The sequence below is a fragment of the Parambassis ranga genome, chromosome 3 (assembly GCF_900634625.1).
Source record: "Parambassis ranga chromosome 3, fParRan2.1, whole genome shotgun sequence".
Classification (NCBI taxonomy): Eukaryota; Metazoa; Chordata; class Actinopteri; family Ambassidae; genus Parambassis; species Parambassis ranga.
Window position 1 is genome coordinate 20,288,575 of NC_041024.1, and position 70,228 is coordinate 20,358,802.

The 70,228-nt window shown below is 42.2% G+C and overlaps 6 protein-coding genes across 7 annotated transcripts in view; 1 reads left to right on the forward strand and 5 right to left on the reverse strand.

Moving 5' to 3' along the window:
- Window positions 1–453: 453 nt before the first annotated feature.
- tm2d3 (TM2 domain containing 3) lies at window positions 454–5,561 on the reverse strand. Of its 2 annotated transcripts, none has more exons than XM_028402822.1 (6): window positions 5,409–5,561; window positions 4,923–5,024; window positions 2,685–2,845; window positions 2,378–2,552; window positions 1,786–1,861; window positions 454–1,683 (listed from the first exon to the last, which is right to left on the reverse strand). In XM_028402822.1, the coding sequence occupies exons 1-6, from the start codon at window positions 5,512–5,514 to the stop codon at window positions 1,518–1,520; spliced, it is 786 nt and encodes a 261-aa protein (XP_028258623.1). In that variant the 5' UTR covers window positions 5,515–5,561; the 3' UTR covers window positions 454–1,517. The 2 variants fall into 2 exon arrangements, with proteins under 2 accessions (XP_028258623.1, XP_028258621.1); XM_028402820.1 differs by having other exon boundaries at window positions 5,391–5,553.
- A 508-nt stretch (window positions 5,562–6,069) lies between these two features.
- Window positions 6,070–14,579, reverse strand: tars3 (threonyl-tRNA synthetase 3). Its single transcript, XM_028401467.1, has 19 exons — window positions 14,247–14,579; window positions 13,893–13,976; window positions 13,605–13,792; window positions 13,325–13,448; window positions 13,034–13,158; window positions 12,636–12,753; window positions 12,488–12,552; window positions 12,307–12,385; window positions 12,032–12,178; window positions 11,005–11,103; window positions 9,281–9,447; window positions 8,992–9,154; window positions 8,746–8,883; window positions 8,240–8,317; window positions 8,057–8,157; window positions 7,754–7,858; window positions 7,576–7,648; window positions 7,362–7,476; window positions 6,070–6,615 (listed from the first exon to the last, which is right to left on the reverse strand). The coding sequence occupies exons 1-19, from the start codon at window positions 14,565–14,567 to the stop codon at window positions 6,467–6,469; spliced, it is 2,439 nt and encodes an 812-aa protein (XP_028257268.1). The 5' UTR covers window positions 14,568–14,579; the 3' UTR covers window positions 6,070–6,466.
- Window positions 14,580–15,640: 1,061 nt separating this feature from the next.
- ulk3 (unc-51 like kinase 3) lies at window positions 15,641–26,211 on the forward strand. The gene is made up of 17 exons (XM_028402772.1): window positions 15,641–15,745; window positions 16,162–16,302; window positions 16,454–16,594; window positions 16,823–16,943; window positions 17,123–17,218; window positions 17,374–17,517; window positions 18,022–18,104; window positions 19,092–19,247; window positions 19,434–19,539; window positions 19,652–19,692; window positions 19,807–19,909; window positions 20,221–20,285; window positions 20,653–20,731; window positions 21,763–21,803; window positions 23,500–23,547; window positions 23,705–23,768; window positions 25,064–26,211. Exons 2-17 carry the CDS (start codon window positions 16,198–16,200, stop codon window positions 25,078–25,080), a joined length of 1,410 nt encoding a protein of 469 aa, XP_028258573.1. The 5' UTR covers window positions 15,641–15,745; window positions 16,162–16,197; the 3' UTR covers window positions 25,081–26,211.
- A 2,716-nt stretch (window positions 26,212–28,927) lies between these two features.
- LOC114433540 (growth arrest-specific protein 1) lies at window positions 28,928–31,761 on the reverse strand. Its single transcript, XM_028402171.1, has one exon. It carries the CDS (start codon window positions 31,081–31,083, stop codon window positions 30,337–30,339), a length of 747 nt encoding a protein of 248 aa, XP_028257972.1. The 5' UTR covers window positions 31,084–31,761; the 3' UTR covers window positions 28,928–30,336.
- A 3,494-nt stretch (window positions 31,762–35,255) lies between these two features.
- cplx3b (complexin 3b) lies at window positions 35,256–38,392 on the reverse strand. The gene is made up of 3 exons (XM_028402328.1): window positions 38,019–38,392; window positions 35,610–35,697; window positions 35,256–35,480 (listed from the first exon to the last, which is right to left on the reverse strand). The coding sequence occupies exons 1-3, from the start codon at window positions 38,174–38,176 to the stop codon at window positions 35,256–35,258; spliced, it is 471 nt and encodes a 156-aa protein (XP_028258129.1). The 5' UTR covers window positions 38,177–38,392.
- A 19,424-nt stretch (window positions 38,393–57,816) lies between these two features.
- The window catches only part of cskl (c-src tyrosine kinase-like), a 30,062-nt gene continuing 17,650 nt past the window's right edge, over window positions 57,817–70,228 (reverse strand). Inside the window, exons 3-13 of the mRNA XM_028402515.1 lie at window positions 68,993–69,106; window positions 68,696–68,808; window positions 65,159–65,378; window positions 62,632–62,725; window positions 62,038–62,103; window positions 61,829–61,928; window positions 61,549–61,639; window positions 61,226–61,299; window positions 60,466–60,661; window positions 59,662–59,748; window positions 57,817–59,307 (exon numbers count right to left, since the gene is read on the reverse strand). Coding sequence (XP_028258316.1) covers window positions 59,125–59,307; window positions 59,662–59,748; window positions 60,466–60,661; window positions 61,226–61,299; window positions 61,549–61,639; window positions 61,829–61,928; window positions 62,038–62,103; window positions 62,632–62,725; window positions 65,159–65,378; window positions 68,696–68,808; window positions 68,993–69,106 — 1,338 coding nt within the window. The 3' untranslated portion in view covers window positions 57,817–59,124. The remainder of the gene's footprint in view (window positions 59,308–59,661; window positions 59,749–60,465; window positions 60,662–61,225; window positions 61,300–61,548; window positions 61,640–61,828; window positions 61,929–62,037; window positions 62,104–62,631; window positions 62,726–65,158; window positions 65,379–68,695; window positions 68,809–68,992; window positions 69,107–70,228) is intronic.

Consider the following 70,228-nt stretch of genomic DNA (forward strand, 5'->3'; position numbering starts at 1 on the left):
CTGGTTCTTGCTCATGGGCCCTTAGACTGGATGAGGAGCAGGTTGCACGTCAGTCACTATGTTACCCTCTTGACCTCCTCCCTCCATCATGGGGCCTGTGGATAAAACAAGCTTCTGGCACAACTTGCTGTGTTTCATGTGACAGAAAGTACAGACACCTGTGAAAATGACCTCCACTAATAATAGTGCTCTGAATTCCTACTACAGGCTGAAGGAGGAACAGCCAGACTCATGCTCATTTTAAAGAAAGAACACATCCTGTGTATTGACATCATGCCGACCTGTGACGTCTCTTTTCTTAAGGTCGAGCAGGCAGAGAAAATATGACCACATTACCGCCCTTATCAATTTGAATGCTATGCCACACTATAAATAAAGATTTATAGACACAGGTTATGTGCTTACCTGCAGCTTGTTAGCAGCATGGATTAAAATTAGATAAACATGTGTGTATACATTTTACATTTTTATTTACACAACTTAAAAAAATGAAACATCAGTTACAGTGTCGCAGCAGAGAAAACATGACACTGAAATAAAACTATGTACATAATGTGGATGGTCTCAAGCAAAGATCTTAGAGTTAGCACAGACATTATGAATCAACTGAATGCATCAGACATCTTTGCTGATTGCTAGTGCACCACATTTTACGTGCTTCAGTGTTAGTTATTGAATGTTACTTGTGCCTGCAGTATGTGATGACAGCAATTATGTTTTTTTTTTTTCTTCTGGCTGGGTACCAGCTGTTATTTATCACTACAGTAACTCTTATTTATAAGCATTTTGCAAAAACAGATGTTCAACTTTTGATTAGCTTTTCAATGGCCATGGAATCATATAACAAGCCCTCTGGGCAATGTCCTTACAGTGGTGGCCTGCACTGTAAGAAGAAAAAAAATAAAGCACAAGCACAATAACTGTTAAAATTATCCACAGTAAATCTGTTCTCAATTCAAACATTAACATTAATATTAATGCTTCCAGGTCATAAATATTACCTTGCAACTTTTCCTTTGTATATGGAGTCACTATAAAAACCTCTGTAGCCATGGATACCTCTTGACCCACCGTGATGTATTTACATTTTGATACAGGAGGAACAATACATACATGGCTCCAAGGTGACAGGTTGTCTGTAAAAGAAACGCTCCACAGGAAGCCAAAGCTATCTATCTATCAGCATGACAGAGCCTAACCACCGGTTAAGTCAAACCAAGTAGATAGACATAATTACCATCTCTTCATCTCCCTGCACAGCTCCATCTGCAGAATCTCAACAGGAGATGGACGCAGAATGATTGGGATTGATCTGATGGTTGTGTGGGTAGAGTCATCGTTGGTGTGAAAGGAAAACACTTCCTGCCTGTTAGCAGATGGGATGAGGACGTGTTGCACAGAGAGCCTGGGCAGGCAAACATGCTAAGAACACAGCATATCAGATCTTCAATCTTTTGAGAGTGTTGCAGTGTGAAGCGGAAGCGAGCTTAAATCTGCCTCGTCTCCAGAGCTTTGCTTCAGATAAAGAGAGAACCATCAGCAGGTCCCACATAACCAACCCCAATCAGAAGAACATCTATCAAAGTCCAAATGCCCAAGCCTCCAAAACTGAACAGCTTGCCCAGCCCCTCTCTCCACTGGCCCAGATAAAACCGATCTGCCCCAAAACCACCGAGTGTAATGCTGCAGACAGAGGAAAGGAAAAACGGAAATGATATTAGAGCACACATACAAATTCAAAAATATTCATTTTCTAAGCTGGTCATAAGCTAGTATTAAGTTTACCTGAGTGCTAATGCTGTTGACCATTTGTATCCACCAGTCCAGTTACAATATAAACGTTTTAGAAATCGTCTTTTACCTACAAGAGAAAAAGATGTTTAGTGGACACTGAACTGTGACCAACATACAAACTAAAAAACATTTGTTTTTGCAATATATAGTGTTTTTGGGCCACATTCCAGCCCTTACCCCTGTAATGGTTTACATACTATAATCACTGATTCAACATACGCATTGTTTATGTTTAGATGTACATCCCAAATACTGATGTGCTTCAGTAATTCTTGTCCCTGAGGCAGCTGACTAACTTGTTCACAGTTCACTAATGTGTGCTCATTTCAAACACTTGAGACTTAACGTGAAATAATTATTGAAAAAAAGCATGTTACTAAGGACAGCTGATGTCAATGACCTCATATACAAGTTACTTTGGTGAATGAATGTCCCCGACAAAAAATAGATAGCTAAAGTTAGCAGGACCCATCGGCCACAATAGACACATTCATAGGAATTAATTTCCATCCCGTGGAGCAAAAGTTTGAATCTATACAAAGAAATAGGTTTTCACAGTAACTCTTCTTAAAATAACTATTACCTAAACAGTGTACATGGTCCAACACGTCACAGGTGGCGTTGTAGCGTTTGCGAGGGCAGGAGACTGTCATACAGTTGGTGGCGTTTGAGCAGCGGTACTGAGATGGATCTAGCTGCCAGCAGAACTGACAGGTGATAGACAGAGTGAAGTTGGTTTGCTGCTGTCCCGAGTGTCCCTGCAAAAACACAAAAATTCACTTCAATGCAATTTCCTTTTAAATCCTTTTTAAATCCAATTTGTAATCCAAGTAGCAGCCATCTACAATTTTCTACCTCTGCATCACATATATATAAAAAAAACTACTCACTACACAGTGAACCCCTTTTTTGGGTTTACAGGTGAAGGAAGCTGCTTTGCCGTAGGTGCAGTTGTGTTGGTAATTGCAGTTAATGCACTCAGCTGGCAATCGACTACACAAACCCCCACTCGGACACGTGGAAGTGTAAACCTCTTCATCTGCAGGAGAAACTGCAAAACATCCAACACAGTTACAGGATTTCCATTTCTGGCTATAATAACCAAAGCAAATAGAGGAGGTATCTGTCAATCAAAAGACACACTGTGGGAGCCTGGATCCTCATGTGCATTATTTCCATTTCACAAATAAAGGGAACACTTAAAGAACACGATGTAACTCCCAGTCAGTCACACTTCTGTGAAATCAGCCTGTCCAGTTAGGATCAACACTGATTGTGAATCAGTTTCAGCTGCTGTTGTGCAAATGGAACAGACAACAGGTGCTGACCACAGACCATTTGGTATGAGGGCCACCGTACAGGGTGATTGGCAGATTCACCATTGGTGCCCTGTGCTCTTCATGGATGAGAGAAGGTTCACACTGAGCTGTCAGACGTGACGGAGTCTGGAGGCGCTGTGGAGAACGTTCTGCTGCCTGTAACATCTTCAGCATGACCAGTTTGGTGGTGGGTCAGTAATGGTGTAGGGAGATCCTCAGACCCATTGTGAGACCATATGCTGGTGCAGTGGGCCCTGGGTTTCTTCTGATACATGACATTGCTAGGCCTCATGTGGCTGAGCAGCAGTTCCTGCATGATGAAGGCATTGATGCTATGGACTGGCCTGCCCGTTCCCCAGACCTTAATTCCAATCCAGCACATCTGGGACTCCATGTCTCGTTCCATCCACCAACGCCATGTTGCACCACAGACTCTCCAGGAGTTGACTGATGCTTTAATCCAGGTCTGGGAGGAGATCCCTCAGGACAACATCCGCTGCCTCATCAGGAACATGCCCAGGTGTTGTAGGGAAGTCATACAGGCACGTGGAGGCCACACACACTACTGAGCCTCATTTAGACTTGTCTTGAAGAATTTCCACTCAAGTGGGATCAGCCTGTAATGTGATTTTCCACTTTCATTTTGAGTATAGTTCCAAATCCAGACCTCCATGGGTTAATAATTTTGATTTACATTGATCATTTTTATGTTATTTTGTTCTCAACGTATTCCACTATGTAATGAATGAAGATTTGCAACTGGAATATTTCATTAATTGAGATCTAGGATGTGTTATTTTAGTGTTCCCTTTATTTTTTGAGCAGTGTATTTTTACTATTAACACTATTCAAAAAGACACGTCCGATTCTTCAGGCACTGTCCAGAGTTCATGCTCATAATAGACTTTATCATTAATGGGTTTAGTAACAAGCTTGTGTCTAGTGCATCCCATTGATTCTCTCGCCAAACTGGTAAAATAGGTCTGTGGGAGGTAAATGACTAATATAACACTTCTGCTCTCAAAGAAAGCAAACCATCAAAGAGTCCTTGAGCACAGCCATTTCTCCTGATTGTTCATTAGGGTTGCCCGCTGGTCAACAATAGATATCTATTGCTTCTATGTTGTGAAGTAATTCACTCCAAAAATCCTAGACCACACTAAAGATTGATTTTACTTGGTGTGATATCGGGTTATGACAAATGAGTAATTTTAGAGAAGCAGTGTGTGTATGACTTATAGGGTTAACGCAGCATTTCTAATTGCCTTTTTCACTGGTGAATAATCGCCTATCACTTCAAATTGTGTTTCTTTGCATCTTTCACAAAGCCGACCACTTTGCTCTGCCATGTCTCTACAGCAGAAACTAATGATCACCTTAACTGTTATAATAGGGGGTAGAGTATCCCATGCACACACAACAGCATAGTAACCACGCAATATATTAAACAACAGAAATGTATCCATGGGGACTGTACGGCTTCAATAAACTCACAATTTTTTTTTCCTATTTTCCTATTTTCAATGATAAAAAATAACAGTGGTAAAAGTGCTGTTAAAATGTTATCTAGACCTCAACTGTGAACCATTATGATATGTTTCAGATTAGGTTTAATGCAAAAACACCAGACATTCCAGCCTCCCCATTGAGAGACAATACATTTTTATATGACCCTAATGCTTTTCACATGAATTGGAAAACTAATTGAGAAACTAATTGTCATCGATGAAATTACTCTTCTCGTTAATTCAAGTTAAAATACTGAGAAATACAGCATGGTTAGTACTGATTACTGGCAGCAGTGTTTACCTGAGGCTGCAGCTGGGACTACTGGGCTGGTGATCACAGCTCCATGCTGGGCATCTCTGGTAAAAGGAGGCTCCTGGCCGAAACTGGGAGAGCTCAGGTACGCTGACAAACAACCAGACCACATTGATTCGTTATAGGAAGAACAGATGATCTAGAAATGTGATCACTGCCTAAAAATAACTTTAGCTAGATACAGAGGCGAACTGGCAGCGACATAATATTAACTAGGGAGTTAACAGCAAATATAAATCATATGCTACGAATTTAACCGATAACGTCCGTTGTGTTTGAACAACAGTATTCAATCTGTGACAGTCACTGCATCGTTTTTTTCATTGCAAACTTGCTAGGTCATGAGCTAGATGAGCTAGGTACACCAAGCTAGCTTACTAGCTAAACCAATCAATGCTAACTCAGTAGGAGAAAGCTAAGCACATACGGTAGTTTGATAAGGGGAGTAATCTATACCTGTGCCTATAAACATACCGTTAGCGCATTGTGAGACCAGGTCCATGAACAATACGACGACAATTCCGTACACTTTAAGCCACCGTCCTCGATCAGGTCTCCATAACTGACAGACGGTAGCCATTGTTGCAACAAATGAAGCTGCGTTCACGTGATGTCAGAAAAAGATCGTAAACCTCACAATTTAAATCACAGAAGGGAAATAGTCACAAATAGGCTATAGGATATAGGAGGATATAACATTAAATATTAGGTTTAAACGCTTGAAAAATTTCGAGTTTAAGAAAATACAAAGTAAAAGTAATTATAAGCCTTGGAGTCATTAACGCGAAGTTAAGAACAGCATGATAAGACGGTTTTTATGATGATGACGATGATGATGACGATTCAGAAGGATACTCGCTCATCTGTGGCATAAACAAAAAGGGGTGAGTTATTTTGTTTCTTATGTTGTTTTTTATGTTTTTTTGTATAGAACAACTTACCCACACATGTGAACGCAACAAAATGGACCTAAGCAAAAGAAATTCAAATTTCCATTTCCCACGCCCACCTCGTCAAACCGCTGCCGTTCCAAAAAAAACAGTGTGTTCCAACAAAACAAACCCCTCCTATTTTATCATATCTCGTTCTTGTGGAAACATAGATCTCTTCTAATGGAAAGAAAAGAGGAAAAAAATACTATTTTTTGTAAATGTATTTTATTACTGGGTCCCTCAGGGGCAGAGCTTTGTGAAACAAGGTCAGTGTCACATTCACATAACTTTCAGCACAAGTCAAATTGTTTCCTTTGTACCTTTTCTTCCTCAACTTGGATTACCTGACATAAGTTGATACCCACACCACACAGAAAATGTTTCTACTCTCCTCATAAACATAAGCCATTCAAAACATTCAAAATAGTACCCATTCGTTTCGTTTCCTCACCACAAGTCCACTTGTTTCTGTGCCCGATCTCTACACTTTTTCCCATAACCATCTTTATTTGTGCCACCATTTGTCTCTTTACTGAGCATCCATCTACTCCTATGACTGAGGTATTCAAAAGCGCAGTCTACTTTATTCATTGTCTTTAATCAGAACTCTTCTTCTGCGCTTCGACAGCGGGATTGCTTAAGCAGGGTCAGCCGAGCAATCACCTCGGACACGGACAGCTCTCCATGGACTTTGTTGTCCCTGGTGCGCACATTGACACCGTTAGTCATCTTCTCCTTCTCTCCAACCACTGCCAAAACACAAGAAGACAACAGCTTGACATTGGCCAAGTAACACCATACACACACACACAGCTACCCTAACACAGTCTCTGTGTTGTGCTGCTGAATACAACAACTGTGGGTGGTCAGCCAGCTTGTAGGTCCATTCGCCGTATATTTACCCAATGAAGAATTTCTATTTTGACTCATTATTCTCTCATAGTGAGTCAATGGCACAGGTCATAACAGTGTTCATACCAATGCACATTCGAGGTTGTTGTCACGTCTAAATAAACAGGGCAACGTGATGTTTCATGCCAGTAAAGGCATAAAAAAAGCGATATTAAAAAACTGATAGGTGGACAGAGAATGTTTGAATGAATGAGTTAAAATATTTTAATGGGTCAGTTTGATTTTGTCTAAAATATTTGGTCAAATTTTTTTGTTTTTAAAACAGACTGATGGTCAAGGGGCAAACCCTCTAAACATGCAGCACAATGACAGGTTTCAGATACACTACTTTTTAGGATTCTAATCAGTTATGCACTTCCACTACAAAGGTGCCTAATCATCCCATCATCCCATTTCTGCAATTACATGATAGTGATGCCAAACGTATAGCCAGACTTATAAAACAGGAGCCCGGCAGCAGATGGTCAGACCCCACAATGTCTTGATCTCCACACCATGGAGTCAGACTGAGACTATATGAAGAGACAGAAGGCACCAAAATGATGCTTGGATGTGATTCAACTAAGAGCAACACTTTTCTCACCAAGAATGAAGTTATATTGGGCCAACTGAGCATTTCGGATTTTCTTGTTTAGAAGACAGCTCGAGTCCAGGTCAGCATCTGCCATGAAACCAGCCTCTGTAAACTGCTTACACACCTGACAGGTAGACATTTTAAACATTATTGATACATTATTCTTCACTAACTTGATGTATTGTAATAAACTGTGGCCAAGACGGGCAAGTGGAAGTCATACCCTCTTGGCGTAATCTTCAAAGGAAGGGTTGACAGGCACTAACATCACCTGACGTGGAGAGAGCCACAGTGGCCTAGTGGGGGAATGGATAATGATTTTTATACATTACTGACAGATCAATGCAGTGGTTGTGTCTTTAAAATCAAATTGCAAGAATGATGGAAAAAAAATGTCTTACCATTTCCCTGCATAGTTCTCTGTGAGAATGGCAATCATTCTTTCCACAGAGCCCAAGATGGCACGGTGGATGATGACAGGTCGGGCTTTGTCATCCCCATCCTTTCTGTCATCACAGCAAAAACAAGAAAATGACCCTTATGCTAAAATGTGTCGTCTTTTATACAACACTTCACCTTTTAAAGAATAAAACTGTGCAAACAGAGACACCTTCTGCATGAGAGGCTTAACATCCAGTGTAATCCTTGGTGCAACAAAGCGCACAGACTCAGCAGTCTGTCAGAGTTTCGATTAGCTGACTCACCCCACAAAGGTCAGGTTGAAGCGGATAGGCAGCTGGAAGTCCAACTGAATGGTGGCACACTGATGGTACCGTCCAATTGCATCTTTGATCTTAATGTCAATCTACAAATGCACAGTAAGAATTACCTTTTTCAGTTTGTATGTATAGCAGAGAATTATCAAAAACGAAAGAACACACACAGACCTTGGGTCCATAAAAAGCACCGTCTCCTGGGTTAAGTTTCCATGGCTCCCCGAACTCATTCAGACTGTTTTGCAGTTGCTATCAAACATGAGGCATAGGTTAACATGTAATTTAAAGCACAACAATGAATGGCAATTACTGTGAAGCCAGTGATAATGTATAGATTATACAGTTCAGTCTAATGTGCTCTTATTTACATTTGAAGTGGTGCCCTTATGAAACTAGACCAAAGTTATTACAGGAATCAAGTCACACAAATGAATGATGTCTTTTATTGACAACACACTGCCCACACACATTCAAGAACCTTCACAATGACTCACTGATCTGATACTACTGTATGATCGCACGGCAGGGAACCAGCTCCTACACAGTATCAAATCAGTCTCAACATCAGCAGGAGAGCTCAGGTATGGCAGCAGATGAAGAACAGGAGCTCTGCTTAAGTCATATTTTATGCACAATATTTTTCTTGAACTCCAACTATGATGCATGACATTGTTTACCTTCTCTGCCTGGTTCCACACTTCAATGTCACCCAGATACTTGTCTGGGCGAGTGGAGAGGTGAAGCTGGAAGGAGAATCCAAACACGTCGTAAACACAGCGGAGGAAGTCCAGACAGCCTTTCATCTCTGACTCGATCTGTGACAAACATAAAAAGAAAGGGCTTAGGAAATGACTCATAATAAGTAGGTACATGTTTATCCAGAAAGCAACCCGTTATCATGTCAGGAAAAACCACAACGTCACCTGATCCATGGTGCAGAAGATGTGAGCATCATCCTGCTGGAAACGCCGCACTCTGGTCAGCCCAGTTAATGTTCCTGACAGCTCGTTCCTGTGAAGGACCCCGAAATCTGCCAACCTCAGGGGGAGCTCCCGCCATGATCGAGGCCTATGGCTGAACATCAGACTACAGGACAACCAGAGAGAAGCAAATCAAATGAAGCTGACATGCATAGAAACACTGTGTCAGTGGTTTGATACACAAAGCATTGGGAAACAAAATATTTCCTCTCTGAGCGTGCTAAATTGATACCAGTGCCCAGGGCAGTTCATTGGCTTCAGAGCAAAGATGTCATCTTCCACGGGGAAGGAGAACATGTTTTCACTGTAGTGCTGCCAGTGGCCAGATGTCTCCCACAGTTTGCTGTTATAAATGTTGGGGGAGGCTACTTCCTGGAAGCCTCTTCTCCAGTACTCATCCTAAAAAAACAACAAAGTCACGTGAGCTAAACACACCGGCTGAACTCCACAGGTACAGAGCTGAAGTGAATTATGACTTCTGGCATGGAATCTTGGGCAGCTGGATTGAGAACCACATCTTGTGAGTTTTATTTATCGATTTCTTGCATTTAGCAAAACATTTAACAGCCTGTTAAGCAGCCAACTGTAGAAGGCTGGTGTAACTGGAATGGTTTCTGAGATTATATCAAACTGTGAATATCGAACCTGAAGGTGTAAAAGAAAAAGATGAATACAAAGTCAGCTTACACACAGATTCAAAACCTGAATGTCGAGATGTGGAACGTGAGTGAAATGCACTGCAGTTCGTAGAAGCATGTTGCAGCTATAAACATGAGATGGGTTCTCACTTGAATGAGCTCTCACTTCTGAATGTTTTGGCACTATGTTGTAGGGAAAATGCATAGAACACTCTTTCTTTCTTTTCACAGTGATAACAGATTTAAGTGACGTGATAATGATCTTGCACCCTTTCTGCGTAATAAATGTGAGGTCTTCTTGGCTTGGTGCAGTTTGTGGGTGTATGTCGAGAAAGTCTTCAAGATGTCATATCTTTGGTGACAGGTTTTAAGAGTCACTGAACTTGGCTGAGCTCTTAGGGAAAGTCTGAACTTGGAATGAAAACTTCCAATAATTTGTGCTATCTTTGTAAAGGCTTATTAGAAGTATAATCTGCAATCCTGACAGTTTGGTCAGTGTATCCAACAGTACAGTGTTTAGTGTGTTATACACTTAATGTTTAAAAAAGAAATCCTCTGTAAGGTTCAGGACATACTTTAGACTGCACAGCAATCAGTACTAGGCAAAGCCTCTGAGAATTTAACCTGATGAAGCTGAACTCCATTGTCACACTCATAGCTTACTGTATCTTTGTGCTGGCTGGTGATTGCAAAAGTCAGCTGTTAGTGGTCTGCATGTCAATGAGCTGGCAATCACCATAAGTACACTGGAAATGTGAAGCACAGCCTGAGCCTGGTGTACTCAGACCGAAAGTGATTATAAGCGTGTTTGTGTTGATCGTCCCTGAAGTGCGTCTTTTTTTAAAACCCTTAAATGCTGCATGGACGTTTTATGGATTTGTTTTTCAAAAATAAAAAAAATGTGGTGTTGCTTGACAAAAGCACTTCAAAAGAGCTCTCTGAAGTATTATTAAATGCCAATCAATATAATTTTGTTATGACAATTGGTTAAGACAAATCATATGGTACAAGAAGAACCCAAAATAACAGGCTGCAAGCATGCAATGAGTGACCATTCAGAATAACGCAGCTTTGTAACAAACAATGACTAAAAGGGTCATATTTTAGCACACTTCACCGACAGGAGGTATCCAATTATACACAATAGCCAAAGTGCAGATCTTTAAATCCCTCCTACACATCTAAATGCTACAGCCTATTATTTTATAATACTTCTAAAGCTTATATATTCCATATATTCAAGTGATATTTTAATCTAAGTGGTCAAAAACCTTATAATTAAAATAATCAGTGACAGGCATTCAGTTGGCACTCTTACCCTGATGAACTCTGTGAGTGTGTTGTAGATGTAAGCTCCACGTGGCAAAAAGAAACAACTGCCTGGGCTGAGGTCATGGAAGAAGAACAACTCCTGGTCCTGTGAAGTAGACAGAGATGTCTTTTTTTTTAACGATTTCACATATCCTTGTTATCTGCAGGTATAACCAGCAAGAAACCCTTCCAAGCACAGTAGGGAATAATCCAATCATCACACATCAGACATTCTGTCAGCAGCTGACCTCAATAGATTAAAAATAAAAGCTGACAAGGTTGCTATGCCCTCACAACTGGAGAGTTGGACTAACTTCTCTCAGAAGTCAGACTTATTCATTATGGATTCTAACATGAAACTTTCAAATTAAATCGAAATCTCCAAGATCATCATTAAAAAAACTGCATAATTTATAATGATGATCTTTTAAGTCTATGTACACACAGTCACATTTCTGCTAAAATTGTGAAGTATGATGTGTTCAATCAGTTTTCAACAGGATCCTAAATGGAGGTGCCAGGCCACACTGTCCAAAAGGTTACAAAGGTTGACTTGGAAAAATGCTGCCAGAGACCATCCTTAACCCAGCATGCCACTTTTGCCGCCTTCCTTCACCCGACTTTTACAGCATTATCTTAACCCTCGCATTTAATATGGAACTGTGTTACAATAAGTGCTGATTGAGGTGCTGCCATCTGCGTCTGACATGTCGGGAAACCAGCTGGGGTGCTTAGATGATTCACAGTCAACCCAAATGTGGCAATAAGAAGAAACGCAGCGCCCTCAGCTGGTAAAAATGTATTTCTATGTTGTTATAACCTCATAGTTAACGTTTGAAGACTGTGGGCATGATCCAGGTTGGTTTCAAAAATTTGCCACATCTATAAAACCACAAACCTAGACTGTTAGGGGGGAAAACGTCTACAAAAACCTGTGTCATATAATAGGGTTACAGATTCAATTTCTCTTTGGACTGATTTTAATGCTTAAACCAGCTGGGTGGGCTAAAACATGCCTGCCTACAGTGACTCACTTTGCCAATCTTGCGATGGTCTCTGTTCTTGGCCTCTTCCTGAAAACGCTCCCACTCCTTCAGCATCTTTGAGTCTGGGAAGGAAATCCCATAGATCCTCTGTAGAGTCTCCATGTCAGAGCGGCCCTCCCAGTAGGTGGAGGAGTTCTGATGACAGAGGCAGAAAGAAGCAGTGGAAAGTTAATAAATGACCTCAGAACAGCATGAGTTTATTTAGGGACAATTTATTTATTTAAACATTTGAAACACTATGTGCATTTTCAGTGTACCAGTACCTTGTAGATCTTCATTGCCTTGATCTTGCCTGTATGTCTGACATGGGGACCTCTGCACAAGTCAATAAGGGGCCCACATCTATCAAAAAGTTGCAGCTCTTAGCATTACAAAGTATTTGAAAAAAGAATTAAAAAAATCCAACACATTATTAAAATAGTGACATAGTTAAATCCAACTTACCTATAGACTGTAGTAGTGGGTGTGGTGACTTTCTCATTCAGAATGCGACACTTAAATTGGTTGTACTGGAAGGTGGAGACATTTTGTTATTACTGGGTTCACATTCTCAATTACCATTTGTTTTTCAGCGATGGTCTCATTATTTCACCTTAAACATTTTTAGCAGCGTCTCCTTGCTGATCTCAAGCCTCTCAAAAGGCTGTTTTTCCTTCACTACAGTCTTACACAAAGTCTCCAGGTCCCCAAACTCAGTACTGGACACGCCCCTGGAAAAAAGCAAACATTTTGGGTTCACTGGAAGGCCTGTCAGTGCTGCTTGTTTCTGTAACTTCTTGATTATGTCTGACATGATAATCCTGTGTTTCAACTTAGTACATTTTAAAGGAAACCTTCTGCTGTGAATACATTCTTTGCCCAGTAAAGCAACACCATGAACAACTGATTAAATATAAGTGAAATACATGATTGAGTTTCAAAAGGAAAGTCTTTTTTTTCCTTTTTCTAGAATCCATGGAAACATTATAAACTGCTCCTAGAACTACTTACTTCTGGCCATCTAAGAACATGTCGTAGTAGAAGCCATTCTCTATGGGGGGTCCATAACACAAACAACCTCCATAATAGCGCTCCATTGCTTCCCCCAGAATATGAGCGCTAGAGTGCCAGTACACCTTTGAATGAGACAGATGTATGTCATTACTTCTTGTGAAAAAGAGCTCAAGTAAAAGAAATGTGTTGTTTAAATGTATATATTTTTTAAATGAAGGACTATACAATGATGAACACATTTGAAAAGGAATTAGGTATTTTGTATGAACAAAAATATTCTGTACTCACAGCCTGTGCATCATCGTTGTCAAAACGCAAGATCTCAAGAGAGCAGTCCTGCTCGAGCGGTCTGTCCAGGTCCCACAGCTCCCCGTTCACTCGAGAAATCACAGCATTGTCAGCCAGGCCCTGGCTGAAAGATTGAGTGTAACATGGTTGTCTCACAAATGCATGATATTGATTTCCATCATTATAATGAAGAAAGAAACGTTTATTTTGATCTCACTGGCTGCCATTAATTATCAGTACAATTACAGACCATTGCTGAAACGTGCTGTTAAATACTAACCTGATATCACAAGCCAGCTGATATGGGGTGGTGACCCATGACTTGCCCGCCATTTTTCGGCCATCTGGCAGCTCCACAGTAATGGCCTTGCTGTTGGCAGCTTTCTTCGCTAGCAGGGCATCACTCTCCTTCTTCAGCTCCTCATACAGGCTGAGGCGCTCTCCGATGTATCCAGGCCAGGGATTCAGCTACAGCACATAAGAATCATTTTAAATCACCAAGAAATTGACCACATCTCAACCAAAACATAACAGTATTTTCTAAAGTTTTGTGACTGAAAGCACTCACCTCTTTGACTCCTCCACCTGCCTGTCCCTTATCCTGCTTCTTCTCCTTGTTCCTGTCACCTGTCTTTGTATCCGAGGGGGTCACCTGTAAACAGACAGATGGGCGTGTGTCTCCTAAGACTAACAATGCACTCTTAACAGTATTTCCTCCAAAGCTGCATTACTAATGTGTCAGGCATTCAAACTGTGCAGAAGTTCCAACACTGAGAGGGAAGGCTATTTCTGGAAATGAGCCGATACAGTTTCACTGGACAGCGGCCCGTTACTAACAATGATGCAATACTGCCACTGCTGCCTCACCATTCATATCACAGTAAATAAATTCAACATTTGCTGCTCCGCTATTTTTTATTACCTTATTCTCAGCTCGGTTGTTTATCTGCTGAGGTCTGCTGGTGTTTTTCTCTGGAGCTTTACCACTCCTGGGTCCTTGCTGCTTCTTGTTCTGCGCCTGTTCCAGCTCCACCTCCGCCTGCAGACCGCGCCGGAGGTGCAGTAACCGGTACCTGAGCTTCTCATTTTCCGCCCGCAGTTTCTCCAGCTCCGGGGAGACGACCGCAACACCTGCGGAGTCTGGACCTTGACTTACACCTTCCCGAAGAGTGGAGATTTCCCTGGTAAGGAAACGAATTTGCTCCTCTTGCGCGGCCAAACGTGCAGCCAAGCACTCCGCCATCTTTAAATGACCACCAATGACAGCCAACTTCCGGCAGTGCATTTTAGGCCTACAAAATAAAAGCTTAACCTAAAATTGAATTAAACTAAAATAAAAAACTAAATTATCATACAGAAGTTAGCAGTATATTTTTTTAAACACCTATTGTCAATATTACTGTGGCCATCATATTCGGTAAAACTGGATAAAAAGCACTACACTCGGAGCCAGGGCTATTTGTATAAACAACAATCAGAGAAAAAAAAAGGATAAATAGCTCCTCAGAATAAATAGCTTCTCAGGACCAGACATAAATCAGGGCCTAAATAACGTTTAATAATGCCAGGGTAAAGTCTGAGAGACAGGAAGAAGATCACAGAAAAACAAGCATGTAAAATATTTTATCTCCTAGGTCACTACTACTTAGCTCCTAGGTCACTACCTACCTACAGTTTAGCTGGCACTGAAATCCTCATTGTAAAAAAGTTTAATATTACTACCCTGTGTGTGACAGAGGTAGCATTCAGTTGTCATATAAATAATAGAGTGCACAAAAATCTCAAAAACCCCCTGCCATTTGAAGACGGGGCTGAAAGTAGCATCAGTCTGTCACCATGGTAACAGAAGAGGAGACCTCAAAAGTCCCCGGCCATTTGAAGACGGGGCTGAATTTCCAAATTCTGTATGCAAGTTTTGAAGACCAAGATGTTGGAAGTATTTTAAGCTTCGAATGGTTTCTCCATCTTGTAATTTGCAGGAGGAGTAGCATTTTGCAGAAGACATGGAAAATGTTTAATATCTTTAATATTATAATGTTTGCAGTTATTATTGACGGTTTCCACACATGTCCTGAATGAGCTGAATCTTTTGATGTTTGAATGGTTTGAATCGGCCCATGCATTCTGATTCATTCAAGATATGCTGAGCCAAAAAACGTACAGAATAATAAAAATAGAAGAACAAGAGTTTGGTTGCTGGGAAACCAAACTAATTGTTTATTAGATGAATTGCGTCTTTAAAAAGTGCAATTCTTAAGAAAAATCAGCCTCCCCATAATATGCAGTAACGGAGTACCAACGCTAGGGGCAGTAACTATTTGTCATTACATTTTGACGTCAGCTCCTCACTACACTGCAGCCATCCTGTCTGTGAGCAGCAATGTAAACACTGCATTTATTTCACTGTAGATTAACCTACAGGTACGTGTCAACTGCTGCATATTCTTCTTGCATTCTTGAGTATAGTTATGTAAATGCTTTGGTTTTTGTTTTTGGAGAACTCGAAATACATTTATTGGACATGAGACTATCATAGTGCTATGTTAGCTAGCTGCAACTTGTGTAGTTAGCAGAGTAAACATGAGTTACACCTGTATCCAGTGTAATAAACGTCCATTGGCGGTTTTCTTTCCCATTAGGACGACAAATACATGTTAGAAAAGCTTCAACAAGTCAGTCTGCGAGTCGACATATATTCGGCACAAATCACGCGTTTGTAAATAGTAAGGTAGTGACAGAGTAAACTTGAATCGTTTAGCTGCTCTAAAGGCACTACAACAAATGTCGTCAGAGGTCTGACAGACTCAGGGATGAAATATTTGACGTATCCTTTTCAGGCCAGCGTGGGAAAATCTAATGTCGTTCTGGTCATCATGGCTTCAACCTCCAGCTTTGCTCCTCCAAAACTAGCAGACTTCATCCTAACAGAGCGGCTGGGCAGTGGCACATATGCTACTGTCTATAAAGCCTACAGGAAGGTGAGTGAAGCCTCTGTTTGGACTGGTTCCCTGTGGTTTACATGGTATTTCAGGGTTCGCTATGGTTATTATCAAACATGCTTTTTATGTTACTATGCCAGTCCACTGCAGTTTGTACTTGAAAGTGAGGTTTCTAGCTGTGATGTTGCAGGGGAACAGTCGAGAGGTGGTAGCAGTGAAAGTTGTGGCAAAGAAGACTCTCAACAAGGCTTCTACAGAAAACCTGCTCACAGAGATTGAAATCCTGAAGACTGTACGGCACCCACACATCGTCCAGCTGAAAGACTTTCAGGTAAGTCCATGTTGTATTGTTAGTGAGTATCGAGGGGTGTGCTGTGTATATGTTTTCATTAGGGCCTGGTTAAACTTTTTAAATACTTTTTAAATAGTGTGTCTGTCTGTGAATAAACCAACGGAAAATAAAATAATAGAGCTTTGTTCTAAAATATAGTAAAATACAGCACACTTGGACTTGCTTTACTTTCATTATTTCCTTATCTGATGTCTTGTCTTTCATTAGTGGGATGCTGAGAACATTTACCTGATCCTGGAATGGTGTTCTGGTGGAGATCTCTCCCGTTTTATTCGCAGTCGCAGGATTTTACCAGAGAAAGTGGCCCGGCAGTTCCTGCAACAAATGGGTCAGTGATGATAAGAATATAACCTGTATAAATACATGCATTGTTTTCACTGACCTTAACAGCTTCTTTACATACCTGTACATTATACACATTTTAACATCTTTTCCAACATGGTGTGGGCAGCTTTCTATATGTGTCTGGTCTCATTGGGTATTTTGTACATGTGTCTGCACAAACAGCCTGCGCCCTCCAGTTTCTTAATGAACGAAATATCTCACACCTGGACTTGAAACCCCAGAATATTCTGCTGAGTGGCTCTGTCCTCAAACTTGCAGGTGATCTCATGCCTTTTTAATGTTTTAGTAATATCTAGAAAAGATTATTTTTATTAATGTATTTCTAATTTAGAAGGTCTGTACAGGAGTACATGGACGGGGGGGGTTATATCCCCAGTCACTCACAAAGAGTTTAATTTCTGATTTGCTCTCAGACTTTGGCTTTGCACAGTACATGTCACCATGGGATGAGCAGAGCGTTCTTAGAGGTTCCCCTCTTTATATGGCTCCTGAGATGGTGTGCCGACGCCAGTATGACTCCAGAGTGGATCTCTGGTCAGTAGGAGTCATCCTCTATGGTGAGCACTGTGCATGTCTTTTTAAAGTCTGTCACCTTCTTATTATTTTATGATACATCTTTATTATATATGTGCCCATTAAAATTAAGTATGTCTCTGCTGTTTATAGTAATATTTAAACACATTTTACTGCTATTCCAACAGTATATGCGGCTAATTACCTGACTGCCCCTGCAGTCATTAATCATGAAGTGGCAGGTTGGTGACAGGACCTTTTGTGGTGTTAATGGTACAGTGATTGTACAATCAAATTGCAATAACACATTAACAGTAATTGTACTGTGTGGAGTTACAAAGTACAACGAAAATAGGTGGAGTTCATGTCAAGGTTGAGGAGAAAACATTAATAGAAGGGCATGCAGATTTGATGAGTAACTTCTCATCAAAGCCTCAAAATCAGCTATGTTTACAAGACCTTATACGATATAATTATATATAACAATATAAATGTCATGCAAGAGACATTTTATTGATAACGTACTAACATTGTTTGTGTGCACATAGAGGCGCTATTCGGACGAGCACCATTTGCATCAAAGTCCTATGCTGAATTGGAGGAGAAGATCCGGAGTAACCAACCTATTGAAGTGAGTGAGGAGCAATATCTGTGCTTCTTCTGTCCTGGAGAAAAATTGGATCATACTAAGTTCTTGACCTGGCACATCAGACAGAGTTAAGCAAAGTAATGTTTTAAGCCCTACTTGGGAGCTGATTGAAATATGATCACAGTTACAAAAATACCTATCAATATAGACAGTTATCGCACACAAAACACAAACCTAGCTGGGACAGCATCATCACTTTTAGGCTACAGTTGCATAGCTTGATATGAATGATAAATAGTAAAAAATAATAAAATACCATCAGAATAAATTACTCCAATCACAGATGCATATTATCAGATCATTTTAGAAGTAGGACACTTGCCATAAGGTTAGATGTGACATACGGTATACTGATTTTAAAAAAAGCTGTTTCTCTCTGTTTTTGGAATGTTCAATAATATACCACTAGAGGGCGTACTGCCCCGCTCAAAGAAAACTGGCAGTTGAGGCACTCTCAAGCAAGACTTATTCCTTATACAGTATATATTTAATATTTAAATAAATATGAAACAAAATTGTTTAGATTTCCTCAGAACTTTAGCAGGAACACATATGTCTATGTTATGTTGTGTAAGTTTTTGCAACATATAGATAGATAACTATGATTTACATTGATTATAAATAACAAATAATTCAACTGTAAAATAATAAAAGGATCGGTAACTTACTAGTACAACTGAAAGCTGTCATTGTGTCCTGATTTACTTGCTGCACAAACCTCATCGGGACAGTTAAGGCTACATGTACTTTTAATGATGGAGGGCTGGAATGCCTGTGTCAGACATTAGTCTTAGACTTAATGGATTGCATTAGCACATGGCCCATTATCCAGGGATTCACAAAGGTCATCTTTTGACAGAAAGTAGCGATGTGAGACTCGTGTGTCTGTGGCAACAATGTGCTGTCCTTTTCTCCTGGATCATTCTGTGGTTTGGGTGCAACGTAATAAGGTTGTGTTTTGTGTATCAGCTCCCTCCCGGGGCCAGGGTATCCAAGGACTGCAGAGACCTTCTGTTGAGGCTGTTGGAAAGAAATCCAGATGCCCGGATCACCTTTGCAGAGTTCTTCACCCATCCTTTTGTGGATTTGGAACACATGCCAAGTGCAGAGAGTCTTGTGAAAGCTGTAAGAGAAAAAGTACAATGTAGATGGCCATGGGTTATTTTTGTGTGACTGGCTGAGCACATTTAAACGTAAACATTTATAGTTTTGTGCAGATAAGTACCTTATGTGTATCTTTATGCATGACTGCATGCAGGGATAAGCAAGTTAAGGTTATACTGGACACTTTCATTCTCTGTTTTTTTGCAGAAAGAGCTGGTCCTGCAGGCCATTCAGAAGGATCAGGAGGGGGAGAGGTTGGCTGCGCTCTCTCTTTACTGTAGTGCCCTTGAGCACTTTGTCCCTGCTATTCACTGTAAGAGCAACAACCACTCTCAAATCATGTCTGTGGTCTGAACCCTTCAATAAACTGGCAAAGAAATCTCACTAAATGTAAACCCAAACATCTCTTTCTCCTCCCTCTCCAGATGAGGCGGACCGGCAACGCAAAGATGCCCTCAGGCAGAAGGTAGGCTGGAAATCACTCACGTATGAATTACTTTTTATTTTCAGTTAGTTAACAATACAGTATCTCTCTCTAAGAAGGAATTATCTGACTAAATGTAAGTGAACCTTCCTGCAGGTCAGCCAGTATGTGTCCAGAGCTGAGGAGCTAAAAGCTCTGGTAGCATCTGACAACAGACAGAGCTTTGAGGAGGCCCGGACTTCTAGGGATATCCTCCGAGGTAAATGCAGCCTGATCAAACTTTTTTTATTTAGCATTTTTAGCGTTTAGCTTTTTTTTTTTTTAGAATTTAAAGCTAAAATGCTGACATTTGTTAATGGTTTTATTGTTAATATATAGATTTTTGCTATATGCACCAGTTTGCTTTTCACTTCTCATAGAGGGGCTGCTTTGCCTTGATGCATATAGCCTATATTATAAATCCCATTATGTCCACAACACAGGTGCCAGTAGATACTGGTGGAGGACAAGTCATTTGCTGCATGAAAAACTGTATATGTGTAAGAGTTCAGGATTTTCTTTCTACTGCAGAAATGTCTCATGACCAACCACGTCTGCTTGCTGCTCTGAAGATGTCCTCTGCTGCCATTGCTAAGGTTAGAATGGTTTACTGCTATGGAGATACTGTATACACAAAGTGGAGCAGTAATACTATCACAGTAAAAAAACAGAGCAGACAAAGTATAAACCAACCACCTCTACCAGATTGCTTTCCATTGCTATTGATTCCAAAACAAATATTTTGCAGTTTTGCACATCTTACATTGTGTCAACAATAAAGTTTTTTTCACTGTTTATACATTTGTCCTGGCTGCTTACAGAAAGCTTCAAGATTCAACAAGAATGAATAAATAATTTTTTGTAGTATTAACATACTGGTAGCATTAGTTGAATGCTAAAGTAAAATGTCAGCTTCAGTTTAGTGGTTTGGTTTACATCATTGTTGCCTCGGTCTCCCTGTAGGAGGAGAATGGATCAGATGATCATGAGGCTCTGGACATGTACCAGCAGTGCTTAGGAGAACTACTGTTGGCGCTAGCAGGTAAGCAAATGGCCTTTTTTTCCAGACAACATGGCTTCATTCAATTATAGAGTTTCTTACTGAGCCACCTCACTGCTGTCCAAGGTTAGCCAATGTGCCTTTTAACAAGGGGCCATTAAGGGACTCTTTTTGGAGGAACTGAAATAAACTATATGTAGAGATCTTTTACGAGGGAACTGCAACGTTAAGAAAATGGCAGAAATCAATATAAACAGAATGACTTCCAAAAAAAAGACTGATACAGGGAAAGAGACAGTGATGCATTGCACTTGGAGAGAGATGGGACACTTAATACGCGACAGACCAACAAACAGACGAGGGAGAAACAGAAGAGAAAACAGTGACTGTGTCTGTGGCCTGGCGTCCATTAGGCTGGGTTCATGAGCTCATCTCGAGGATTGGCCTAATGGAAGAGGTGGGATAGAGTGATCCAGATGTGGCTTCGAGCTGGGATGAGACCCGGTGCCAGCGCCCTGTGTGTGGCATGAGCGTTACCATCTGCTTCCCATTCAGACAGCACACATAATTTATTTGTGTTATTACACAATGGAAACAAATAAAAACTATTATCTCTCTAATAGATCAGAGTTCTAATCACAGTGCTATTGTCGGTTCAGCAGAGGTAAGAATACAAAGGAAGAAAAAAAGTTCTACCCACACCATCCTCTGTCATGTGTCAGGGAGCCTTGCTGTATGGCATAGCGGATCCCACCAGAGGGATTGTTGGGAGAAAACATTGGTTCTTTGTTTGGCCAAGAGCTCTTTGTTGCACTGCTTCATCAGCACCACAGAACCCTCCTCCTCCCTTTTCTCTACTTTCTGTCACTCTGCACTCCAGGATAACTGACTGTGAAAACACTTCCCTACATTAGAACCATTTCCCCCTTGAGCCTTACACTCCACACACCAGCGAAATCCAATCTAGTAGTTGACCTCTTCTTGAACAAACAAGGTGATTAGGTAGTGCACTCCTCTCCTCCCTTCCTCTCCTCATTATTCTTGTGTCTTTTTTTCCCCTCTTGGTGAGCCAGCCGAGCCCCAGGGCCGCAGGAGAGAGCTTCTCCACAGCGAGGTGAGTGTGTGCGGATTCTGGTTGAGTGCTCACAGTAGAAAATGACAGTCTCTCACCTCCAATGAGCCCTCGGCTAATCACCTTCCACATCGGATGATTCACCACACAACCTGTGAGCCTTTTTTTCCACAAGTCACATGTACATGTTTTCTGCAGTAAAAGCCAAATAACACAATTCATCATCCATTATTCTTGTTACATACACATAGATCACTGTCCACTTTATAATTGGAGATATTTATATCAACAATTGCTTTTCAGTTTTATGTGACAGAAAGTTATCGTCCCCCCAGCTGCATGCAGCCCTTTAATATCCTCATCTAATTGACAGAAATGGTCTTGATTTGGTTCATTCAGAGCACTTTAATCTGGAAGGATTCTGTCACAGCAAACAACTAGGTTGAGGCCTGTGTATGGTATAGTACACCACCATTACTGTACACAAAAACAGCAGAGAGACAATGTTACTGGCTGGAAGGTGAACACAGACAAACACTAGTGCCAAAAATGAATGGGCTCTCATAGGCCTCCCTATTCCCCATTTGAAGTTTTATGGGTACTTGTCTTAAGTAAATTCAGATGCGGCTGTAATAATGTAATGCAGCATTAGGGAGGCAGGGCTGAGGGGGATAAGATTGAAAGCATGTGTGTATGTGAAAATCCAAAAGAGTCAACACATGCTGCCATGGCTGGCCTCCATGTGTGTTCATATCTGCTGTAAAGCACACTTTTGTCTTTTAAAGCTGTAAATCAATATCCTGGCTTTCTATGTGTGAGTTGTAGCTTTGATCTAACCACTGCATGTTGACATAGTGTCATTATAGCTGAACATACATGGGATCCTGTGGCTTTTTGGCTGTTCTTTTAGTAAACATACCATGAAAACTCTTCAAATTATCCTTATGCTCCATATCTTTGCTCAGCCATGTATATTTGTCCCACTTTAATTGTATCTGGTGATTAAAGGGATTGTGATTAAAGTCATGTGGCCACATGTGGTCAAAGTGATTATTCACTCCCACAGATTGGTTTTTAAAATGGACATTGTGGAAGTCATTAATTTAGGCCCCCTATTATTATGATGTAATTAGATGTCACAGCAGAAATACTCAACAGGGCTTAATATTGTAACCTAGTGGTGATACAAGTAGGCATTAGGTACAAAAAGAACCTTTTTATCACCAGAGGATTCACTACCACAGCAAAGAGCACCCTCAAGCTTGTGATGATAGCAGTTACTACTTGCACATGGGGACCATAATAAGTATTGGAAGAAAATATAGAAAGGTTTAAGACACAAGCACAGGACAGACAGTCTGTATCAAATCAGCCTCTGACTTTGTCTTCATGCAAACATGATGTAGCAAGTGTAATAAATAAGTAGTAAGCAGGTATGTAATACATACAATAAAATGTGTGTAAAGAGTTTGAATCTACTAATCTAAAACCTAAATTATGACCTCACAATGGTGCTAGCTGGGAATTCAGCAAGCCAGAACCATGTTGTGGAGAAAAGTCTGAATAAAAGCAGTGGACCAGCTTGCACTGCCTCTAGAGCTACAGGCCTTTTTGTAATTTTAAACACGTCAGTTGATAATGTATTCTCTGTGAAAGCCAAAGAAAGACAGCGAACAGACACTTGTACTGAAAGTAATAACTTTAACCACATTTATTGGAATTCTATGTCTCTTGCCAGATTAAAAGCCTCATGACCAGAGCTGAATACCTCAAGAAGCATATTAAGGTAAGCAGCAATTCCTTCCAAGATTCAGCCTGCCGCTGAGAAAGCAGGTTTCAAAAAGATATTTTGTCAAGATTATGACTTCAATTTGGATGGTGCTAAATTAATGACACATAAAAACATTCTGATTCTGATATATGTTTATTTTATTTTTTTTTAGATGCAGGAAACTCAGAGAGACGTTTCACTGGATCGGGAACCTCTTGCAGATTCTGTCAGGAGCTGTGAGTTTCCCTGCTGTGTTGTGTAAACCTTTGCTTTGGCCATAACAGTGTGGTTTTTATAACCTTGCAGCCATACTGATAAGTAACTCTATGGAGTGCTGGGAAGGGAAAGGTTAAGCAAGGAATGGCCACCTAAAGTTGCAATGAAATATCCTTTCATAGAATTTTTTTTTTCACTAGTAAAATATGAGCCATTCTCTCGCTATGCTGGCCACCCTGCAGGGTTCCTGGCTCTTTTTGATTTTGTTTCAGTGCTGCCCGGGCAGCTCTGTGTTCTTGTAAAGCTTACTTTGTGAAAGTAGGATTTGGTGTAAGAATAATGTGACCATCTAAAATAGAAATTACAACAGCACACATATTAATTTTACCTCCCTCACTTACACATGTACACGTGGGACATATCCAACCAGAACATTGTAAGTGGCAGTGTGTCATTAATGTAAAGTTGTAATATACTTGAGTTTCCTTAGTCATAACCTGTATACACAAAGCATAATTCCCAGTATTTTCTGAGCTTAACTCATGGATGGATAGCGGATACCTAAAGCCCAGACAATATCCTGTTCCCAGTGAGAAATTCCTGGGGAATTATGAATAAAAAAACAGGGATGGGGGAAGGGCACCAACGACTCTAGAGGCCACTCAAGTTTCTTGAAGAATGTGGCTTCTTATTCTGATGTTATTTTAATAAAACCATGCCACAGTCAGCCATATATACTGGCCCTGGTCCAGCAGCAGCTGTAGTAGAGGGGGGTCGCAGCAACGCCCAAGTCTGTCTGGTGACCTTAGACTGCTAGACTACACCAAAATAAGCAACATACGTTTTGCTGAGAACAGTCAACCTGTAACCCAACAATTTACATTTCAGGCAGTAAGCTGCAGGCTTCGGTCCTGTAGTCCATGTACAGATGTTCCATGTCTTTAACTACAAAGAGGGGTCACTTCCTGTTCAGGGTCAGAATTCAGAGTGGTTTTAGAGTATATCCTGTTGGAAGTGCAAAAGTTTATCTCACAGTTACAGTTGTCCACTGTTATTATTGCATAAATTGGCAAAGAATGCCTAGGGAGCATGTCAATACTACATATTACATACACAGCTAAGCAGAGCAGAGGGTCAAAAGAAGACAGCTGAACAAGCTGCCCCACTTCTGAAAAATATTATCCAGTGTTCAATTGTGACAGATGAGACTGGAGAAATGTGATTTGAACATAAATATGTAAGTTTATTTAATGGAAATGTGTGGTAATACCTGAATGAACTGAACACTAACACATCAGTCTTTTCTGCCTCTCAGCCTGCTGTTTGCAGTGAGCGGGACGGCCACCATGTGAAGACTGGAACGCCCCACATGACTGACTGTCAGTCTCCAGGTTGGACACAGAGCCCTCACCTGACCAGGTTTCTGCTGGGGTCCAAAACACACCACATCCTAACCAACAGAGTAAGCTGTCTGGGTGGGATATTACAGTTCCCATCCAAATGTGGCCAGTGTTTTTTGGCTGTAACGGGAAGTTTTTTTTTTCTACCAGATGATTTGGCAGGTAGAGAACTTCTGTTTATTATTTTGCAGGTTGTTAAAATACTGAAAGTAGCCCTTGGATTTTTGATTTGCACACTGGTGAATGTGAAAGTTCTCTATTTTTTTTTTGCACTGTGTTGTTGTGCTGCTTAGCCTCTATCCCCTCCTCCCAACGCACCATTCATATGTAAATGCTGGACAGCTTGTATGACAATGCCACAGTGTCATGGTAAATGAGTTAAAATGAGACAGTTGCATTTTAGTTTCAGAACATTCTGAAGTATTTCCAGCACGCATAAAACTGTGAAAAACTGAAAAAACAATCAAACAGTAGCTGTGACGTCAGTGAGCATCATAACTGTATTGAAGCGTAGTATTAAATATATTATATAGAGGCCGGTACAAACATGTACGTACCCCCCCTTCCCTCTTTCTCCACTGCCTTTACTGTGGCTTAACCACAGGCTCACCATGCTCTCTCCACTGATGGAGCCCTCTCCACCACTATGAGGGAAAAACTGGAGAGGTGCGGCCTTTGCCTTATTTACACTAGCATTTTCTTAGGTTTGGCGCTGGCTGGGATACAGTGAGTTGTGGTGCTCCAGCAAAGCTTTATAACTAGGCCTCTGTGAAACAGTAAAAAGCTGAACGCTTGGTGGCAAGCTGATAATCCTCACTGTTGTAGGTCTTCGTGGACTGTTTTGATTTAACCACAGGAAATATTTCAATATTCCAAAAGGGAGCTTTACTTTGTGGATATGATTTTAAGGGTACCTGCAGAAAATATCTCAAAACCTAAGACAAAGGAGAAAAGAATATGTACTGTCTGCCTGTTGGCAAGTTTGCTTACAGTTGTAATTTTCTAAATGTATTTATTACATCACAAATTTGGTGGAAAATAAAAACAACAATCTTTAAAATGATCCAGACTGTATCATCCTCAGATGTTTTGTTAGCAACACAAGGTGAATGCTAATTTTTAAAAGATTTATTTACCTTTGTGGGAATAATGTTGCTGGTTCGACGCCACCATCGTCATCTGGAAGGACAGCTGGCTCACGTCCACAGGGGGAGGAGAGAGGAGGGCAGGCAGGGGAAAGTAAGGACATCTGATAATTATATGATTCTTATGGAAACTGAAAATGTCCAGATCTAAAAAAAATCTATATATATCTGCTGTATGTTATCTGTTTTACTGCCTTAGCTGTTCTTTCTAAGCCTAATAGATCCAGCTCCTATTGACTATTTTCATTACTTACTTACTGTTTACCTCATTTGCAGAAGAGGAAAATAACTAATCTTCTTACACATCTGAACAAAAGATGGAAGAAAGATGTGACTCTGGAGGAGCTTTTGTCAAAGTGCTTGTGAGGTTGTCATCATGTTGTGAGGGTTATCTGAGTTTCAGTTCAGTTTTTAAAAACGTAGACGGGCCTTTTGGCGCATAGCAATATGGGTTAAAAAATGTAACTCTATTTTTGAAAGCAGTGAGTGCAGCTGTATTTGCAGTAGGTTTAATAAGTGTTTTTAAAACCAGGACTCAGAGTGATGTTTGTTTTCCAGCCTACCATGTGGTTAATCACAATCACCTGGCATGCCAGGTGTAAATCACTCCCAGACTGTACTCTTAGAACAGTGCACAGCACGGCCTTAAGTTCTGAAGCACCGAATACAGAACCATAAGGGGTGATGCATTTGTGGCTCTAACTGGCTATCGGTGCCCGTGGTGCTGGCGCAGCTTTGTTGCTTTAATCATGGCATGAGGATGTTGTTGCCAGGAAAACTTTGGATACAATTTTGACCCTTTTACTTGCTTTGTTGCTGGTTTCTGGGAGTACTGCCAATTTATATTGCCCCAAAAAAAACTGTGTTGAATATCCTCACCACTAATGCATCCCAGAAAGAATGATTCTGGGATGGAAAACTTAACCCAGCGCCCCTCTAAAAAGACACCACCAGGGTCTTCTTCTGAACCGCATCCTACGGCATTGTGGCTTTGAATTAACTTCCATTTTTCTGCAGCTCAAATAACAGCAGATTTCCTCTCTGTTGATTGGACAGGGGCAGAGTTGTATTAGCATCAGTGCCTTCTATAAAGAGGGGTCTATAAGGTATGAACCTGAAGAACCCCCCCTCCTAAACAGAGACCAAGTCAGCCATTCACTTTGGATGGCTATCATGAATGGAACATTGTACCAAAGTAAGAAGAGAGCCTCCTAATTCCATGGGTCAGTCCCACTTTGGAGCCATAAAGAGAAGCATGCGGGTCCAGGTGGAGGCGGGGGGGCCGGGTTTGTCTTAAAGAAATGTTGAATAAAGATAATTTAGAAAATGAGCTCCAGCACAGTGCTGCCTCTGTAACCCCTCGATCCCTCCAAACACTCAACTCCCCATGGCTGCTCTGCTCATGTTTGTTTTGATTTTGCTCCCAGAATTGGAGTGGGGGTGGGGGTGGGGGGATTGGAAGGGGACACGGTGGTTGTTTTTGGAGAGCTTTAAGATGCATGGCAATAGTTAAGACAGGCTGGACTTACTACATACTAACTAAACTACAGGGAGTCATGCGATACTGTCTCTGCATCTCCTAGTTTTTTACGACACTAGACAGTTGGAAGCGCTCAAGGATTCCTGTGGTTAAGAAAAAAAATCAGGAGAAGCTGTGCAGAAGTTGCTCTGGGATCGGAGACAACTGCTGAAATTTGCCACCTGTTAATTCAAATAACAAACCCCTAATTACTCGCATGTAGGTCTCTTCTGTCATGCAAGCATAGTGGCAAAATTCTCCTCCCCAGAACAGGTGTGCAGCTCACACTGAATGACTTATTTACAATTTGCTGTAAAGTGTGAAACTAGCCCCAAATGGCTGATTGCCATAAAGAATGTTGATTATTCAGCATTTCTGGTGTTTAGCAAGTCTAAATACAGTGGAGGAGGCTAGCACAGGCTGAGTTGCCTCCTGTGAGGATTGTACAGTGATAAAATATTCCTCCCAAGTTTCTATTACACTGATCTAATCCTTTAAATATTAGACAGGGAAAAGCACACGTGCACATGCAGTTTCTTTGGAATTCAACTTGGTGGACTTAAGAATGACGTCAACAAACAAAACCCTTGTGTAGCCCGAAAAATAACATTGTAAGAATATTTTACGGTCAGTTAAATAAAATGTAAACTTCTTATCTAGAGAAATAATCTTCTAAAAACTAGCCGGTGAAGTCCTATCGCCATGTTTAAACGTGCATTTAGATCATTTATTGATAAAAGTGTAAAACAGGCACATCAGCCTGAGCTAATTAACATGATTAAAAAAATCGAGCTCATCACACTAAATTCCTTTCATCAAACTGTAGATAAATCACATCACAACACTTCTTAAGGTCATAAACATTTTATTATAAAACTCATTTGTCCATGTGAACGCACTGCTCTGAAGTGTTTACTGCCACGTTTCCACAAGACGAGATGCAAAACTGAAAACTCTTATGTCTGATTTTGTACGGACCGAATCTGAGCTACATTTGTGTGTTTACATTAAGTGACACTTATCTTACTGCATACGATTGTAAAATATACATTCTTTGTTCTCTATAGCTTCATAATTTAACACATTAACAACATCGTTCAAGACTTCACTTCAAGTGGCAAAGACACAAACTGGCACTTTCGGTACGAGCGATCAAAACTAACAGACATTAAACTTTCCCTTTAAACTTTCCCAGCTTAACATGAAGCAATGAAAAAAAACAGTCAAGATGGCTGGATTGAATTACTGTAGACTTAGTAGCATCTCCTTAATGTGAATGTGATGCTTAAACACACCAAAAGGTCAATTTTCTGTGAAAGTTCAACCTCCGAATTAATGGACGTGGTTAAACCTCATGTCTTAGACTGACTTTATCTGTATTAGTGCATTTATTTAGAAACTGCTGAATGTTAAAAGTTGTCTAGAAGTTCTCTTAAGCTGGCATTTATTACATGTCATAAACACAAAGATTAGCAAGTATATTCAACTTTTTGCTCTATTGACTCATTAGAGGTTGGGGCAACAAGATGTAAATCACAGTTTGTTTGATCTGAGAAGACTTGAAAGTGTGTTCACTCGTGTGTAACTAAGCAAAGCAGTGTCAGACCCCCTGCCATGAGCAGCGTAGTGGACAAACTGCAGGTATGATGTGTTGAGTTATTCACACCAGCAGCTGTCAGCTTTTCCTGTGGCAGTTGCAGCAGTGTGAAAGCACTAATAAAGACAGGGCTTCCTAAAAGGGGGTAGGTGGTGGAAGGAGGAAGAAGGGGGTGGTCTCAGGAAAAGTTCAATAAAACAACATCTCAAATGGGGGAGGGGGGGGGGGACAAGACAGAGTGCTGGAGAGGCGCTTCAGTTAATTTAAGCACTTGATCCCACACCCTTCCCTGTCCTCAGACTGTTCCCACAAATATTTGAAGTGTGGTTGCTGCAACAATGCAAAGGCCTCTGAAATGGAGAGCAGAGCAAACAGAGACGGGATGGGTCCAATGTTTGTTTAAGGTCTTAATAAAGCCACACTTCAAGTACCATTGAAACCAAACCAAATAAACAGGAGCTGTTTGAAGGCACACAAAATGGTCACGCTTTGTAACACAAAGTCCGGTCCGGTTCATTTCCTCTCACAGTCACCAGAAGAAGAAGAAGAAGAAGAAAAAAAGCCTCATTTCTGCCATTTTTTGACATCAGGCCTGGGGGTGGGGGGCGTTCCCTCAAGACCACACGAAGATTTGAATCGCAAATCAGAATAACAGTTTGTCTGAGTGACACGTGCATGAAGAATCACTGTGCAAACTGTAAGGTTGTGGGAAGTAGGTCTACATTTTGTCACCATGAGATGACAGAGGGACCCTCGGGTGAAAAAAATAACTTCGCTCATCCAGCAGACATGGATTCAAGGCCTCTGCCAGCAAACCAAGGCCTTTCTCCAAGTGTCTTTGAGCAAGTCGCTGAATTCGTATTAACTCTGGCAGTGATTTTGCACTGTTTTATTGATAAATCCAGCGAATGTTACCAGCACATCATCTCAGTATAATATCCATGCTACAGGGAGAAACAGGAGAGCTGTGCAGCTGGATGAGCTCCTGGAAGCAGAGGAATGGTCCATATCCTCTCTGTCGTTTCTAGGGTCGTAGTCTTCATCCTCATAGATGTCATCAACATCAGGCTGGTCTGAAATAACATTGTGGTCTCCTATGGAACAGAGTTTGCTCATGTTCTCTTTGACCACTTCACAGAAAGGCCTCTCTACCCCATCACAAACACAGCGGTTCAGCAGCATGCCGTTTGGGATGAACAGCATCTGCTGAATGGTGGCTTTACACTTGGAGGAGCACTTCCTGCCATTGAACAGCTGCCCGCAATATGACAAGTAGGCCGTGAGGGAGGTGTGGCAGTTGCTGTCTTCTTCGCAGCGTTGCCTGGCCTCCATGCACCCTATGCCCCCTGCATCGCTCGGATGTCTGCGAGGGAGGCACGGCTCTATGGCTCGCTTGGCGCTCAGACAATCCATGTCCTGGGCGCAGTCGCAGGTCTCCAGATCTGGTCCGCTGCGGGTGTGATTGAGTCTTATCAGGGCGTTGATGCAGTGGCTGGGGCACTGCCTCCTCGTCCCTCTGATGTTACCTTCACATGCTGCTAAGTATTGACTGTATGCAAGGTCGCACTCGGGCTCGTCGTGGCACCGGAGGAGCGCTTGCCAGCAGATTAGTTGGGCATCTATGGCCACCAGCACCCATGGGAGAAGTGCCAGGGCGCTGAACCAACATTTCATGCTTGGATGGAGTTCTAGTTCGGTGACGTGCACTTTCTCCACCAGCACAGTTCAACAGGAGATCATATAAGTATTCCACACGTGTTAGTAATGCACTTTTCCTACAGATTGTCCTCTAGCTCTCACCGTGGTGCTTGGGTTTGCCTCATCCTGGTGAGTCTTGCAAAAGCAGAAGTCGGGATCTGACTCAGGAAAATCAGCACGCATGGCTGCAACACGACAAGCAGCGCAGAAACTGTTATTCCGGGAAGCATGTCCGTTTAAAATCGATAAATCACTCTCCACGGTGCAGTCCGTGTTCTGCTGCACGCCGCCGGTGCAGACCTGAGGGGGGACACTGGGACGCGCCACGGGGCTATCCAAAGTTAACGCACGCTCTAACCACAGTTATTGTCCACAACTCAGACCCTACACTTGAACTCATCTTCTTTGCCATTGCTACTTTCGACTCTCCCCAGCACTACTACTTTTAACAACCATCTACGCATTCCAAAGTTTTTTTTAGTTGGGTGAGGTTTCTCTCTGTCGCATTTTGTCCCGCTATGTGCGTCTTTGTCCCTCTTCTAGCTGTTACGCTTCACGGTCCGCCGAGCATTTCCCCACAGCACCCCTCCTTCTGTCGAGAAAAAAAAGAGAAAGAGAAGTCTCCCCCTCTTCCCTCCCCTTCTCTCATTTACAACCCTGGCCACCGATTGGACGTCATTGAGAAGTCAGCCTCGGGACCCATTTCCAGGCCTACAGCAGCACAGCTCTGCGCACAGATCCTTTCAGTATATGACGAGATAGGCTGGATGGAACTGTTTATAATTTTCCTTGCATGAAACCCCAGGCTCTGTGTGGTCCCCCCGTCCTCTTGTAGCAAAAACACAAGTGAAAGGGGGGAGGCAGAGGGAGTGGGGGTGGGGGGGGAGCTTGCAAAATGCATTCCTTTGCAAGAAGCTCACATCTGCAACTTCACTGCTCCAATTTTCAGCGCGGAAAAACAAATCTGTTCCACCAGAGCAAGGGGGGAAACCTCTGTGACGACTGCCTCGGCCTTCAGGGTTTTTTACTTAAAGGTTCTCGCTAATTGTTGCTGCCCCCCCCCTCTCTCCATCCCCCCGCCTCTCATTCTGCAGAGTTTTTAAGCCCCGATTGATAGAGGAGAATGGTGGAGAATAGTATTTTCTGGCCCGTTTCACCCTAATTGTGTCAGATTGGCCATGCAGTGGCCCCAGTGTCTTTCCAGGCTGAAGATTGTTCACGCACTGCAGCCTATCAATGGAGAGGGGTTCAGCATCAATATATTTTACAGCTATTCCCTTTCACACCACACTTGAAAACTACCAATAGCTCAGGCTTTCCTGCCATTGAAATGGTAACTAACTTGAATTTTTTTTATAAAGTATAGCCACAGGTCTACCCCCACTGAGAGGCTGTGCATGGTTTAAAGCAGATGGATGTCCAGCCTGAAATCTTTTCATCAACAACTGATAAAATATAACTCTGTGTCTTAAACATGCACAGCGGGCAGCACATCCTACATGAACAAGGTAAAAATAACAGCACCATATAAATGTAGTAAATGGACTAAGTGTGTCACAAAGCAGTGCTATTTTAGGCCTGTGGTATTTTGTTTTCATCGTATTTACATTTTAACATTCATACATACATGCATTTTAAATGTTAATTGTCAGTGTCCCAGTGTCCATCACAGCCTCTGCAAGTGTGCTTCTGTCTCCACCTGGTGTTCAAGCTGCAGCAGCAATTCTAAATACAGATACTTTATCCATTATGAAACCGACACACACAAAATGGAAATGAGTTGCATTATACAAAAAAAAAATCCTTTTTATTGCAGTTAAAACTCAAAAGTCACTGAAATACCTCCAGACAGAATGACAGAGATACAGAATAAAGAAAACAGCCAAAGAATGAGAAGAACTGCGTGTCATTGCAGCCATTTCCTGAAAAATCTGTTCCACAGGATAACAGCACGAACAATTACATTTGTATATTATTGTTATTATTATTAATATTATTATCATCATTATCATGTTATTGGATTATTATTCCAAGTCACACACACTCATACAAAGCATAAAATGCTTTATGGCTTCATTTCCCCCCCTCCATATGATCTCATGATCAGACATGACAGCTCTTTTATAAAAGGACTTATTGCAACTTTTCCTCTGCTTTATATTATTGAAATATTATGATATATATATATATATATATATATATATATATATATATTCATCACATGATGATGAACTGCTGCTGCACTGAGAGCGTGTGGTCTCAGTTTATATTCAGCAGTGGTGTGGCAACTATGGCAAAAGAATCACTACTTAAAACATCTTTTTATCCACATATTATGTAAACTAAAAAGAGTTCAAAGAGTTCCATCCTTTTGGCAGGTGAACCATAACCAGCGTGAAATTGGGGACAGATGTGAGATCAAAGCAGACAACATCCTCAGCAAAACTGCTACATGAATTCAACACTGGCAAAACAAAAACAAAAAGTAGCGTCCATGAACACATCCATCACAAATCATTCATAGCATCACTTACGTTTGGCTAAGAAAACAACAGATTACCGCGGTAAGCCCACACTGACTGTCTGTCCGTGTGCCCTGTCACACTACAATGAGCAGCTACAGGACATTTTTTCTTTTCTTTCTTTTTTTTTTTACAAAGACACCACTTGACGCATCACGTTGGCTAAACATCACGACAAACCACCAGCACAAAACAGCACTACCGACACACAGAGGGGGGTCAATGAGATGGAGGATAGGTCAAAGGTCATGTGACAGACGACAACACTATAAGACCCAGCGAGTTAATGAAAACAGAGTGACCCACTGTTAACGGCATAGGCGGACACAGCAGATACCTTTACATCTTATAGAACATAAATATTTGTATGTGTACTCAGTAGGAGTTATGCATACACAGCAGATACACAGTTTGACATATTTATGCCTTTTTCCTTAATGTTGCGGAGTAACAAAAAGGCTTTGGCTTACGACTACAAGAGCATTTACATTTCTCTCATCTGAGCAGCGTTTTGTAACCTCTGAAAGCAGCACACACATAGATTCACTCCCATATGGATGCTAGGTTAAATTTGGGAACACACAGCAAAAAAAAAAAGCACCAGCAGATCTACATATACTGCCCTGGAGTAAGACATCATCTGTGCTTTGTTACTAATTAATTGTAGATTTCATTAAAAGTAAACAACTAAAAAGGTTTGTCTTTGTGAAAAGTAGCTTTCAGATTTTGGGGACAACCTTGAACGGACGTCTGAGGCACACTGAAGTACGGAAAAAAGCTAAAAAAGTCTCCTGAATGATATGTCTAGGAAAAGATAAAAACTAAGAATAATGCAGCAACATTAGTCAGCTACGTTTCACAAAGATCAGCCTTATTGCTGCTCTAAACAGATATTGCCTTCATTTCATTTTACCTCTATCTCTACCTCTAAATCACTAAATTTCCCAAATTTAACATAACACATGCACCAGTTCCAGCCCCTGTGTGTGTATGTGTGTTTTCATATCAACCAGGCAGCTGATCTCAGGGACTTTCTCTGTTTGAAAGTGCACGTGTTTATCGCTGAAATCAGCTGCTGTGCATTTGGAAGCCATAAAAACCTGGACACACACCTGCGACCTCAGCTGCAGAATCACACTGTGTTATCACTGGTCACATGAGGGACAGAGAGCCGGGGAGGTCAGGGATTGGAGGGAGGAGAGGATTTATAAGACCAGACCAAACTTTTTCCCCGAGGAGGAGTTTCTCCAAAAGGCAGACATGATCTCATTGGATACATCTTCTATGGGAGGAGCTAAAGAACCCCAGTTTTCTCAGACTGCAAATTAGATAGTTTCAGTGAAAATATGAATGACATTCACAACTTTTATGATGTTGGAAAGTCAGCACGTAAGCTAAACTATCTCACCTAAATGACATTATTACTGGTTAGTAAGACAAGCCAAGATATCATAATGTAAGGCTTATGTCTAATTTTGCACTACTAAAAAACTGTTGTTATGCAGCTCTCCAATCTGACATTCCCATAAAGCAAGGAGGAAATGTCTACCCCCAGAGCAGCTCTGCCTCTGAAAAATATTTGTATAAGTAAAACTGTAATCTCCTGGGGGGTTTCAGCTGGCTAGATCACATGAGACTGCAATTTTCTGTCTGCTTTTTGAGGTCTTCCAGTGTGGCCTGGGCTTTGTCTTTCAGCTGGTCCATGTCCATGTTCTGGATGTTGGACAGCTGGCCCAGCACTGACTGCTTGTGTGCTTCCTCCTGGTTGTCCTCAGCGATCATCTTGGCCAGGTCCGTGGGCAACACCACGTCATCCCCCGCCTGCTGGATCTGGGTCTCATCTAACTCATTCTTGTTGAGAACACACACAAACATGCATTGATTTTAACAGGATTAAAAGAAGAAGAAACAAGTCCCTCCATAAATTAGAAAATAAAACTATAGATTATCTTTACTTTCTTTAAAATATACTAAATGTACCTTTGGTAGTCTGTACTTGTCTCGGAAATGACTTCTAACTGTGGCTCTCTCAGCTTTCTTCTGGGCATAGTGGGCTTCTCGTTCTTGTCTGCAAAAAAGGATACAGATATGTTTAATGTCTCCTAACCCTGTTCTCTTACAGTATCTCAGCAAATGAAACAAAGCACACAAAATGCTGGCTCTGGACATGTGTCCATCTAACTACAGGATATGGAGCCAGCAGAAGGTGGAGCAGCAGCTCGGCGGTGTCGCCAAGGGGAAAAAGGAAAGACGAGATGCTCTGTTTATGTTTAGGAGCCCCAGATGCAGCGTCCTGTCTGTCCAGCAGTCCTCTGAGGGATATCCGTCCCTTTGGTAAGTAGGCCACTAGGGGTAAACACAGACTCAGTACTAATTCAGCCACACTTCAAGAGCTGCTGATATGCCTGACTTCAGTTTTGTTGCGTCCTGTTCTTCTTTAATAGTTTGATATTGAAGTTAAGTAATGAAAAGTCCAATTGTCTTGACAAATCTTATACTATATACCAGGGTTTTTTTTACACATCTGTTGTTGTTTAGCAAATAGTATGCGATGCCTCCAGCAGAGGGCAGGCAATAAGCTGCTGGCAGTGCTTCTTCTGCTAATCCTCACTGAAATATTCAGTGCTGTTCATAACTGTCTCCCATAAATTAGTAAATTTGTGAAATGGCTCCGATATTGTGATATCGTGAGCCAACAAGCCTGACATAATCCTACATGTACAGCCTGAGGCCAGACAGTGACAAAAACACGTATTCTTACAGGCAATGAAATCCTCTATGTGCTTCTAACAACACTAACACCATGGATGAATTTCTTCAAAGCAAAGGTACTGTTGCTTTGCACTCCTCAGATCAGATGTGTTATCTAAAGGCAAGGGGACACTGGAGGACCACAGGCATGGTTCACAAACTGTTTGTTTCCAATGTGTCGGGGGGGAAGGTCGTTTTATGTGGAGATGAGGCATTCATGGGGCTGTCTGTTTGAGCCCGAGTTCACTTTGCATTAACGTGAGGAGGCCAAACACGGCACAAGGGGCCACGTTGCGCTCACTTGCAGCCAATGAGCAGAGATTTGTGTCTTTGCCTCTCAAGGGCATCAGATGACCAGGGTTGTCACTGTGGCTCGGGTGCTGAGGGTGATAAAATGTCTACTTGTGACATGCCAGTGTGAGTAACCCACCCCCCACACAACCTTATTCTGCTTTAATCTGAGCAGTATGGGCTTCTCAGTGATCTATGCTCATGTTTAACACCTCTGACTAATAACTCACTTCCACTGAAGGTCACATCATGACGGAGGAAAGTGAAGCTTCCTCCTGTAGTCATGCCTCCTGTAGAGCTCAGTGGGCTGAGCTAAGCGTTAATACTGCCAGAGTTAGGACATCACCTCCCACTGCTTCTTAAAATGTAAATGAGACACTTTGGGTAAAAATGTTCATTAGTTAGTTAATGATGGAGATGAATGAGCCAGGGTCCTGACACAACTGGGTAATTTCCTCTGTATAAGTGCAAGGAGTTCTGTGTGAGATGCAACAAACTGAGAAATCTAAATGGCCCCAAATAATATATAATAATATATCTGTATTACATTATTTATCCGTGGTATAGGATGTGGAGTCCTGCTCTGAGGGAAGGATCACACTAATCGATAGTGAGTACTGTCTGCTGGGTGAACTCTGCGCTAAATGACCTTGTTGTTGTTACCTTATATTGTCCTCCAGTGCACACTGGAGATAAACAGCACCATGAATACAGAAATGAGGGAAAGACACAACATGTCAGATAAAGAGGAAATATTTAAGTGAAAAAGAAGCAAGATAAACTCAGTGGAATCATGGTAAATTAAGACAATTAAACTTAGACTAAACTGATAATAGCTGGCATATTAATTGCGTCTACATCCTACAGCATATTTTAATCACCGCCGTCTGAGAAACATCAGCATTAACTAATAAATATTAGTGTTTCTTTGCCCGCTGATAATCTGCAAATACTGCCTCCGCTCTACCCACTTTATTTACCACTCTGATTCATTATTCAGCCGCACGCACAGGAATAAGAACATTTTTTGCCTCAGGCACGAATCCCCTCAGACATTTCCGTGGAAGAATGATTCCAGGAATCCCAAATTAAAAACGGCGCTACATACACTGTTTTGCTGAATCTAAAGAGACACACAACTCCCTGGGCGAGAGGAGCAGCTGTGCGCGGAGCGCTCCTGTTATTGCACTGATGCGTAAAAAAGCGCGCGGCGCACTGGGAGATCTCTGCCATTTACACGCCAAAACACACTGTTTAAACATGGCACGCTTTTAAACCGTGTTCACAGACGAATACTGTCGCTTTTAATCACAACTTCACATTTACAAACTTCAATCATTGCCTTACTTTTCCTCCTCTAACTGTTGCTGATATTGTTCAAATTCTTCTTGAGTCATCCCCTGCGCGGCGGCGTCTGATTTCTCCGCTTCGGGTTTCTCCTCCGTCAGTCCGCCTGTCAGGTTCTTCAGCTGTCCTCCCACCATGTGTTTTACCATGAAAGCCATGGTTGCGCTTCGGAGAGTCCTCTGTTTGATCGGCTAAGAAGTTGAAGGCTCGACGCGCTCTTGGATAGAGCGGTGGAAATGGAGAGATACCAATTAAGTGACGTTCAAACCAGGCGCCTTAGAGCGTCACACAAGAGTATTTAATGTTCAAAGGCTGGATGATACCCGGCAAAAGGATGAAATTATTCCGACGGCGCGTCAGAGGCTGGCAGTTTCAGCACCACTGACCCTGGACAGCTCCGCGCCGAGAAGGATGGAGAGGAGATGCTCAGTTATGAGTCAACAAGTTTGGCGCTGAACTCTACCAATCCCGTGACTCCGTCCGCAGCCACCACTCCCTCTACCCAATCCCAGGCACCGCCGGACTGGGTGTGCGCTTGCAAAGCGCGCGTCGGAATCGTGGGCTACACGGGATCCCGTGATTCGCCGTCTGATTATAACTCACGATGGAGTCAGACAGAACTCCACGGGGGACAAACAACACGTGACGAGCCTCAGTATCTCCTGGCTGTTTTGGTGCCTCTGTCTTTCTCAGGGTCATCTGTGCACTGGAGCCTAATACACAGTTTGTCAACACACAAAGAGCTTCTTAATTGCAAATTAGTCAAATTGCTGTCCGGCATTGGTTCGGTTTGTTGGTCTAATCACTCAGAAATGATGAGTGGTCCTCTCTAGTCTGATGCACATGAACAGAGAAGCAATGGTGGTGGAGCTGTGTGCAGTCCATACTCCATCAGCCACTAATGGCATTCCTTGTCTCTAACATATAGTGACTGAGTCTGACATTTAAGAATCACTAGTGCTGTCTCCAGCTGCATCACCATAACACTTCTGTAGTGACGTGCGGCAGCCACACATGAGCTTATAGTATCAGTGTCTTCTGCTTATTAGGTCTTCTACAGGATTTTCTGTTCTACTTCCTCTCATGTTTCCCTGTTTGTGTCTCTTTGATGTGGTGGGCGGGGTGAACAGTTCAACTTCCTTTGCCAGATAATATGATTTATTAAAAGGCTGGCTGCTTGGATGACACTGATGACGCATTCATCCAGCTGGAAAGCCTCATTTCTAAAAATATGACCTACATGTGTGAGGAATATTTTAAATCCTCCTCTCTGTCTCTCTGTCTGTCTCTCTTTTTTGAGATTCTTGACATCCAAAGTGTGAAAAGCAACTTTGATCACAAGTCAACAACTTCTGCGTCCTGATCCTCGCAGCAGTCTGACATGGAGCCTGGCCTACTTTTTGCTGTCCCTGTGGATCAGGAGAGACAGAGTGCGTCTCAGTGTCTTTTTGTCACAAGCTTAGTGGGGCCCTGCTAGCCTATACCTGCCTCACTTTGAAATCTCCCTCTAACTTCAAAGCTGCCTTCGGCGAATAGATTGAAATGTAACACAGTGAATAAGATCAAAACTGTAATCTCTGTGAAATTGAATAAAAAGAAAGAAATTGCCTAACCAGCATGTTTCAACATCGATTTATATCTTCCTGCTTTTGATATTCACACCCATGGGATCTGTTCCACGCTCAGGTCCCCCTCACTGTTTTTATGGATTATCACTGAGCCCCGACTACAGGTGCTCTAGCAGGTATACAGCAGGAGGATTTAATCCAAGATGATTTTACACACACGTAGGCTTAAGGGGATTTTTTTATATATATATATATATATATAAATTTCAGTAATAAGGAGCCCACACGATGACATAATGTGGCAGCAGAGCTTCAAAGAACAATCACAAAGAATGAATAGACAGAGAAAAGGCAGAGCAATTGCTAGCTGCTTCTGTTCTATTCTTCTTTCAATATTAACATGGTAGAGCATGTATATATCATTGTCAGGTGTTGATGGTGGAGGAGGACACAGATGCAGGGAAGCAGCCGTGATAAGGCCAAAAATCCTAGTCTTTAATACAAAGGTGGTCGGGACACACATAGTCATTCCAGCCAAGCAAAGGCAACCAAAGGGTTTAGCAGTGGGTAGTCAAAACAGGCTAATGTAAAAAAAACAGTAGCTATGCAATGGTATCATAAGGGTGCAGGTGAAAGCAGACGTCCAAAACACAGGGAGGGTCATACAATAGAAACATACAGAAGTCAAAAAACACACTGTAACTAAAAGGCAGGCTCAGTAATACAAGAACACAGAAGAAGAACTGGCAGGAAGAGAAGAGAAACACACACATTAAGCACACTAGGGAGGGAGGGACAATAAGAAACAGGTGAAACACATTAGGGCGGGGCAGGTAATCAACAATGAAGACCCAGTGGAGTCAGATGAAGGGTGGAGGCTGCAAAACTGATGGGCCGTGGCATACAGGTACAAAGTGTATCAAAAACAATGGGATTAATAATGCTATATACTGTGATATGACAGAAGGATTCAAAGGTATTTTAATGAAGATTAGGTCAGTGTTAGAGAATGGTGCTCAGTGGGTTTATGAAGGTGCAGCTACAGTGAGATGTGTATAACTATTTAGAACATTTGCAAAATTATAGCAGTAATTTTCATCTACGAGGAAATGAAATACTAATGCAACTGAGAAGCAACTGATTCTGATCCTCAACATAATAATAGAGTAAATTAAAGCTAATTATTCGCATCGGTATTTAGCGCCGTCAAACCGCGCTTCATCAAACAGGAAGCAAAAATGTGGCTGCTGTTTTCAAAGAAGTAATTTATTCTGCATTGCCGGATATTTTTGACTTCTTTACTGTGAAACAGCGATGTTAAGGACTACCTAATCAGCCATATTTGTGGCATTGAAATGAAACCTTCACAGTCAAGTGCAGAAAATAAACCTCATTACTCTCAGTACCTGATTTATAAATAGGCTCATGTTAATGCTTCCTGGCTCCTGCCTGTGCTCAGTTCATTTTACAGCCTACTCAGCTTTGACCGATGCCTCGCTGTGCTATGAAAATTAAGGTCTTTGTACAGCACGCATGAAGAAAATGTGCATGCAAAGCCATCACACAGATGTTAACTGTAAGTCACACATGGCTGCACACAAACCTGACATGTTTCTCTCCCCTTATTGCATGAACATCTGTGTGTGTAGCCTGTACAAACACGTTCTCTTCCTGTGATAACTCCAATTACTTTCACTGAATGATGTAGACAAAGCACACTGATGAAAAATGAATTGAAATACAGATTGCACATGTGAGGTAATGAATATTTGGATCTTTAAATACAAATTAAAAAAAAGAAAACTTGAAGCTTTATTAACAAAAGGCTAGACAGACGTGATATACTGGGATTGTTGTGAGCCAGGAGGTATCTCGGTGTGAGTCAACCTAACCGAAAGCATCAATTTGGCTTCTGCCCAGTCGCACTTCCAGCCTGGCTACACTTGATCTTGCAGGATTAGGAGTCTGTGTGGGATTGGGAGAGATGGGTTTATGTACACTATAACTCACACTCACTGATCCTCAGCAGCCAAGTATTACACCTTTGTTTCATTAGACAAGGGATTAGACCCATCAAATGAATGTTCCCTGCAGCAAACAATATGTACATTCAGGGAGTTTTTTTAAATTCACACAGGAGGACATGACACCATTAGCAAGTCACTGGGATGCCTGTCTTAAGAAAAACTGTGTGAGAGTGTGTTTGTGTGGCTCCCCCCCTTGTGAGATGAAAAAATACCACACTAATCCCATTAGAAGTGAAAAGTGCTCTGTGTGCTCAGTGACAAAACTATTCTTTGCGTCAACAAAGCCCGTGTGGCCATTTGTAGGATTTGTATCATTGGTTTAGATTTTATAAGCAGCATCAGGGCCTGACCAGAGACCGAACCGACAGGTGGGGTTTTACAGCAGAATGGCACCATATGGTGGCAGGCGAGTCACCCCAGCAGCAGTGGTTTGATGCCCCACAGGCTATCTAGGAGGTGTTAAACTACGCAACATGTCATCATGGCAACTGTCCTTCCAGTTAACATCAAATACTTCCACAGGAGATTAATATCATGGCCCTGTATCAAAGCAGAAGAGGACAATTTAAACTTGATGCTTAAATCTGATTTGCACTTTATTAATGCAGAAAGTTTCCTTTGCCAAGTTATCAGAGAGAGCCTGCTTCCTCTGGTGCTTCTGTCTTTACCCAAGGACAGGGGAAGCAGATGGAATTTTTGTCTATGCTGCCTATGAATAAAAAAAAAAGACCCCATTAAAAAATTTAATGAAATATATCTTTCCAAAAACTGTATCTCAGCTTGACTGGATAATCCACAGAACAGGCTGCCAACCATTTTCAGAAGGTCTGTGTCTCCAGTAGAAAGTAGTTCAGATGGAAACTGTTGACAGCAGGGTCTGTGGATTATCCAGGGTAAATGGGACACAGTGTTTGGAAAGAAATTGTGTTTTTTTCAGTGTTTCAAGTACCTAAAAAAAAGAGGTGGACTTTGGACAGGAGGAGCTTCACAGACCGGGAATGAATGTGAAAACCTGAGCAGACACAGCCTGCATGTTTGGTGGGAAACAGTCCAAAACCATCTGGCATCAATAAACACATGAAATCTATTCTTTGAGTCAGCTTCAGAAGACGTTCTCTTCCCTTCTTGTGTATCATCTATGCATTACACAGATGTTTTTCCTGTTTATTTTACAAGTGGAAAATGCTTCACTTTTAGGGGATGTGAATGAAGTCATTTCAAGCGACAGACATCTCTTACTTTGTGTTTTACCTTCATAATAATATTCTCCAGTATCACACAGTTGTCTCTAAATGAGAAAATGCATTTATTAGTAGACGTGGTAACTGAGAACAGGAACACAGGCTGGGATTCATTTTACATATTGGCATAGCTGAAAGTGTGAAACCAAGCCGCTAAGAGACACACTCGGCGACAGAATTCACAGCAGAAAAAAACACGCAGATCAAAAAGTGAGAAAGATGAGACACAAATGTTCAGAGGGAGAAATGAAACTGAAATAGGTTGTGAAATTGGGTGTGAACAGCCTTAAAAATGGTCCCTGCAGCTTCCTGCCGAAGATCCAAAATGCAGACAAATCCACACAGGAAACTGTTTTTGAACAGCACTATAGAGCAGTAGGTCATGTGCACATTCACAGAACAGTGTTATAACACACACTGAAACACAATAGACCGAATGATTACATTTCCCATGATGCCTAAAGTAAGTCAGTGCAAACAGAAGCTCAGAGAGAAGCCACGTCGAGAAGACATACTAATGCCAGCGTTGTCAGGGCGATGAGTGAGGCTCCCAGATATCTAACCAGGCAACAGTATTTATGGAGCCTCCTTTCTACTTACAGTACTCTCCTGCCCCTTGATGCTGGGCTGTATAATGCTCTAGCCCATTACTTCTGTTTAATGGAAGCGATAGCTGCAGTCTCAGCCGGAGGTATTGACTTTACAGGTTGTTCCTGTTGTTAGGAACACAATGTATCACAATATACCTGGAACACTGTGACAGAGATGACTTGGACTGCAGAATCAATTAATTGATACTCAAAACCAGTGAAAGGTCAAAGGTCACGGTCACCTCTCCCAAACTGAATTTTGTCTATAATTAAAGAATCTAAAGGCTCAGAGGCCAACCTCTGATAATGATGCTCTGCATTCAGTGCATTCCTTCAGACTCTACTGCACATACAGTATTTCTGTCAGACGTGGATGTAACCTGCATCCTGATTGATTGATAGTTTGTAGAGAATTATGACTACAACTACAACAGTACTAGTTTCAAATCTATCATCAGTCAATTATCAAATGATGTAATTGGGATAGTGATTGGTCTGCACCTTGATCCCGACCTCAACATCACCCAGTCCAACATACATCAACATACATGATACTGAATATTAAACTGATTGTCTGAGCTAGTAAGTGTGTTCTACTACAAACTCTTCCTGTAGAACACCCAGTCAGCAGGTTATTTACTTTGTTTTACCAGCAACCGAATCCTTACAGTACAAACTGTAGTGCTGCTATTCATTTACCTTAGACACACCTCTAATATTTTGATTTCAAACTATCTTTGTGCAGGTTGAATTTAAACTATTTACCAATATATTTTCTGCAGAACAGCTGCAAACCTGTTAAAACCGGCCTACATCAAATGCAACTCTGTGTATGCGCCGACCAGCGTTAACATTATGCTCCACTTCTCTGTGCATTCAAATGCATGAACTTGTATTAGTATAAGTAGCTCTGGTGGGTTTAAACCTTCTAAGCATAGCAGCTTTCTTGCCATGTTTGCACCCGCTGGGCTGCAAAGTCGCTGCACAGTGAGACAGTCTGTGGTATCATCTGGACATCAAATGATAAAATAAATAAATAATAAAACATTATCCAAACGACCCTCAGTCATAGCTCTTTTCCAGCATTAGTGCAACCAATAGCAGTAGAATATAAAAAATGAAATGTAATGATGACATGAGAGATATTAGCATATTATATAATGAATTTTACTAGAAACATTTGAAAGATACAGAGCGCAGAGAGACTGAAGAAGCCGAGCAGTGAGGATCAGAGGTGCACATTATGAACATATGGCTGGCTGATGAACCCTCTCAGGCGCTGCAATGCCTCTGCTTATTTCACGTTTCTTTCTCCTCGTACTTTTTTTTTTTTTTGCACCTCTCTCTCTCTGCTCTTGTACACTTGCTCTGCTTTTCCCCTTCTTCTAACCCTTCTTATGACCCCCCCAACCCCCCACCCTCACCGCATCTTCCTTCAGACCTTCAAATCCCTATACTAACCTCCCTCCCTCCCTCCCTCCTTCCTTCCATCCCTCCCCCCGTCTTTCCTGCCTGATTTAGACCTCTTGCCTGAGAGGAACATCAGAGCACAATGGGTTAGTGCTGGCTGAGCTTAAATGGAATGAGAAAACCGGAAAATTCTCTTTCATGAATAGATGCAAACAAATGGCAGTGCGAGGGTGAACGGAGCAGAGGAGGATGAGATAAAGTGTGCTGGGGCTGTGTCAGGAGTGAGACAAAGATGGAGAGAAATGGCTGCTGAGGTGGCTGGAGATGGGGTGAAGGTCAGTGACGAGGGGGCAGCGAGGAGTGACTGAGACTGATGGAGGTTTTTAATCCCAGAAGCCATTTTGACAACAAATTGTTTCCTGATTTGCAATTTAATAATATACTGCAGATAATCCTGAGCTTGTGTATGTGGAGTTTTCTGGGAGAAAGGTCTTCGATACTCAACTCTCTGCTTTGAGTTTCATATAAAGCTCTGGGAGGATTTTCTTCATATTTTCTCTACATCCTGTTATAGAGAAACAATGTCCAAAGGTCAGAATCCACTTCTCCTCAAAAAGAGCTTGGAATGAACTTAATGAACTCATCAACTTGCCAACATGTTGGACAAAATTTGCATCTGGAAAAGTGGCTTATTTATTGAATAATGTCAGGCTGGAAATATATACAGTGCTGTACTGTGACCGCAATGCAACATCAGACAACACGTTAAACAACCAGCAAATTACGAAACACTCTCATCAATTTGATAACACATGATGTGCAGATAATCACACCACCGGATCTAAAGCATGCTTTTTAATCAGTCCACCATGTTATAGTGCTTTTAATGTATCGTTAAAATAATTAAACCCCATATAGTGTATCCCACAATGCATCATGAAATGTAATGCACTACCAGTAGACACTACATCAGCATTATATACCATCATGCACTGCGCTCAATATTTATATATAGCCAGTGGTGATGTGGCAGGATTAATCTGAGAGATTTTGGTTGTGTTGTCATAGTTACTCTGTATTTGTAATTGTATGCTTGCGTGTGTTGTGAGTATTTGCAGTGCACACGTGGTCAGGTTGATGATGATGATTTTTTGCTAGGTTTTGTTAGAAATGAAAAAAGAATATTTGATGACCTGATCTAACGAGCACCCATCTAATTGATTATTACCAGCAGGTGTACATTTGAAAGAGTATTGATCAGATTTCAGTATCTCCATACACGTGGCATGATAATACCATGTGCAAGTGGAGGATCTGTAATTATTTCCTCTTGGGTTTACCAGAGGCGACCTTTATAGCTAGTGGAACTGAATAGTGTCTTCTTTTTTATACAAGTTACTGTTACTAATTTTAACTGTTTATTTTATTTATTAACAGCTTCTGCAAACATTCACTACAATCCAATTCTCAATAGACTCATTACACGCTGTATTTATACACCGCAGTACACAGACTTCATATTCCCATGATGCATCTTCCCACATCTTCTCTATACATCTTGTCATCTTGTTGTGACCCTGAGGTCTGCCTGAAGCGTCAAACTCCATCTGTTTCCAGTGAGTTACAGAGTTACGGTGTTGTTTCTCTTCCTGTCACACACTGACAGGCTGTGAAACACACAGACGCACACAATCAGGTCTAAGGTCTAGGTCATTAGCAGCAATGCTGGTGTTCAGAGGACACGTACAGATTTTCCCCATCTACCCACACAGACAGCCATGCCTGCAACATACATTTCCTTGTGTTACATAAGTCCCCTCCCCCATGAGCACGATGAGAAATTATAGCAGAAGTTACGAACCCCAGTCACACACGCCTCTCTCCTGTCAACACACACACACGCAGGCTTTTTTTGTCACTGAAATGATGACGTTTCCCAGCGCAGAGTCACATGCGGTTGAGTCACAGCAGTTTAAATAAACCCCATCTTGGCGTGTTTGTACTGTGAACACTACATTTCACATCTAACCTCAGAAAACCTGCACTCTGGCCGGTGCTTATTCAGGCCAGCTTTGAAAAAATGGGTGAGATTGAGGTCTTAATACAAAAAAAAGGAGAAAGGAAGAGGACAAAGCATCTGCCTCAGGATTGAAAGCAATTCTCCAGATTTTTTTGAGACACTTATGAAAAGATGTGCTGCCCACAGCCTCCACAGCCCCCAGTGTCTGCCACACTGACCCAGCTCCAGCCCAAATATCCTCATCACCACGTGTGTGTACATTTGTTTGCCTTTGCTCGCAGCCGCTCTGTCTGTCCATTCACTGGAAGCGCTGATGTTTACACGCTCCCAGTGGACACAAGTGATCTGAGAGCAGCTGAACCGCCTCAAACATGAGGCCTTGTGGAATTGAGACAGACAAAAGCGGGGGTTGAAAATGCCTATATGTGCCGACACGTGTTTAGACAACGGCTCTTCAGGTTATCTGTCCAACATTTGTTTATACTTGAAAATGGCCATTTGGTGTCTTTGGTGTGCAGAAAACTGACCCTGAACATTAGTTTGTGTCCCGTCAGCAGTCAGTTAAATGTCAGCATCCTGACATATGCTGGAGGAGCATCCTCTCCCTTTTTTTCCTCCCCTCCCTTCCTTGTTGTAACCTCATGTAAACAAACACAGCTGACTTCCTCACATAGCTGCGCTGCTCAGGACAAACTCCTCTAAGCTCGCCATCCCTGATGACCTCGTCTGATCTCGGCCCTCACACATCGCTGCCTCTGAATCCTAGTTATCCTTAGAGGCCTCATATCTGTAAACACCACACACACACACACAGAAAGGCTCTGCCATTCCCCATGTGAGGAGGACGTATGAGTCAGTGTGTGTCTATGTGCACGTGCAGCATGGTGGGTGGAGGTGGGGCTAATCGTCCTCATCCTGTCACTTCCTCTGTTCCTCTGTCTGCTCAGGTTTTGGGTCGTCCATACAGATAAACAACAGACTACAGATGCAGCTTATAGATCTACTGATGAATCTATCAGCTGCCATTGTTTTCCAAAGGGATCATGTGTTAGATGTGTCACAACAGCAGAAGCACGCTGAAGTCCAGCAGGCATCAGTTCTCCGACAAGTCAGCAGCCAAAGTGAAATGATTGGATTGCTGCTCATATAAACAGGGACATTTCACCATTAAATTATCATGCCAGCAAATTTATGTGTAAATAATTTACGCAGGTGTGTAAGCAATAAGCTTCTAAATACAGCATATGCATAAATGACAACGCTGTTTTGCATTTTGCAAACCTCTGAGCCAGGTTTCTCTACATCCACTTGGACAGTAAAATACAAAGAGAAATTATATAAGATCCTCTCTATCGGTAAATGTCTCAACTCAACCTCTCACACCCCCACCCCCACCTCCACCCCACACAACATGAGGCCAGCTCTGATGAAACCCACTGAAAATGGCTCATATGCTCTACAAGCCGTCACCCCAAAGGCAAACTCATCATCTTCATCCCTGCTGGAGCGCTAACGTTTCTTCCTCTCCTCCCTCTTCCCTTCGTGTCAGACCTTTGCTCACCAAATTCAATTAACTCTGGCTCAATCAGAGCGACTCGTCACAGCTGAAGGTGAAGGTAAGGTTAGCTCCCAAAGTAGGCCATTGACGTCCCAGGTGTCAGGGACGAATGGTGGCGCCATCAAACTTCCAGGGTGGGTGGGGCTTGACAGGGATGTGGTATTCATGTGACAGGCTGCCTGAAGATGTTAGCTTTTCTGGCGTCATGCATCTAGGTGCACGTAGGCTGCATGGATGTTCCCCTTAGGCCAGAAGAAAGAGAGAGTGTCCGTCACAGCTTGTCACCACTTACCATGTCCAACACAGCACACCTGGCTCACATGTCACAACAGCAGTTATATAAACATCAGGAAAATCCTTCAGCTCAGTTTGGGTGTCAGATTGTAAAACTGTTTGCAATCAAAAATGAATTAAAAACAACAGAAGATGAACATATTACAGTAAGAATGACTAGAGTGCCTCTGCCCTCAGTCCAACAAGAAGCCTTCAAAAGGAAACTTTTTTTTACGAATTCCTCCTTTAATAGTCATAGTTATGAGTCATGTTTTTATTTTTTGGGGAAAAGTGGTGAATGGGATCACTTAGTGGGTCTTCATTATACCGTCTTGTGCTGCACACTTTGACTCTGCTCTGTTTCTGTAAGGAAAAAGGTGCCTTTTAAAAAGTGTAAAATGCCATATGCATAGCAGGAGGCTCAAGGAGCATGAACATACATTACAACAAGTACAAGTACTGTGCAAAGATTTTTGTGTGGCTGCACAAGCCTGATCAATAATTACCACAGCAGATGACCAGTAGATTCTTCCTAGACAGGCATCTGGCTGCAGGTGTGTCTGCAAAACCTGCAAATGAAACATGAATGAAAAACTCTTTAATTTCCATGAATGTGATAGAAACTGGCTAAGAGATGAGGACTTGGCTGCTCTTAGCAGGAATGTCTGAATGTGGATCAATATTTAGTCCACTGGTTATGTTATTGTAGGTTGAGTGAATCATTCCTCCAAGGGCCACTAAGGGGCCCCTTGTGATCCACATTCATCTCACACCTTCCATCGTTTCACCGTGGCCATGGCTAATGCTGCCATCTCCTCTAGACAGCACAGAGATAAACTGAACATTCTTGGGAGCCACGTGAGTCATGCACGACATCGCCGCCCACGTCTGTGTGTGTGTGGGGGCTGATGAGTAATCCGGCTTGGACCGAGGCAGGAGGCGAGCCTTTGAAGCCAAATCTCAGCGGAGTGGGGAAATATTGAAGAAGAGACCAGGCTAAACACACTGCTAATGCAAATTAATAGCAGCAAAGGCGTGGATGAGTCAAGTCAGTGACCTTGGACAAAATCCGTCTGTACATAGTGTAGATTTGATCACATATCGCAGTGCCAGTCAAAAAAGGTCATTAAAGAATAGTGCTTCATTAATGCAGACAGCTGAGCAGGAATAAACACTTGACTCATTTGACCATAAAGTCACCCCAGTGACAGGAATAAATAACAGCAGAGTGGCAGTAAGAACATGCAAGCCGTGATGTAAAACTGTCCGCAGGCTGAAAGAACAGCAAAGGTTGCATGCAATTGTTACGTAAAGTGTATCAGTGCAGGTCACTACTACTATCATCTGAACCAGGGGTCAGATGGCAGCTGGGTCATACCAATAATATTTTACAATTAAACCAATTAAGAAATCATTTGTAAACGTATTTTTCACAAAAAAGAGACAATAAAAGGGGCTGAGGGCTGAAAGACGTAATCCAAAATTAGTGTTATGTTATTGCTCCTTTGTTTTCATAATGCTGCTTATATTTGAGTTATTATTTTTACACGATTCAATCATCCATTCATCCAAACACCCTTTGTCATCCTGCACCTAATAAATGTTTGAAATGGCTCTCGGATCTAGTGTTTGAATGTGCACACCAGGCAGAGGTTCAAACCCAGTCTTGCATTATATATATATATATATATATATATATATATATATATATATGTATAAAACAGAGACTCAAACTAAAAACTCATCATCGATTGTGCAACAGCTACCTGACAAACCATCCACACACAGTTAAACAAAAAAGACAGGCATGCTGTGCTGATCAACAGCAACAATGTAAATAGATGCTTTCTAATGATCACAGCATCACAGTCTCCACGCAAGGCATCCTTTAATAAAGCTGCAGTGATGCACAGTGTATGAGGCCGGAATACATCAGTGGTTCTGAAGCAGTGATCCATGAAATTGGGAACACAAAGGGGAAAAGTGAAAGGGTCAAGCAGTGCCCAGAGTGGAGTTCATGTTGGACCTAAGCAGGATAAATGAGCAGCATCCATGTTATTGACCCACACTGCTGTGGTCTCCCTTCACAGGATTTGTAAACTGTCTGTTTGGCAGTCATGTAGTAGACATACGCTCACTAACAGCTTGCTTTGCTGCGGCTATGTGATTATACATGTCTGTTCACATGTGAGTTGCCACGATGCATCAACTTAATTAATGTGAATGTGCTTGGAGCAGCCCGGAGTCATTCCTGCCCACGGTACAGAGGCTGTTACATCACTCAAACACAAAGCAGGAAACACAGGATCACGCACAGTTATTTGCAGACACTTTCCTGCGTCTATATGTGGAATAATGTTCTCCTTGAAATATCAAAGGCAAATCCCTGTCCATTTGTTGTACTTGGTGAGCCTATCTCCTTTTTTCTCCCCTGTCTCTGTGAGGTAGTCGGTAGAGCTGCAGCTGCTGAGCCACACACTGACTTGTGGCTGCATTCATTAGCTCCTGTATTTCTAGGAGGATCTGGCTAACAACCCTGCACAGGCTTTCAGCCCTCATCTGCGTCTCCTCCCCCTGCCCTCCATGCCAAGTTGCAGGAGTAAAGCTCAGACAGTGTGTGTGTGGTCACCCCCATGGGTGGCACTGGGTGGGAGCTGTGTGTGCTCACAGAGCTGGTGGCCCCTTCTTTAATATGTTGTTTTGCACAAATTTACAATCAAATTAAGTGGCAACGTTTTTTTACCCACTTTAAAACATATTTTTTTATTATTGGAATTTTTTTCTTCATGCTGCTACAAAACTGACTTGATGTCTGACCTAACAGCAGTCCTTAAATTACCCACAACCCCCTGCACAAAAAAAAAGCTGTGAACCTACAGTTGTGACAAGCCATCAACTGTACAGTTTTATTTGCCGTCTCCAAGGCATTTTGTGAACCTTAACATTACTCATGGTTGGCTGCGGTTCCTCATGTGTCACAACAGTTTATAGTCTGTCCTCAGTGGAGGCTCACTAAGTCACAGAAACAAAGCCTGGGTTCATTTGTGAGGGCGGAAACCCCAAAAGACAGGAAATGTTCAGACGTCCTCTGCTCGTCCGTTTATCATTACATCACTACAACTGTCACCCCACGCATATCAGAACAGAGGAGAACACAAATCTATGTAGCTGCAGTAGGTTCTAATATTTGTTTGACTAATTACAGATATGTGCATTAACTCCAGCGTGTACAGTAAGGTTTGTCCAGGCCTCTCACTGTAAATGGTACACAAAGACGACAAAGACGAGTTTGGGCATCCTGCCACCCAGCCTGCTGCTCGTCTATAAAAAGTGATAATAAACTCCTACTTCTGAATGGCAGCAAATGTCAGACTGTAACTCTGACTCACACAGCGAGGATTCATCAAACCTCACATCATCTGCCAGGCACCAGGCTGTCAGGAGAGAAGAGAAGTCTTTCAAGCTGAACCAACAAACTTTGCACACCGACATCTCCAAATGGCAGCGAGCCGTCCATGAGAACTATTTGAACTCCAAAAGCCGCAAATCCTGTGAGGTGACGTCAGGAAAGAAGACTCAGCTTGTTCATGTTTACCATCTCAGCGGCATGCTGGGATGGTAAAAGGTCTAATTTTAGTCTGCCGTTTCACTTCCTTCCTGCGGGTGGAAGATATTATATCATTTCAGTGTTGATACCTGATATAATGATGGTTGGGAGGTTGAGTCTGTCTCTTTCATCCACTCACACTGGCATTTCAATACATTACAACCCTAACATCCTCCCAGAGAGGCTTTTTGCCATTAGGGGAACTCTTCCACATTTATTATTATAATTTGATCCACTTTTTGTATGGAAATGCTGTTTAGAGCAGCTGAAACGATATTCGAAGTGCACCATTTTGCATTCTTTCCTGGTGGCGAGCTGTATTTAGTAATCTGAGCATGGGGGGACGGCATTGACTCTCTTGGAGCCAGCACTAGCTGTTAACATGTGGAGTTAATAATTAAAAAGCCATCACTATGCTGCTTAGAGGTGCGGGACCTGATGAGCACAAGGTGCCTTAAAAAGTGAAAAATACTATATGGGGTTCAGAGATGTAGTGGTATCATAATGGCGGCTCCTCCCAGGGGCCACAGGGCCCTTCACCCTCTCCTTGCTGGGATGTGCGTTGGCACAGTTCTCCCCCCGCTGGCAACCAGCCGGCCCGGGGCCCAGGGCAGGATGAGGTGAAATGTCAGGAGCAAAATGCAAATTCAAGCTGACAAGTGGTGCAGAAAACATGTTCTCTGCGACTCAGGGAACCTTGATATTTCACAAAGTCAAATGAACATGTCAGCCAACACTGCAGGGCAACTATTGGGTTATTTAAAGAGGAGGTTCAGAAAGCAGGCCGGTGTTACATCACAGGCAGCGGAGACTGTTTACGTGCAGCTCAGTGGACGGGGCACGCCTCAGCTGTGGTTGTTATCCTCCTCTTCCAGTCTCCCTCTGTCTGTGAGCCATCACCGACTCCTGCAGTGAGACACAATGTGGGTGGGCCTAGAAAAGGAGACACACACTGGTTCACACCGGTCCGTCATTACATCACTGCTGCGCTCTCGTCAGCCAGGTCCACCGTAGGACCCTGTTCCTGTGTGTTATCTGCCTCAAGCACTGAGCTCCCAAAACATGATGGGGCCCACAGCCAGAGCTTGGACTGGCAGCAGGGCGCCATCAAGACCTGAGAATCAGATTCAACCTCCAACCTCATAAATCCAGGCTGCACTCTCACTACAGTAGTGCGAGGAAGCTCTAAGGATGCTTATAGTGTACAACTCATCTAGCTTTGCTGGTTTCCATGCCAACTGTGGACGAACATTTTGTTGCACCAATGACTGTTTATCACTTTATAAATATCATAACACCTTCTACTGTGAAAATTTGGATTGCAGTCAGCGGTATGTCTGCATCACCATGATTCAAGGAAGTGTTGCTGTGTGACTGTCAGTCTGTCAATCCGTCCTCCGCCTCACAGTCGCTGGACGGATTGACACTCACAGCTTACACAGAGCAAAATGGATCCTTATTAGGATACTTGATTTTTATTTCCCCTTCATCATCATCATCATCATCATCATCACTACTGACTAGCCAAGTTTTCATGTGGAGTCAATACAACTGTTCTAAACTAACCCTGGACATGGTGAATTGACATGTTAAAATCACCCACTACCATCATCCGCTTCATGTCCATCACAATATTTGCAGTATGATAACAGTTATAAGGCCTGCACTCATTCTGAAAGCTGCGGTGTCAGGAGAGCTGAGCAGCCTGAGATGCTGCGCTCAGGTTGCAGTCCTCCCTGGAGGCAGAGGATCTGAATCCCACTTCTGACAGACACATTTTGATTTGTACAAACACGGACATGATGCAGCATTTTGCAGCATCTGAGTTTTATAAAACACAACTTAACACTGAGTGGGCTACACAGTATTTCACCAACATGCCCCAAACTGATATATGTACTGCACATTTACATATAGCTCCAGTTTTGTTGTTGACATGTGTAATATATAATATAATATAATATATATATATATATATATATATATATAAATATATATATATATATATATATATATAAATATATATATATAAATATATATATATAAATATATATATATATATATATATATATATATATATATATATATATATATATATATAAATATATATATATATATATATATATATATATATATATATATTTTAATGTATGACAAGAAAAGAAACCCTGGAGAACAATGGACCCAGCCCAGCACCATCAGGTGTTAGCTCACTTCTAGCATCACTGATTATTAGCATTAAAGAGCATTTTTAAAAAAGGGAACATTTTCTAACCCGGGCTGTCATTTCTATTCATCTGTTCAGCTCGGTCCGCCGCTGCAGAACTGACTGATTGCATATTTATGGGGACAGACTTTAGTGCCTGGGGTTCCCATGAATCTAGGATTATTTGTTTGAGCCTTACTTGATGTGAGCATAAACATAAAAATCTAATCTTTTTTTCTTCTTTATCTTTATTTCCTACACCTTCGGTTTAGCAAGGACACTGTTGCTGTTGTGATGAATATACACAGTGAGAATGTTGCACTATTTTAGAGGATGATCTTTCTAACACAAACCACACAGACTTCATTAGTGTTCTTTTTCAAACACTTAATGACTGTGGAATTTATTCTGTATTTATTAATTAATATTACATACCAGCCTGTAGATGTTGTTTGAAGAGAGATTACTGTGCAGTAACATGCTGTTCAGTGTAAAATTGTTTTTTTTGTGTGGAAAACGTGTGGCATGGCCTGCATTTAATTTAGAGTGTAAGAACTCAGCAGAGGATGTTCTGATAAGGCTCTCAGGCGTCTGGGATCACACTCCTTCTGTCTTGGAGCACACAGTCTGTCACTGGCTGTGCTTATGAGTAGCTTTATTTATGAGGTCATGTCTCCCGGAGACAGACATGAAAAATACACTGAGAATTATACTAAGCTCCATCGCCGCGCTCAACACAGACTAACGTCAACATTTACGTAGAAAGGGTCGACTGATGACGACATGGCAAATGGAGCATACAGTGGAAGAAAGAACATACAGTGATTCAGGCTGCCAGAAGCAACAGCGCTGGTTCAGTGCGGTCACAAGCAGAATCCACTGTCCCACGCAAGGACAAAAAAGTAGCATCAACGTCTGAAAGGACCTGTATGTATAGGTCTCCAAATAGAAGCTAATTGCAGCAGGAGACTGTTGAAGAAAAGTGGTGAGGGGCGTCCCAGACAGAAAAAAGGCAATGTGACCCGTCCAACCGATGTGTCCGTGTGAAAAGATTTCTGTCACAGAGGCCATGTGCATATTTGACACAGCCAGCTGCACGTTGGCCTGATAATGTCAATACCATTTCCTTCATCTCCTGTCAGCACAACGCCCGCTCACTGTCACCAAAACAGGCCCAAACTGAAGAACTCCCACACTCAGTGACAGTGCTTGAGCTGTATAAATAAACCCTCTCTGAGGCAGTAATTCTGGGGTATCTACAGTTTCTCCCCTGCAATCTGCTGCATCACCGACAACTGTCTCTAATAGAGCCGTTCAACATTTTGGGAAATTCACTTTGTTAGTGAGAGGTGGGAGAGAAACTGACACCACTCTGACAGCCAGCCTACATATTTAAACATGAAAAGAATGAATTTAGGTCCTAGTGACACTCGGGGAAGTCCTAACAACTCATTTATTTACACTAGTACTGATGCCCTTGAACACATTTTGTGACCTCCAGCTGCTCCATGCTCTGACCCAAAGGTAACATCAGCTGGAGTAAATCTATCTATGTGAAGATGGAGCATTAAAAACTGGCTATGCTGACTAATCCAGGCATGTGGTCTGCACACATGTAACCTAGTAACAGCACACACACAACAAAGACCTAAAACCCTCCGTGCACACACACCTCAGCGGCTCACCCTCATTCTGTCACACATGTACGTCTGTCAGGCCCAGGTTGATGTGTAAGGGCAGTGGGGGGGTGGGACACAATGCACATGCCAACTCCACAACAAACATGTGCATCCCTCAGCGTCTTCCTTCGGACTTGCTCCCAAATCTGTGTTGGTGTAATCAGATTAATTCAGGAGCTAATTTGTCGCTGTCGACTTCTGCCTGGCTGCCGTCAGTAGCACAGATCCATAACTTATCGAAAGCTGATTAACACATCAATCCTCCTGCTTGTGCCTCCTAGGAAGGCAGAGCTGTGTGGTTGTCAGGATTACTTAAGTGTGAACGAAAAAGACTGAGGCTTCCAGATGTGAGAGCCATGCATTTACGCTCACTGCTGTCACCATTAGCTCTTGTCAGAGGGATAGACTTCCTACTGGGTTTCACATTTTAAAACATGCTATAAAAATGAATCATGTTTCATAATATTATAATGGTTTGCAGTACTATGAATGAAAAACTGGATAAAATGAGATGGAGGCAGCGACACAGACTTATATTGAGTCCCTCATGAGACTAAATGACATTAAAGGATGCAGCAGCCTCTAATCTTTGACCTTTGCCATGTAAATGTCTGTCTGTTATGTGAGTGCCTCCTTTGCTGCTGCCTTTACATCTATAGATCAAAGTGTTGCTCTTTTTCAGCTCCCATGGGCACTCAGAATGTGTGATGCCTCCCGGTGGTGACTTTTGGCAGTCAGGCGACATCCAAAAATGTTCTCCCAATTGTTAAATGAGCTGTACTTTTTGCCAGTGAGCACAGGAGACACACTACGCTGACGGTTGGGGGGGAGGGGGTGGGGCCTACACAACAGGCCGTCTCGTGCGACCACGGCAGGATGGTAAATTGGAACTGGCGTGATAGGTCCTGACAGCAGCACAGTCTTGGCCATGAGCACAAACTGCCTTGCTTACATAACCAGCCAATTGTTACCGCTGTGTCGCTGCCATTAAAATGCATAGGATTCACATAAAATTTGCCCCCCCAACGACTGCAGCAGCACAAGTTGCAGGAAGGGCAGAGCTTGGTCAATGTCAAAAAGATGAGATGCCACTGAGCTAAAAATAGAAGCACAATACATATGGTCAGATTAGAGGACTGCTGGTCCCATCCCTGTGCAAGTGGACCTTCTCCAAACAGCAGAGGAGACACAATGAAGTCAGCTCCGTGCTAACCTCTGGGAACTACTCAGCTGACACATTTTCACACCTTTAAAGCCGTGCTGACAATCTTCCACCTGTTTATAACAGCTCTGCCATAAAAAGATGATCACAGGAGGATTATTTTTATCTCCAGACATTAAACACTTTGTTAAGGCCCAAGTTCACATTCAGTCTGCTTCGTGACCCTCTCCAAAAGTGGCTCAGAGAGAAAAACTATTTTCTCTTTTCAGGATACTCCCCAAGCCCATAAATGTAAGAGGTATGATGACAATGGCCTAAGGATTTAAAGAACCATGATGGTGGATTGGGGAAAACAGCAGGTGATTGTTTAAAAAGTGACTTCATCTCAATCTCCTTCTGGTACTTGTACACTCTTCACCCGACAGTCTCCCTCACACTCACAAGCAGAATAATACACTGTTCAGATGGAATGATTTATTCATAATCATGATAGCATAATAAAACAATAAACATTGAAAGCACTGACAGTTGAACCCAAGGCCTCTCACACACAGCATGCACCACCCTAAACCCCAGCGTTCACAGAGACACTGAACATCCCCAATGCCAAGATATTCATGGCTTTTGAAAGTCGTCCTTTTTTCTTTTTTTTTTCTTTTTTCATTATTCCGTCCCAGTCAGTTTTTTTCCTTGTTCTTTATTTTTTTTAATCCTTTAAATATATTTTGATATAAAAACAAGCCCACATATGATGAATCAACCATGTTTGTGAACTGCCTCTCCCCCTTCTTCTACTGTTATAGTCCTGCAACCTCCCCACCACCACCACCATCACAACCACTGCTCCTTCGGACTGTCTGGGTGGAGGATAAACATTATTGGCCCCCCCAAATCTCCCCCTTTCCTGTTCACGTGCTCTTCATTGACACTTGGAAGGAAAAGAAAAACCAGTCTGATGTGGAGATGGTGGAGGTGGGGGAGACGTCACAAAAAAAGCGGTTTAATAACCTCCCTGAAAAAAAAGAAAGTAATAAAAAAAGATTGTTTTTTTTTTAAAAAAAGTAATAAAAAAAATGAAACCACAACAGTCCAATTAAAAGAAGTGTTGGAGGGAAGTCTGGAGCTCTGTAGACTGGAGGCACTTTGGCACAGAGCGAAGGCCCCACACCTGACACCACGGCTGAGGGAAAAGCAAGGAGGGACAGAAGGATGGAATGACACAGAGCTGGGCTGAAAGGCATGCAGAGCCACGTGGTGATGCAGAGATCCAGGAATGATAAAGGGGTGGGGTGAAGAAGGAAGAGCACCTGACAAACGTGGAGGAAAAGGCCAGCCTCCCTCCCAGTTAATGCCATGTTGAGGAGAGGAGGAGGAGGAGAGGAGGAAATATAAAGAAAAGGAATCTTTCAGGCAGAGGGGGAAGAGCAACTTGGACCAAGTAGCAGAGAGAGGGAAAGAGGGTGTGAGCAGCGGCCAGTGTAGAAGGAGGAAAGAGCAGTGGTCCATCGAGAGAAGAGGAAATTGTCTGGCAAAAGCTATACAACACAAACAGGAAAACAGTCCTAATGTGGAAGCCGGACGGCCGGTGGGTGCCTGAGGTCAGGGGAGGGGGCACGGCGTGGCAGTCCCATGGGTTAACAGACTGGGCAGACAGGAGGAAGGTACTGTGGTCCTTCTCTACTCCTCCTCCTCCTCCCATGTTACAGCTGGGCTGCATCTTGCCCCCCTCCCCTTCCCACTACACACCCCCACCTGCGCCTCCTCTTCACAGGTAGAGCTCCTTGGCTCTGATATGCTGCAGCTTCTCCCTCAGCATGCGGAAAGAAGGCCGCACCACAGGGTCCAGGGTCCAGCACTGCTTCATGAGGTCGTATACCACGGGCGGGCAGCCATCCGGGGCGTCCATCTTGTAGCCCTTCTCTACCCGTGGCACCACCTCTTTCAACGGCTGTGGGACACACACAGGAGCAGTGCTGACGTTAGAGTCTCTGTCAACATTTTGATCAATAAGTCATCTGATGCAACCGACTCAACTGCAGCGCAACAGCTCACGTAAAGGTTATTCTTCACAACACCAAATCATGCATCAAGTGCTGCACGCAGAAATAATTATGTTCATAATTTATAGTACATGTTTTGTCATATTTTCATCACCTGCTCCAGCAGTTCAATCTAATTACATTGAGGTCAACACTAGGGGAGCCAGACATTACACCAATAAGAAAGGCAACTACCAGCAATGAAGCCTGCCATCTGCTGGTGCGGCTCAGGCCTCAGAGAGCTGCAGGAGGCTGGTACTTACAATTCTAGGGTAAGGCACACGGCCAAAAGAGTAAATCTCCCACAGTAGGATTCCATAACTCCAGACGTCTGACTTGGTGGAAAACCTCTGTGGGACAAAGACAATTCACAAGTTGGCATTAATGGCATGTGCAACCAGACAAATCTGATTTCCAGAGCTCAATTGGGCAAATATTCCTGACAATAAAGAGCACTGTAGACTCCAAAGTATGTGCAATTATAAGGAAACATAGGAGAGCAGGCTGTGTCTGAGCTCAGCTGTTCTTTGTTCATATAAAACTTTACTGGCACATAGTGCTGCTATAAAGCAAAAAATAATTTGTACCATTTATTTATCAGCCACACACTCTTTCTGTTCAGGCTCTGAGTTGTGAGAATGATGTTCTTTGGGGTTTTTTCAAGCTTCTAATGACGACATTCTGTGTTGGCGGTAATACTTGGCAACTTGACAGATGGTTTGATTAAGATGTGGGGAGAATCTTTTGACTCTTCTGGCAGGAAAACCCCTCACATGAGCCACCAGAAACTCATCTCTGTTAAACTGGGCTAATGAAACACATTTGGGGCTCATCAGCAGACTAATTAATGACCGATTAACTCTTAATGGACTTGAATAAACTTGCTAGTCCTAGAATTACTGCAGCCACAAATCATCAATTATGAAAAACTACACAAGAAATGTTGGGTTGACCTGCAAACTATCCGTTCACGTACTTGAATAAATTAATACAAATGCACACAAATGCCAAGAAAACAAGAACACATCAGCCAAACTCTGCTTCCAGTCCATCCCGCATCCTCTCACCTTCTCTCTTAGTGCTTCAGGGGAGGTCCATTTGACAGGCAGCTTAGCGGTGTCCTGTATGGAGGAGGCCTCCTTGGTGAGGCCGAAGTCACTGACTTTGGCAATGTTGTCGTCTGACACCAGCACGTTACGAGCTGCCAGATCTCTGTGGACGAAGTTGTTGGCCTCCAGGTACTCCATGGCTTCACACACATCACTGACAGGAGAGACGATGAGTGAGGACTACTAGGATGGTAACAGCCCAGTGAGTATCTACTACTTTCTATTTATTTTACTTATTTATTTATTTTTATGTTTTACTAAATTTAAAGTTATGGTCCTCTACTACATAAACATCTATTTTTACTTGCTTGATGTTGTTTCTGTATATATTTTTTTATAATGACTGAATATACACAACAAAAAGCAGAATACATTTTTCATGAATCGATCCATGTGTTAATGGTTTCACTTTCTCACTGTAACTTGAGCCTGTTCACACTATGAGCTCAATGACTATAAATAAACGAAGACATTAAAACCCCTGACTTACAAAGCAGCTATTTCTCAAAGCGAACAACCTGTGTGACGGTTGCTTGAGTAAACAAATGGCTCTTTTATGTTCCTTGTAAGTGTGTGACACCGTGCTTTTGAAATTCAATTCAAACCCTGACAGCTAAAGCAGTAGCATTTAAGCTACAAAACCCCAGGCTGCTCTGATTTGAAATCTGCCTTTAGTACAAATCTATTAAGTACTTTAACAGAGATGAAGAGGACTCACAGTGAGAACTTGAGTAAGCAGTCTCCACCGAGAACAGTCCTGCCTCTGGAGCGTAGGTAGTCCACTAGGCTGCCCTGTGGCACAGTTCAGATTATAAGCACAACATTCCACAGAACCTTACACCAGCCTGTGCAGGGACATTTTTAGTGTGAATGAAAAACAATATCCATTAATCAATGGGTGTCTGCAGTAGCTCTTAACAAAACCAAAACATTACAGGAGAAAACTGTGTAATGAAGTGTACAGTATGATTTCTCAATAGATAAAATGATAATGCATCTTTTAGAACTGGTTAAGGAGTTGATTTAATGAGAGTGACTGACCTTAGCCATGTATTCTGTGACGATGTAGAGACTGCCCCTCTCCTCCACAATTACCCCTAAGAGCTGCACCAGGTTGTTATGCCTCAGTTGCCTGTGCAAACACAGAAACAGTGGCAGAAAAATACAAGATTAATTCTAATTAACACTAACAATAATCTGCCATTCTTTATTTCTTCAAAAACTGAGTGAAGAAACTGTCAAAAAGAATAAATTAACCTGTTTAGATAAGAAACACATTTAAATGTGTTGTGAGGGACAAAGGCAACAAAACGAGTCTTACGTCATGACAGAGGCCTCTGCGATGAAAGCCTGCGCTGTGGCATCGTTTTTGATACATTTGACCGCCACCTTGGTCCCTCTGTAGTCTCCTACCATCACATCTGAAATGGATACAGACAGGATTTTACACTCTCCACACTGATTTTGGCTGCTGTGATGTATGAAGCGTAAATAAATGTTGCAAAGATCCTTGTATGATCAGTTCCTTACCTCCAAACTCCCCTTTGCCAATAGTCTGAAGTAATTTCAGATCTTTTCTGTTCAGGGCCCAGCCACCTGCCAAGGGAGGACAAGATCACACTTAGGAATGACACAGACATAAAAGAAAAAGTCCTGATCTAGCTGACTTCTATGAGAAGCAGAAATATTTGCTAGCTATTCAGAGGAAAGGACTGTTATCCTTTCACCTTCTGCCTAAATGATGGATCTCTCATTTGGGAAGAAAATCTGGATTTATTTCAACATTTATCCTTGCTTACTCTTCAGGTGTAAGAATTAGTGGGGTCAGACAGGAATGTGAAGACGAATGAAAAGAGACAGAGGTGGAGATTAACCTTGAGAGCAGGTTGAGCCCGGCAGTCATTCCCAGACACATTAAGATTAATCACCCTCTGCTGATTAATGCTATTAGGGCTGCAGTGATAGCAGATCCTTGTAGGCTTTGTCTGTAAACTGTGTGTGTGCAAAAAGACTTTATACTTGTGGAGGCTAATGTGGCAAAAACATGAGCACAGAAAAAAGTCCCAGTGTGCATCGGTGCCAGTGTCCCTGTAGACCAGCGTAATGAGCTCAGTGTGTCCTTACTCCTGGAGAACTCGTCTTGCGCTGCCACTGTTCCCTCCATCAGCTTAGGTTTAATCAGCCTGGTACAGAGGCCATCGGCATCTTTGGTGTAGTGCTGTGGAGAGAGTTTGATAGAAATAAATGCATAGTTCAAAGCTTAAGGTCATCTGTATGATTCAAAATCATCATCAACCATTTAACATGTTTAAAAATCAGCGGTATGTGCTGGACCTAATGTAGTTCTAATTGATGTTGATAATTTAATTCACACTGGTGAAGGTGTATATCCAAGTTCTTGATACGCAAAACAAATACAAGACTACACTCTACAGGAGAAGATGAAGGCGGGGACGGAGATTCAAGGCTGTGCTGATGTGATGACGGGTTTAACTTTAATCTGCATGCATCAGTGTTAAGGAGGCAAAGGTCTGTCTTGTGGGGAAACAAGAATCCAAAGCTTATTTGCATATAAAAGATGAAGTAAATCAAGTAGAGCCTAGTTGAGAGGATGTACAAAATGTAAGAACAGACACTGAAACCCAAAAAGGATTTGCACTGTTTGTGTACAGATGCAGCGCTGAAAGGAGGAACATGCATGTGAAATGAATAAACCTCTGCTGGAGATCGACAGAATTAATGACATCAGAGGCATGTGGACCAAAGGAGGAGTGCGTGGGTGTGAGAGAAGTCAGGGCATCTGAATGTTCACACAGCATATTAAACATACATATGAGAGCAGCTTATGACTCCAGCATTATGATTTCCTGTTTTGGTGAGATTGTATTGATGTGAGGAATTCATGTATTTTTTTTAGCTGCCTTAAATATGAGTGAAGAATTTGAAAAATCTTAATTATGAATCAGTGTAGGCAGCTTACCAAGGTTCCCACAACCAAGTCAACACTATAGAATGGGCTACTGTAAATTTCTGTTACAACCACCAGGTGGCAGCATGGTGAAGGAAGGATGAGTGTTTTTATATTATTCAGCACTGAGGCTGACAAATGTAGGCAGTTTACAAACAAATACAAGCCATATGATTATATTCAGCAATTCTTCTGTGTCGCTATATTATTTGTTATTATATATGCAGCACTGTCTATTCCATGTAACACACTGTTAATGCAGTAATGTTTTACTTTAAGTATTTTAATGTATGAAAATGTGTTTTTAGCAGCATTGTCTTGGCTCAGTTAAAATCTTCCCACATGTAGACAGAAGGGTGTAATCACAGAATAAAAATAAACAATGAGCTCCATAACCGACAAGTATTTCACTGTGCAATTACACCCTTGCTGATTTGATATGGAACCATTGTTGGTTTTTAAATGGCTTGGATAACGTTGTCAGGAAGCTAGCTGGGGTCAGTCACTATGCATGTAAGACAATGTACAGCATGTAAAGCCTGGAAGCCAGCATGCTAAGAGCAGAGCACTGGAAGCCGGAAAAACACACAAGAATGTGAAGAATCCTATCATAAGCTATTATAGAGAGAGAGAGAAGACTCGAGGGGAATGCAGAGAGCCACAGGATGAAGATACAGAGAGGCTGAAAGCAGCAGGGAGATAGTAGAGGGTGAAAAGAAGAGATTGAGATGGATAACAAAGAGGGGAGGACAGAAAGCAATATGCCAGGTATTCACAAGGGAACACAAAGACAGAAAGAAGAAGGGAGGAGGAGAAAGGAAGTGGAGGCTGTACCAAGCCTGGACGGTGTGAACGAGGGAGGGAGGGAGAGATAGAGAGAGAGAGGGTGAGGAGACATTCTGGGTGGCTGATAACAGGAATGCACCACGGATGTAGATGGTCTCATTGCCAGCTGGCGCATTCCTGTCCACTTCCAATGCCCCGCAAGGCACAAAGATGAGGCCCAATTAAAAGTGCGATAGCCGCCAATCCAGCTCCTGTCTTTATCTGAGAGGATGAAAGGCACCCCTCTCTCTCTAGCTTTCTGCCATCATGTCTCCTGTCCTCCCCTCTCCACACTGTGTCCTTCCACTCAACTGGCTTTCAGATAAAAGTCAGGGTGAGAGGATCAGATAGCTTTTTGAAGAATGAACGTGTACTGGGTTTATGGGAATACAAACTGTGTGTGTGTCCTTTTGTTTACAGTTATGTAATCATGCTGCATGATTAATCACCGTATAACTTCTGTTTATTAATTGTAGGCATATGATTTGGAATATTGAAGTTTTCTAATGCTTCCAATGCAATTCAATGCAATTCAATGCTTTTCTAATTAAAATATTTTGTTGCTTTACATACTGTAGTTTTTTTTGTGCATCTCCAGCTGTCTAAATGTAAAGTGACAGAAAGAAGGAAGTATTTTCTAGAACATGAATGTTGGAGGTCAAAGGTTTCAGCTCTCTTTGAGGTAAACACTTACTGCTAATAACTTTATAAAGCCAACCAACTGGCAACAATAATGAGCGGCCCATTTTCCCCTTCAGCTGCCACAAAGAATGCCAAGGGAATTATGGGTATTAAGGATATTAAGCCGAGAAAACGCAAGAGCACAAATGACAGCTATATTCTCCAACCATCTCTCACCTCCACCAGCTGCATGAGGTTCTCAAAGTACTCCTCCTCATCAATGGTGAGTTTGCCGTTGTGGTAGATGATGCGGTAGTGCTCCACCTTGCCATCACAGCTGACGCACAGGGTATAATCACCGGGATAGTTGGTGCTTTCCCTTACTAGGAACAACCCCGTCTCTGGAGGGTAGAGGAGCCGCTCAGCCTGCTCCCGAGTTATCTTCCCATGAAACCAGCTGGAGGAAAATGATGGACAGTGTCAAACATCAGAGAGAAATGAGAGCAAAAGAAGTGCATATGTGTTTCACTAATTTACAGTAATTTCTGAGCCAGTTCTTGTTTCTCACGAAAAAACACCTCAAATCAGGACAGGTTCTACAATATAAACCATACAGAAGTAACACTTCTGTGTATCGTGGCCCACAGCCTTCCTCTTAAATGAGAAGTGAAAAACAAGAGTAAGAGGGCGGTAATGGGAAGCTAGCAACAGCACTTCCAGTCTGTTCAGCTTGAGTGGAACAGGGGCGGGGCTGTGTGGTCTTGGGGAATCAGTAAAAAAAAAAACTACCTGAACCCAAACAACAGGAAACATGGTGGTCACAAACACACACACACACACACACAGCCTGGGGGGCGAGTCGGAAACTGACATGCAGGCACAGCAATAACAGGAAAATACAAGAACTGCTCAGACGGCGCGGAGTAGGATAGATCCTAGTCACCCATTCCTGACTGAGGTCGAAGACACCAGGACATGGACTGACCCTTAACCACACACTGTAGAAAGAAAAAAAAAGAAGCTAAAGTGCTGGTTAAAGCTCCACTGGTTTTAACGTGCTCTGGCAACAAATAAAGCTCTTGCTTCCTGATATAGAAGCTAGCTGTATAACCCCACTTCACCCTCACCATATGGCCTGTTGGATACATCTATAGGCTACTGATGGATGGATTAGACAACTGTGTCACACACACAGTTCTGTTGCTCCAGAGTATTCTAAATCACAGTCATGTATTATAAAATGCTAATGCTCCACTGTAAGCATTTTGAATTTCCACCATCTGTATTAACCTATGGTATTTAGCTCAAACATTCCAGCAACCCCAATGGCACATCAGCACATTGCATCCCATCAATTAGGTTCCTCCTTGTATGAAAGTTCACATTAGCCAACCAACAGAAGAGGCACACAGGAGATCCCTATTCACATTGGCTGGTCAATGGGTGGTAATTAACAGGTATAATTGATTTAGGCTGTTTTCCTGTGGCTGCTCCCTCCTCCTTCTCTTCCTCCGAACTCGGCCTCCTGACACAGCAGAAGCCCTTGTGACAAAGCTGCTTAATACGGGTTGAGTTGATTAGATCAGTGCAGGCAGCTTCTCCGATGGACAGCAGCTCTTTAACTCCCACTAATCCCAGAGCAGGCGCCAAGTATGGAAGGCCCAGAGGGACACATAGCCCCTTGGTGGACATACAGTCGCTGCTTTGTGCCCGGAAATCAGCTGCAATTTTCAGAAATGACATCATACACAAATAAAAGAAATCACCAAAAATGTGGTAAACAACTTGCTCGGGACAAGATGAGAGGAGGAAGTAGGACAGCGGGGTTCAACACTGCAGCTTTCTTTAGGGTGGTGCAGATAATTATGCTGGGCAGATAGCTGCCACATGGGGGCAGCAAACGGAACCGATTCCAGGAGAAAAAAGGGACTGCATCCACTGCTGAGTAGCAACTGGTCAGGGTGAGCACAGGGACAGGAGAACACAGCTGAGCCCTTATGTAACCCAGAAGAGAGGGAGAGGTCTTCTCTGAGACATCTGTTAGTGATTCATAACAAAATCAACAAGTCCCTGTGGGTTATAGCTAATGGCTCCAGAGGAACAACTTCTGATGGCTTAAGAATTTAAAAAATGTTTAAAAATGCAGTGATTTCAAAGCAGCAGTACGAACATAAGGTCAGCTTGTTGAACTATTGCAAATGGCTAGAAATCAACTTCTTCATATAGTACTTACAGTACTTAGACCATGTGTAATGTATGGTTTACTCAGAAAAGGCAAAACATGCTATAAGATACATTTCTCATATATATAAAATATTTTTTGGAAAGGGACAGAAAATAATGCAGCATTGCTCAAAAAGAGTTTACAGTGAAGTGTGAAGCTGTCATACAGACTAGCATGACTCTGCTGCCTCTGCATAGTGTCTTACACAGTGCATGTGCAGAGTAATGTGAAAAACTGTCAGTGGAGGTTGCAAAATGTTAATAATAAAATATTCATTGAATGTACTTTGAAGATTTTTTCCCACTTTCATATTTTATGATTTATGCCTTTATATCTGTGTAATAATTACAAAACACATTTTCTCATTCTCTTCTTGTTGCCATGATTCTGCTGATTCCACAGGACAAGACCTCTCTCATAACAGCACAAGGCTAATTTAAAGCTGCCACTGGACTTCCTCAGATCACCCACAACAACATGCCAGAGCTGGTTGACACACTGACCAGGTTCAAAATAGTTTGACAGACAGTAAGAGGGTTGGCACACAGAGAGGTTAAAGCTATCAGCAGCAGCTAATGATGAGAGACAAAGAAGGTCAAAAGTCTGTGTAAATGTTTCCTGTCAGAAATAGTTACACCACCAACTACTGTGAGCACCAGATGCAATGCTGACATGACTGCCGCGCTTATGACTATTGATTCATGGATTGATCTCTGCATTTTTGGGCCGGAAAGATTTATGGTTTCCACACATAGAAGCTTGAGTGTTATCTTACAATGCTTGAAAGGTGCACAATACAACAATAGAGCCCTGCTAATGTACAGCTACTGTATACACCCCATATTGTGAAACATATCTTTCAAGAACAACAGAAAAGACCAAGACAACAATTAATTATCTACTATAAACTAACAGTTTTTTAAGCAGCACAACTCTGGAAACAACTTCTGTCCAACCTGAGTGAAGCTATGATGATTTTACTATAGGTGTAAGCAGAACGAGTTATACTTCTTATGACTTTTCTACTCAAATTAAGATTTTTATGCTGATTGACACACTGTTTATTATCACATCAAGGGTAAACACACTTAACATCTCACTGCTATGTGATAATGCTGTGGCTGTAGCAGCAGCAGCAGCAGCAGCAGCGGGAGCTTGCCTTTCCTGTCTCATTTCATTTGCATACACCTCTCGTTATGTTTTCCTCTTTTTGAATAGCTGCAGTTTCAAAGAGTTTGAAACGCCACTCAGATGTAGCTCTCAGTTGGTCCTGGTCTCCGAGGCAGACACACACACACACACACACAACAGAAGACATGGTAAAAAGCAAAACGACTGTATGAGATGGAATTTCCATCTTCTGAAGTCAACACCATGTTTTCCCTCGCTGCAGGGAGCAGAATCCAACAGAAGCACAACAACTTGTTCACACTCTTTAGGATGGAAAGCGTCTGGAACAGGAATATACAAGATGCACAGCTACCACTGCAACTGCTGCATACTGTCATGTTCCTGTAATATTCGGTCTTTCCGTAGAAAGAAAAACTCACGGCATAAGACTGAGTTTTCCTCCAGACTTGACGCCTTCCCTTTTCTGGACATAGTTGGCTGGGATGGTGCCCTCTCTACCCACTGTGTTCCTCGCTCTGTACCAGTTTGGATCCTGAAAAACACACCAAAATAAATATATTTTTTAAATAAATTTTCAAATAAAGCGTGGTGACCATATCTTGAAAATTGATACAGGTCTTAGTTAGAAACATACAATATACAAACAAGAGCAGCTCTGAGGCTTTAGTACAAGGTACATCATTTCCAACTATGTCCTAAGACACCTGTTTTCTTACCCTGGTGACTCCAATGATGGTCAGCACATCTCCTTTACAAAAGGGCAGGTCCTGTTCATTGGCAGTCTGGAAGTTGTACTTGGCTACACACTCTGTGCCAGTCGACCACGGTGTCTACATCACATAAGACACAGACCAAACCAACATTAATCACTGATTTCTAACAGTCGCTTAGACCACAGCCTGACAGCCAAACAGTTGTGGTGTGAAATTTTCTCTGGTGTGAGGCAGATTCCATAATAAATCCATAAATCTCTGCAGAGCTGTGCATGTTGACATCACACACATTTAAGGGTGGGTGGTTGTATTAATCATACAAAACAGCTAAAGAGACTGCACCTCCTTATAAATGAAGAGCAGGAACTACTGCAGCAGTGAAGTTTGAGGAAGGGGTTAGTGGCAGACTGCTTAATATAGCAGCAGCTAAACCACAGTGAATTTTAAAGCACCACATTTAGTTGTTTTGCATTGTTAGTCAATGTGATTTATTGTAAAAGCTGCATGGCTGCTTTGTTAGATCAGCAACAGTGGTGTGATCACATCTCAGCAACATGAATGAGATGAGCTGACAAAGCCAGAGCACAAAGCAGCAGGTGTGAGTGAGAGTGAGGCCCTTGATCAAACTGATTTATTCACAGCAGAGGCTCAATGTGGCTGATATTTTTTCAGTCAACAGTGCATTATGAGTTTGGTTCATGGCTGATGGTGGAAATTTCTACCATGTTATTATTTTGACATGGCCACATACAGCAAGGGATTTCAATAGACAAAATACATTTCTGAGGGAAATTTCCTTTAAGATGTGTAGTTTGTAATGTAGCTTAGCTAAACTAAAAATGGGATGGCAGAATGGCGAGGCTGGGTCAAGATGGCCCCTGACTGTATCCCATCCTTGCATAAATCCACTGCTTAACTTTACTAACACACCATCAATCATAAGCTGGGACCACAAACAATTCCATGTGATGGTAAGTCTTTATCCTAAAATACTAGTAAGACATGCTTTTAATGAGGCATTTTAACAAAAATCATTAGAGGCATAGTGACATAATAAAAAGCAAGTACATAATATAGAAAATGCATGTAACATAGCCTGTCTTGTGCATGAAAAGTAATTGATGTTATATGACTTAAAGGTAGGAGATATCCCCGATATCCGATAGGAGATCACCCCGAAGCCACGCCTCCCAATCACACGGACGCGCATTACCTGAAGACGAGCTGCGGCCTGTGACT

What these genes read in the sequence shown, in the direction of transcription:
- tars3 (XM_028401467.1), bottom strand. Translation starts at nt 14,567, where the DNA reads ATGGCGGAGTGCTTGGCTGCACGTTTGGCCGCGCAAGAGGAGCAAATT. An exon ending in ACCATCGCAAGATTGGCAAA is followed by an intron (nt 11,104 to 12,031) that starts GTGAGTCACTGT and finishes TCTACTTCACAG; the next exon opens with GACCAGGAGTTGTTCTTCTT. An exon ending in CACTCACAGAGTTCATCAGG is followed by an intron (nt 9,448 to 11,004) that starts GTAAGAGTGCCA and finishes TTGTTTTTTTAG; the next exon opens with GATGAGTACTGGAGAAGAGG.
- cplx3b (XM_028402328.1), bottom strand. Translation starts at nt 38,176, where the DNA reads ATGGCTTTCATGGTAAAACACATGGTGGGAGGACAGCTGAAGAACCTG. An exon ending in CAACAGTTAGAGGAGGAAAA is followed by an intron (nt 35,698 to 38,018) that starts GTAAGGCAATGA and finishes CCTTTTTTGCAG; the next exon opens with ACAAGAACGAGAAGCCCACT. An exon ending in ACAAGTACAGACTACCAAAG is followed by an intron (nt 35,481 to 35,609) that starts GTACATTTAGTA and finishes GTTCTCAACAAG; the next exon opens with AATGAGTTAGATGAGACCCA.
- LOC114433540 (XM_028402171.1), bottom strand. Translation starts at nt 31,083, where the DNA reads ATGAAATGTTGGTTCAGCGCCCTGGCACTTCTCCCATGGGTGCTGGTG.
- tm2d3 (XM_028402820.1), bottom strand. Translation starts at nt 5,514, where the DNA reads ATGGCTACCGTCTGTCAGTTATGGAGACCTGATCGAGGACGGTGGCTT. An exon ending in CGGTATGTTTATAGGCACAG is followed by an intron (nt 5,025 to 5,390) that starts GTATAGATTACT and finishes GTTGTTTGTCAG; the next exon opens with CGTACCTGAGCTCTCCCAGT. An exon ending in GGACCATGTACACTGTTTAG is followed by an intron (nt 1,862 to 2,377) that starts GTAATAGTTATT and finishes TTTCTCTTGTAG; the next exon opens with GTAAAAGACGATTTCTAAAA.
- ulk3 (XM_028402772.1), top strand. Translation starts at nt 16,198, where the DNA reads ATGGCTTCAACCTCCAGCTTTGCTCCTCCAAAACTAGCAGACTTCATC. An exon ending in CTTTGTCCCTGCTATTCACT is followed by an intron (nt 19,540 to 19,651) that starts GTAAGAGCAACA and finishes CTCCCTCTCCAG; the next exon opens with ATGAGGCGGACCGGCAACGC. An exon ending in GAGAGCTTCTCCACAGCGAG is followed by an intron (nt 21,804 to 23,499) that starts GTGAGTGTGTGC and finishes GTCTCTTGCCAG; the next exon opens with ATTAAAAGCCTCATGACCAG.